Source organism: Phascolarctos cinereus, unplaced genomic scaffold, assembly GCF_003287225.1.
Source record: "Phascolarctos cinereus isolate Bilbo 61053 unplaced genomic scaffold, phaCin_HiC Scaffold_5;HRSCAF=322, whole genome shotgun sequence".
Classification (NCBI taxonomy): Eukaryota; Metazoa; Chordata; class Mammalia; order Diprotodontia; family Phascolarctidae; genus Phascolarctos; species Phascolarctos cinereus.
Window position 1 is genome coordinate 324,975,168 of NW_027555958.1, and position 71,830 is coordinate 325,046,997.

At 43.4% G+C, this 71,830-nt stretch overlaps 2 protein-coding genes and 1 pseudogene across 2 annotated transcripts in view; all 3 read right to left on the bottom strand.

Annotated features, from left to right (window-relative positions):
- Positions 1-272: 272 nt before the first annotated feature.
- NES (nestin) lies at positions 273-9,986 on the bottom strand. The gene is made up of 4 exons (XM_020991504.2): positions 9,034-9,986; positions 7,535-7,659; positions 5,682-5,755; positions 273-5,313 (listed from the first exon to the last, which is right to left on the bottom strand). Exons 1-4 carry the CDS (start codon positions 9,823-9,825, stop codon positions 923-925), a joined length of 5,382 nt encoding a protein of 1,793 aa, XP_020847163.1. The 5' UTR covers positions 9,826-9,986; the 3' UTR covers positions 273-922.
- An 8,814-nt stretch (positions 9,987-18,800) lies between these two features.
- LOC110211851 (antizyme inhibitor 1 pseudogene) lies at positions 18,801-51,199 on the bottom strand (annotated as a pseudogene).
- Positions 51,200-67,040: 15,841 nt separating this feature from the next.
- Positions 67,041-71,830, bottom strand: part of CRABP2 (cellular retinoic acid binding protein 2) — a 10,752-nt gene continuing 5,962 nt past the window's right edge. Inside the window, exons 2-4 of the mRNA XM_020992042.2 lie at positions 69,234-69,412; positions 68,297-68,413; positions 67,041-67,640 (exon numbers count right to left, since the gene is read on the bottom strand). Coding sequence (XP_020847701.1) covers positions 67,590-67,640; positions 68,297-68,413; positions 69,234-69,412 — 347 coding nt within the window. The 3' untranslated portion in view covers positions 67,041-67,589. The remainder of the gene's footprint in view (positions 67,641-68,296; positions 68,414-69,233; positions 69,413-71,830) is intronic.

Genomic DNA, 71,830 nt, shown 5'->3' on the forward strand with positions numbered 1-71,830 from the left:
TAAAATGACTTTTATGGGACCTTTAAACCTGGGGACCCTGGGAAGACTCCCCTTTGACAATAAAATTAATCTACCTCTACCTGGGGGACCCCTTAATCCCCAGTCTCATCCCCAGACACCTTTCTCATCCCCCAGGAAGGTTGATCCCCTCCTTTAAATTAGTCCCCAGTCTTTTCAGGCAAACTGTAAGTAGCACCAAGAACCCCACCCAGGGTAGGAATTGGGGGGGGGGGGTGGAGAAGAACAGAGAAGTCAGGACACAATGACAGGAGTGGTGGTGGCTGTGATCACTTTATTCACAAAACCAACCTAGATACCATGGGGGTAGAGGGGCTAAGGGTTCAGGCTGAGCATATTAGAATGCTTGGTGGTCCCTCCTCTCTTATACTGGGTTAGCAATGAAGAGACGTCCCCCACGGCCCACTGCAAGATTGGATAGAGGCAGAGCCTCAGATACTGTCACTACCAGCTCAAGAAGGTTAGAATTCTGTCCCCTAACTTTCCCCTATGATTCTTCCATTTCCACTGCACTCAAAGTAGGGAATACCCCTTATTTCCCCTCTTTGAGAAAGAGAGTTTTGGGGGCAATGAGGGGATGACCACAGTGAGGGACCCAAGGAGGCCTGTGGTGACCAGGATCTGGTCTAAATTTCAGAGAGGAGATGGAAGAAAATACTCCTATACCACTTTTCCAAGGGAGGGAAGAAGGGACTGAATTGCTTTTTCCAGAGCTTCCATTTTGGGGAAATCCTTTTTCTCCAACCCACCTCCTGACCCTAGGGGTCAAAACACTGAAGTTAGGTCATGAGTCACGTCAAGACGAAGACTCCCAAGCTCGAGGGGAATGTGGGGTGGGGGGATTACCATTTCTGCTGTCCCTTGTCCCCTCCCCAGAGCTAGAAGAGAGAAGAGAGACCCCTTTCTACTCATCCCCTGAGGACCAAGAATCTCTATCCTCTTCCTTGCTCTGAGTGAATTTCAGAAATGGTCTCTGCTCCAGGATGAGGGGACCTCCACTCCACTGGGTATGGGAGGAGAGCTCCTCCTCAGGGGCTTTCCCTTCACCTCCCTCCCTCTCCAGGGCCCATAGCTTCCCCTGGCTCGCCTCCTCAAGCTTCCCCAACCCGTTTAATATTTCTCCTCTGATGTCATCTGGTTGGTCCAGGCTGGGACCCCCACCATTGAGGCTAGCCCCTGACTTCCTGACACTGTCGTCCACTCTGCAGGGTATGTCTATCAGGTCACCGTCTGAGGCTTGATACTCCTTATCCGAGGGGCTCAGGTCACTCACTCCTAAAAGGCCTTGACTTTGTGGTAGGGGAGGCTCCAGCTCCTCCTCCTCCAGGTCGGAGTGTCCCCTATCTTCAGTGTCATGAGAATGCTCTTCTTCAGAGTCAGATTGTATATCGCTGTCCAGGGACTTTGGTCTATCTGAGGGCTCCATCTCTTTCTCAACCTCCAGAACTGCAGGACAGGGATTTTCTGCTCCCTCCCTCTCTCCAGCATCTGAGGGGGCATCAGCATTTCTGTCCCTTTCCTCCTTGGGTTCTTCTTCCTTATGGTAACTCACTGGACTTCCCAAAGAGTGACCCAGCTCCCAGTGTCTAATTCCCTCACCTCTCCCATCATTGTCGTCATCGTCGTCGTCATCATCATCACCATCCTCTTCCTCCTCTGCACTTTCTTCTTCATCTGCAAACCCATCAGACTCTCCATCCCGATCCCAGGTAGGAGGGTCTAGCAGCAATTCGGACCCATGCCTCACAGTGCCCACTGGTCCCCCAGGGCTCCCAGGTAAGAGGGAAGCATCAGCAGCAAGGTCCTCAAAGTCTTCAGACACTTCAGAGTCAGGAGCCCCCTCCTCATCCTCCTCTCCTTCACATGGCTGAGTCTTACTGGCCTCAGCATGCCTGGGTGGGGAGTCCCAGGTATCATCTTTATGCTCCTCTTGAGGAGAAGGATGTTCCTTTCCAATAATCCCCCAGCTAGATGAGTCTGGGTCCCTAGAGTAAAGGCCCAAGGGTGTGGAGTCTGGGAGAGTCTCACTCAGATCATCCTCCTCACTCTCCTCCACCTCCTCTTGAAAGACTGCTGAGCTGTCTTGAACACCAACTTTCCCTATTTCCCTGACCAGCTCCTCACTGGCCCTTGTTCTCTCCTCTGTTTCCCAGCTTTCCCATAACTCTTGGTTGCTGTCAGCCCTAAAAGAGGACCCCAGAGGGTCTTTGGGAAGTGAGCTGAAGGGCTGTGGCATTTGCTCCGAGTATCCCTCAACTTGGGGGCTCTGGAGATCTTCTGAGGCCCTTACCTCTTGTTTTGTTTCCTCTTGGGGTCCTCCCTGGCCCATGAGGTGAGATTGAATGGTGGCACCCTCTTCATCATCAGTGTTGTCGATTGTAGTTTTTGCAGAGAAGGTGTCTGAAGGGGGTCTAAGGTCTTCCCCCATTCCTAAAGACTTCCCCTGCTCTAATTCTTCCAATAGCTCTGTGGCCTCTAAATGGGGGTGACTTCCACTCTCCATAAGCAGCCTGTTGGACTGCTGGTTCAGTTCATCTGTTTCCTGCACATGCTTTCCAGTCTGTCTCTCCAACTGCTCCACTGAAGTTTCTAAAATCACTTCCACGTAGTGTGGCTCTGATGGCCCCTCTTCCCAGTTCTCTAATTCTGATTCCTCCCTTTCCAGCTGTTCTTGACTTCTTACCTCTTCCTTCTCTGATGGCTTTAGACCCACTATAGATCCATTATCCCCTGGGGTTACTCCATCACTCTTCCTGAAGGCTCCATCTTCCTTTAACATCTGCTCTGCCATTGCTCCAAGTTCTGGTGACTCTACCTCCTTGAACTCCACCTGGGGGCCTTTGGTCATCCCCTCCTCAATGGTTTCCTTTGTTGGAAATTTCTGCTCTTCAGACTCCTGGCTCCCCAGCTCCTCTTCTTCAGCCTGCCAGGACTCAGCAGAGCTACCATACTGCAATCCTGCCTCCTCTACAACCTCCCAGTTCCTTTCAAGGCCACTTTGCTCTCCTGGCTTCAGCTTTGCAGTTTCTTCATGATCCTTTCCAATCTCACATGGGCCTTTTTCATCTCTGCCGCTGGACTGCCCTTGGCCCATCCTAGCCACATCCTCTGGTTTTTGAAGAGCTAGGCTTTCCACTTCCAGAGACTGCAATGTTTCCTGGTTCTCCTTCCTCTCCAATTCTACTTTTCCCTCTTCTGGAATCTCCTGGTTTTCCTCCATCTCCAAGTTACCCTTATCCAGAGATCTTAATGTCTCCTGCATTTCCTTTTCTGACAAACCTAATATTTCTTGCATCTCCTCCCTCTCCTGGTTTTTGTCTTCTGAAAAACACAGTATTTCCTGGATTTCCTCTTTTAGGGGCTTCAGTATTTCCTGGTTTTCTTCTTCTGGAGGTCCTAGTGTCTCCTCGTTGTCCTCCCTCTCCAGGTCTTCTGGAGAGCTCACCATTTCCTGAATGTCATCTGGAGATCCCAGAGTCTCCTGATTCTCCTTCCTCTCCAGGACTCCTTCTAGAGAACTCACTGTCTCCTGTTTGTTCTCTTCTGGAGAACCCAGTGAGTCCTGCTTCTCCTCTCTCTCCAGGTTGCCTTCTTTTGGAGAGCTCAATATCTCTTCATTCTCTTCTCCTAGAGACCTCAGTGTCTCTTGCATCTCATTTTCTGGAGACTTCAGTATCTCTTGGTTCTCCTCTCCTGGAAAACTCAATATCTTTTGGTTCTCACCACATGGCAGATTCTCCTGGATCTCCTCATCTGGAAGAATCTGGGTCTCCTGGATCTCCTTACTTGCGAGACTCTGGGTCTCCTGGAGTTCCTCACTTGGCAGCTTCTGGGTCTCCTGGAGTTCCTCACTTGGCAGCTTCTGGGTCTCCTGGATCTCCTTACTTGGAAGACCCTGGATCTTCTGGAATTCCTCACCTGGCAGCTTCTGGGTCTCTTGGATCTCCTCACCTAGAAGAATCTGGGTCTCCTGGATCTCCTTACTTGGAAGGCCCTGGGTCTTCTGGAGTTCCTCACTTGGCAGCTTCTGGGTCTCCTGGATCTCCTTACTTGGAAGACCCTGGGTCTTCTGGAATTCCTCATCTGGCAGCTTCTGGGTCTCTTGGATCTCCTCACCTAGAAGAATCTGGGTCTCCTGGAGTTCCTCACTTGGCAGCTTCTGGGTCTCCTGGATCTCCTTACTTGGAAGGCCCTGGGTCTTCTGGAGTTCCTCACTTGGCAGCTTCTGGGTCTCCTGGATCTCCTTACTTGGAAGGCCCTGGGTCTTCTGGAGTTCCTCACTTGGCAGCTTCTGGGTCTCCTGGATCTCCTTACTTGGAAGACCCTGGATCTTCTGGAATTCCTCACCTGGCAGCTTCTGGGTCTCTTGGATCTCCTCACCTAGAAGAATCTGTGTCTCCTGGGTCTCCTTACCTAGAAGACTCTGGGTCTCCTGGAATCCCTCACTTGGCAGCTTCTGGGTCTCCTGCCTCTCCTCACCTGGTAGCTTCAGGGCCTCCTTGATCTCTCCATCCAGAATCCTGAGTGTGTCCTGAAACTTCTCCTCTGAAATTTCAGGTGTTTCCTGGATCTCACCTGGCAGCCTCAGGGTCTCCTGTATCTCCTCCCTGTCTAGGGCCCCTCCTTTTTGCCATGCCTCTTGTTCCAAATTCTCTGTGATTGTCTCTTTAGCTTCTTCTTCCTCCTCTGCCACCCCCTGGATTTCTGTTTCCTCCTTCTTTTGGTATTTACTAGGATCTGGAGCTGGGGGCTGGGAACTACTGAAACCACTGAGCTCCTCTTTCTCTTCCTCCCCATCTTTGGCCTTCATGGGGTCAATAGCAGAGTCAATTGCTAAGTCAATTTTTCCATCCTCAACTTGTTCCATTAGCTCATCTGGACAAGGAAAGCTGGGGACCTGTTGTTTCTCAATCCCTGGTTCTTCAGACCCCAGATTACTGCCCACTCCAATGCCTACCTTGGCTTTGGCCCATGGGAGCTTTAGAGCAGCCAGGTGGTCACTATCCTTTGGCTTGGGTCCATCAAAAGATGGCCCCTGGAGAAGGTAGGAGGGTGCCACCTGGGCTTGGACTTCCCTCCTAGAGCCTGAGTGGTGAGCTTGGGAAATGGGTGGGATGGGGGTGCTGGCCAAGGTGGGTGTCTGGGTTGGGAGGAATCCTTGACTCTTCACAAACGTAGGCATTGGGGTCCTAGGTGTATCCACCATGGGAAGGGGTGTGGGACTCAGGACAGGAGGCCAGGGTCCTGGGCGCCGGATCTCAGGTGTCCCAGGGATACACAACTCCACCTTGGGGTCTGAAAAGATAGAGGGGATAGAGGCAGAGTCAGTATGTGAACTTGGGGGAATACCCCCTTATCTACAACATTCCTGCTGAACTTCTCCCCCAGTATTCCCTACTACCACATTCCTGAACCCCTTTCCATCATCAATATCTAGCCTCAAATACCTTCCCTTGATCGAGGGGGATCCCTTTGAAGTGGAATTTATTCTAAAATTTGGGTGTCTATGGGGGCAAGAAGTCTAAGATGGGCAAAACAAGGCTTACCATGTACCAGTAAGAGGAATAAAGGTTGGGGAAGGGTGTCAGGATACTGAAGGAGCCTTCTCTTGATGGGTGGAGGGGCAAGGCAAGGGGGTAGAGTGAGTGACAGCATCTTCTTACCAGGAAAGATGGCAGTGGCCTTTGAATCTATATTGGATGTATGCAGCCGGGAACTCTCAGCCTCCAGGAGTGTCCTAGAAACAAAGGAAGAGGTCCTAGGTTACTCTGATTGCCTGATTAATTAAACCAATCCAGCATGGAAAAATGACTGTTTGTATCTTTCCCCTTGCCCCAACATGACAGGTACATTCACAAAATGAGAGATCCAGAACAAATATATTCATGGACAAAGGTTAATAGTCCCACAGACACACAAACGTGGCAATCACTCACTAGGGTACTTACACACAGTTATGCCATCATCCAAAGTCACACAGCCACATAGACACAAAATTACACAGCACAATCACACATGCATACACACGTTGCTTTGGAGACTGTGTGTCTCTCCCACTCTGGAATCTATTCCCTCATGCCCATGACCTCATCCTCTCCCTGTGGGGGCTGGGGGGCACTATTCTCATGCTAATCAGCTGCCATTGTCCAGACAGCCATCTGGAGGGTCTGGGAAGGGGGGCTTCCTTGGGGGAAGCAGGAATTCTCAAGCCGTTCCCATGGGATGAGCTCCCCCATCTTGCCATGCAGAATGAAGGGGAGCTGTGCTCAGACAATAGCAAATGAATTCAGAATTCTAAACCCCTCTGCCCCACACCCCTACAAAGAACCCAAGTTATAATTCCTCAGGGCCCCCTCTCCTCTTTTCTCTCAGTAGTTTGATTGGGGGTCAAGGCCCTTGTCTTGGGATCTCCAAGCACTCTGGATCTCAGGTCCTTTTAAAGACAGGAATCATCATGTCCATCCCCCACCTCTGGGTAGGACATACTTCCTACCTACCTCCCCCTATCACCAATGGAAAAAGGGAAGACAATGTCTTGCAAGTCAATTAAATAAACATTGTTACATGCCTTTTCTCCCTGTATCCAAGAAAGCAAAAGCCATTGACATTTCTCTTCCCCACCCCTTCCTTCTATCTAACCTCCATCCTTCTGACAACAATGTTCACTCCTCCCCAACCTTCTTTCCTCTGGATCCTGACCACCCCCACCCCCCAAACCTTTTACCGTCATCCCTTCCGATCCCTTTCACGTTCATTCTCACCCTGCCCCTCTCCCATCTCTCCCAATCTAACATTGTGTCCTTGTGCCTTGTGGACCTAGCCCAGGATTCAGGACTTTCCTGGGGACTTAGGACAGAGATCAGAAGGGAAATGGGCTTGTTAAGTTCAATTGCAGCTGCCTGAGTAGGAAAGAGTTCAAAGTTGCTGTGGACCATGGAGAGATGGGTCCCAGGGGGTATAAGTATGTGGAGGTAAAGTGTTGGTGCTCCTACGAAACTGTTTGGAAGTATAAGGACACACTCTCTCTCTCTTTTTTTCTCTCTCTCTCTCTGTTAAGCTTGTAAGCCTCTTCCCACTTTGTTGCATAGAATTAAGGTGGCAGGCTTAATGAAAACCAGGCCATGGATACTAGAAGACACAAATGTCCTAGACCAGCTCTTGGCCTCTCTGTATCACATTCATCTGGAACCCAGGCCTGATGATATAAGGGTGTGAGGGGATGTGTGGGAAGAGAGATGTAGAACTTATGGGGAGAACTGGTACAGTGGTTCTCTCCCCGGAGTTTAAAAGGGGCTGTAAAAGAAAGAAGGAACCTGAGAAATGTGCTTCAAAACCTTTGTTCAACATATGAACATACTGAGACTCAGAGGAAGGGAAAGGACTTGTCTAAGATCACACGGTAAGTTAATGGCAGGTCTGGGATTTGAACCCAGGTGTCTTGACTCCTAGTTTGAAGATTCCTGTTCACTGAACCATGATGTCCTAGGGAATAAGGGTTCTGGGGAAAAGGCCTCACCTATACGTGGCCACTTCTAGGTTAAGGGACATTTTCAGGTGCATCAGCTGTTGCCGATCTTCCAGGACCTGAGCAATCTGGTTGTGGAGATCCTGTTTCTCCTGCTCCAGGGCCTCCACCACCAGCTGCAAAACAAGGAACAGAAAAATCAGCACCTCCCTTTCATTCTTCTTAAAGGATAGGAAGGTCTTCCCATCCCTCCTGGTCAAAATAGCAGCTTATTCCCTCTTGTTCATTGCTCTGGGGAGATAACCTTTGCATGTGCCTTCCCCCAGGAAAATTTCCTTTTGGAGATCCACAGGCAAGAACTGCATCCTCTCTCCCTTTTTTTTTTTCCAGGGGGGAGGCAGAAAGGATTCTTCAACAATGTTCTCAAAGGGTTTGTATCACATGGCTCAGCCCTGTGAGGATGCTCAGTCCTCCAACATTTAACTCTAAAGCAAATACATAAGGGAGAAGAGAGGAGAAAGAACAGAAAAAGAGGAGAAAAGTGGAAACAAAAGAGGAAGGGAGGAAAACTACTACCTGAGAACTTAAGCAATTCCCTCCCCTCAATTTTTCACCCTCCCCACACCCAATTTTGTGTCCTTCCCTTTCATTCCAAGCTTTAACTCCCTCCTCTGCCCGTGTTTCCTGAAATCCTCCTTCTCCTCTAGGACCCTGGCCCCTCACTCCCCATTCAGGTCCTAACTGGGAGGTTGTTTTCACAGCTGTCAGTCACAGCTGTGTGTGAGAGTAGGGACAGCTGTCTCTGCTTCTCTGGAATGTGAAGCTCCCCCCAGGGAGCATTGGAACAAGGCAGAGAGGGGCTGGAAGTCTGGATGCCTGGGTCCCCAGACCCATTCGCCGGGCCCTGTTAAACCCATTGGGAATCTTTTGCTGTCTCAATAGAAGCTGCCAGAGTAGGGAAGAGTTCATAGTTTCTGTGGACCACAGAGAAGGGTCCCAGGGGGCATAGGTATGTGCAGGCTGGGGAATAAAGTGTTAATGCTCCTACAAAACCGTTTGGAAGTAAAAGGGCACACTTTCTCTCTGTCTCTGTCTGTGTCTCTCTGAAAATTGCCAACCAGCTCTCTTCATCCTACCAGGGAATTCTTGAGGAAAACTTTGGGATACCCCAAAGGACATCTTTGGGTGTGGGAGCTGGGGACTCTAGGTGTCCTATATATAGAATGTAATCCTTTTCTGGCATTGCGAATGTCTCCAATGACAAGGGAACATGGATTTTGCTAAGGTTCCCCTCCTCTGGCCAGGTCCCCTTTTCTTTCATACTCCCCACACTTTGGAGAGACTAGGAAGATCGATCTCTTCCAACCAAAGCAGATTCCAACAGAACTTCTTCAATCACACTAGCTAGGGGGAAAGAGGTCAAGGCTGGAAGACACTAAGCAAGACAGGCAGGGACAAGGGACGACTGGGAGCAATCAATGGGCAGGAGCTGGGAAAGAGGGACCAGGGCTCAGGAGAGAGAAGCAGAGGGGCAGGGGCATAGCACTCACCTGGTACTTCTCTCCTGACTCCTGTTGCTCCTGCCACTGGCCTTCCAGCCTCTGCTCCAGCATCTCTCGACGGCTCTGGAGCGCTGCCCTCTCTACGTCCAGCCGCTGCACCTCTCGTTGTCCCTCTCGGGTCCCTTGCATCGCCTGACCTAGCCTCTCCCGGGCCTGTCCCAGGGAGGCCTCCATGCAGGCAACGCGGGCCTGATAGCCTTCCACTGCGCCCCTCCACGCCTCCCCGAACGTGCGGGCTAGGTCCTGCACGTCGGGGGCAGGGGCATTATCGGGAGCCCTGCGAAAGGTCTCCAGGCCCAGAGCGGAGCGGGCCACCTGGGCGCTCATTCCCGCCCGCTCCTGCTCATGTGCCACCACTAAAGCCTCGAGCTCCTTCTCCAGCTCGGCTGCCTGGTTCCCTAGACACACCCCTGCCCACTTCTCGGCCTCCAGCAGCCGGCGGCTCTCGGCCACCTGCTCCTTAGCTCGCTCCCGGGCTAACCGCTGCTGCTGGCATCGGCTTGCCACCCCTTCTACCTCCTCCAGAAGATTGTCCCTGGCCACTTCGGCAGCATGCTTCTCGCTCCAGCGCTGGTCCAGCAGGGCCCGCAGGGCACTCAGCTCCTCCTCCGCCTGGCTTCTCCAGGATGGTTCTCCAGGGAGCTCCCGGAGGCTCCCAATCTCCAGCCGAAGCCTCTCGTTTTGCTCCTCCAGAGACTTGACCCGGGACAAATAAGCCTCCAGCCTCCGATTGAGCTCCCACATCTGGACAGACTCCTCTCCCAGGCAGCCCTCCATCATCCTTAAAGCCACCCCGGACGGAGAAGTGCGCTGAGGGAGAGGAGAAAGGGGCGGGTCCCCAAGCACCTCGGAGAGCCGGGAGAAGAACCAGGGTGAGAGGGCTAGGGAGGAACTGGGGGAGCTTCCGGAGAGACTTGGTGAGGAGAGGAGAGCGAGTGGCGCTATTCATACTCCCGCCGGCTGGGAAAAGGGGGCGGAGACAGGGAAGACTTAACCCCTTGACAACCAAAAGCTATAGCCAACATTTGCATTGGGCATCTCTTTTAGGCAGTTCTGTACAGGAAGGGATATTCCGCGAAAATATAGTCCCTGTCCTGGGGAGCCACCAGCCTGATTGGGGGAAAGGATTTAGGAAGTTCATGATAGTTGTGTTCAAGCAGTGGGAGTTCTGTCTTGTGGAAGAGGACATATTCTACTTGGTTCCAGAGGGCAGAAGCAAGACCTCGATGAGAGGAAATTGCAAACAAACAAATTAATTTTCCATGTCAGAAAAAACTTCCTGTCCCAAAGTGGAACCGGTTTCCACTTAAGTTAGTGAGTTCTCCATCCTCATAGGTCTCCTAGTACAGGCTAGATGACAAACATTCACACGATAGGAATGTTTTTCTTAGGGATTCCTGTCCAGGTAGGAGTTGACTGAACAAAATGAACTCTTTGCCCCCTTCCAGCTTCAGTGTTCTGTGATTCTGTGCTTCCTAGGGGACAAAGATACAGACACAGAGTTTAAGACAAGAACACAGGATCTAGTTTCCCAGAGTTCTAGGTAGCTGGATAGGGAGAACGGAAAAGCAGAACAGAAAGTGACAGTTTAGGGAGGCTTCTTGGAGTAGAAGAATATGAAAAAGGGTTGAGAAAGAGTAAGGAATGAACCCAGCAGAAAATGACCTAGCATTTATTACGTGTTTACTATGTTCCAGGCACTGTGCTAAGCTCTGGGAATATAAAGAATGTATGGAAAACAATTTATGAAAAGACTCTGAAAAGACAGAAGATGAGATTATGGGGCTGGATCAGGGTAAGGACTAGTAGCCATAACTACAGCCTAGGAAACAAGGCCAGGGACATTGTGGGAGACTCCCTTTCACAGTCAACCTGTCTCATCTTCCCCATCAATCTGGAGTCCTGAGCCAGGGCACTGGTGGTGGGTTAGGACTTGGGGTGCTAAGGGCCTGCAGAACTTCTTGGTGCTACTTGACACTCATTCCTCCTGCCATTTTCTCTAACCCTAACTTCTTTTAAGTATCAGGCGTTCTCTTCCAGAAGACATTCTAGTCTTCAGTCTCTACCAGGCAGGAAGGCTGAGATTATCAAGAAGAGAGTGCCCTCTGGTGGCTAAATAGGCTACTTAAGGAAATGATAAATCGAAGCAGGTGGTTTGTGATAGAGGTGAAGAAACAAAGTCTAACAGCCTCTCTGGATTTGGGGAGAGCAGGTTTCAAAGGATTCAAAGGAATAATAGGTACAAAGTACAGATTAAGATGCATTTTTTGTCACGACCAATGTTGGAATTTGTTTTGCTTGACTGTACATGTTTGTATGGGGGGGAAAGTGACCATCCCACTTAGCATTTAGGAAGACAAAGCTCTGAGCATAGCCAGTTTTGTTTCTAAGATCTTAGAAAAGCTGGTTTCAGAAAACTCAGAAATAGGATAGATAGGATCCCATTGCCTGAGGACTTGAAAGGGAAGATAGCTGAAAGATGGGATAGTGTAGAAGAAGGAAGAGAAAGGAAGAAAAAAGAAAAGAAAAAAAGAAAGCTATTCTGACAATAAAATCACAAATGATCCTTTGGAAGAAAAAAATATGTAAATAGGTAAAAATAGAGGCTGGTTTTTATTGTTGTTGTTTCTGATTACAGTTGCTCAAAGAGTTCTCCATAAGTTTTAGACTTTTAAAATGTAGAAAGAAGGAAGGGCTCATAGAAAGAGCCTGAAGGGACTTTAAAGATTATCTCATCCCACATCCAGTCTTAAGAGGAAACTGAGGCCAAGAGAAGGCAACTATGTGACCTTGGAGCCAGTGGCCAGTGGCATAGCTAGGCTTGAATGGTTACCCAGTATAATGCTCTTTCCAGTTTTATTCACTGCTTAAGCAACCAAGAATGAACACAAAAGTGTTGATCACAAACCTGTCAGAACAGTATCAGCAAGGCTAAAGCCCAGCATGAGCCTTGCCAAAAATTCTAGAGAAAATAAAAGGAACTTTTGAAGGTAAAGTTAAAATAAGAAGACAATTAGCCAAGGGACGGGCACAGGGCTTGATTCTCTACAGGTTCAGACACAAGTCCTTTCTGTATTCCTTCCTATCTTCCAGTCTTCATTCCACCTTAACCATGCTCACCATCCACTCTTCCTTCCAGTGACACTGGCTTTGATATAATTCTTCAAGTAAGACACTCTGTCTCCCGACTCTTGACAGTTATCCTGGCTGTCCCCTATTCATGGAATGCTCCACCTGCTCACCTGACCCTCTTGTCTTCAAGTCCCAGCTAAAACCCACCTTTTAGAGGAAGCCTTTCTCTATCCTCCTTAATTCTGGTGCCTCTCCTCTGTTGATGATGTTCAATTTAACCTGTATATATCTTGCTTGCACATCATTATCTGCATGCTGTCCCCTTCTCTACCCCCCACCTTAATTAGAGTAAGCTCCTTGAGAACAAGAATTGTCTTTTGTCATCTTCTCCTTTTTCTCCTCCTCCTCCTCTGTCATTGTCATTGTCGTTGTCATCATCATCTTCTTCTTCTTCTTCTTCTTCTTCTTCTTTCCCCAGCACTTAGCACTGACTGACTGTCCTTTAATAAAGAAGTGTCAAACACACTGGAGACTGCATTCAACCCTATTTGAGTTTGATACCACTACTTTACTGTGCAATTAAATTAGCCTATGTTTCAAAGCTTTGTGAACCTGAGTGTTTATAAGGGAAAGCTAGTGGAATCACCTGAGAGATGGTAAAGTTCTATCCTAATGTGTTATCTTTGTTAACTAAATGCTAATCTTGGTTGTTTCTCTGCTGTTAAAGGACTGCAAGTGATGTCAGCCCTCTCTGAATTTCAGCTCCCTGGGATAAAGCCAAGTTGCTCTGTCCGGTTACAGCCATTGCCAACATTTGTACTTTAAAGTTTGCAAAGCACTTTACATATGTTATGTCATTTGGGCCTCACAAATATGAGTTTTTAATTAAGTTCACAATTCCCAATAATGATCTTAAAGTCCTTACTATCTTTCTCCCCACATGATTCTTAGAGATGAATTCCCCACCCCAACACTGATCCTTCTAGGGCACACAAAACTTGCTCATGGTTGCAATCCTTCTTATTGTCTAATTTTGGTCTCTCTTGAGCACTCTCTGTCTCTGTCTCTCTGTCTCTATTTATCTCTCTGTCTCTCTCTCTCTCTGTGTCTCTCTGAAAATTGCCAACCAGCTCTGTTCATCCTACCAGGAAATCCATGAGGAGAACTTTGGGTGCAGGCTAGAGAAGGACTCAGATCATTTTTATATCAGTTTTGTGATGATGCCATCCATGTCTGGGTTGTCTTGCTCTAGTCTGACCTTTCCTCCTCCTAGTATTGAAAATTATGTTGACTCAGTGACCCACTGTTCCCTGCCCTGCTTGTCAATCAGTGTTGGGGGGGAGGTGACACCAAGTGTGCATTAACTGCTCTTTGTATCACACCTCTACTTGTGACATATGTACCCCTACCTGCAAATTGTCCTGTTCTTGCTACCTTGGGGAGGAACTGAGATGAAATGCCCCAACCTCTTTTGCTGAGGTGTACCTATCCAAATTGTCTTTCAAGTTCTCCATAAAAGTTGGCCCTGCCTTGAAGTCATCACCTCATTTATCAGGGTGAAAACCCTAAATGAAGAATTTTCCTTTCAACAAATGATGAGCTATAGCCTGGAGCTTTTTTGTTTGTTTGTTTGTGTTTTTAATTTGTTTTTCTTTGTTTGTTTTTTTATGGCTTTTTCACCTCTGGCTTACCCTGATTAATGAGGCAAAACTCAGGACAAAGAGAATAAAAAGAATTTTATTATGAGTATGTCAATGTAGCAATACATTGATCACTGGAGATCAGCAACGGCTTCAAGGTGAGGACAGCTTTTATAGATAATTTTCAGACAATCCACTTAGGTCCGCTTCAGCAAAAGAAGTCAGGCCCTTGAATCTCAGTTCCTCTTCAGTGTAGCAAGACATTGACAATTTGCTGATGGGGGTACCTGACAAAGACCAAGTGATACAAAAGCTGCAGAATTAATATTTCCTTCCCATCTGGAGCCTTCCCCCAACACTGATTGACAAGCAGGGCTAGGAACAATGGGATGCTGAATCCATATCACTTTCTTTCTTTCTCTTTCTTCCTTCCTTTTTCTTCCTTCCTTCTTTCCTTCTTTCTTTCTTTTTTCCTTTCTTTCTTTCCTGTCCCAGAAGAAGGTCTGAACTTAGCCTGTGGAGTCAAGGAGTAGGGTCTATCTACTGTACCCCACTGGCTCCTTCCCATCTTTCCTGGTCCTAACATGCCCAAACTGCTTCACAAAGAGCAGCAGGCAAAGTTCTTTTGTCTGGGGACTACTGGGGATGGGAGCAATAGGTGCTGTGGGACTATGGGGTACTAAATTACTGTTGGGGCTAGGAGACCCACAACTCTATCTAGTTCCTTTTTAACCCTTAATATACTGTTTCTCTCTATCTAGATTCCCTCTCCCCCAAACCCAAGTTTGAAAGGACTTCCCTTGGCTCCTCACAGAAACATAGAATTTGCAAGTTCACCAAGTCCAACCCCTATCTGAAGCCTGGACACTGTAAAATGGAAAAGTAATTTTAATTCTACTTTTTAAGACTTAATCAAGCTGCCATAAGTTAAGTATTCTCCCACCCTTATGAGTCTAAATTCCTTGCCCTTGTAATTTCACCCTTCACCAACATTCCAGGGAAACTTACAGAAAGGTCAAGCTGTTGTCTTGCACTTACCTCCACCCTTTACTCAGGCAGGGGCAGCTGGATGGTACAGTGGATAGACAGTTGAGCTAAGATGAAGACTCATCTTCCTGAGTTCAAATCTGGCTTCAGGTACTTATTAGCTGTGTGACCCTGGGCAAGTCACTTAACCCTATTTGCCTCAGTTTCCTTCTTGGAGAAGGAAAGGACAAAGCACTCCAGTATCTTTGTTGAGAAAACCCCAATTAGGGTCACAAAGAGTGGGACATGACTGGACAACAACAAATTGCTCAGGTGGTCTCCTGATCATTTGAGTCTCAATTCTATTATTTTAATTTGTATCTCCTCCCTGGTATTGTCCACCTTTGTCACCTCACCCACTACCCAGTCAACCCAAATCCTAGTTACTGCTGCAAAGCTGCTGCAGGTGACTCTCTTTGTTGGCAGTCTAATCCTATTATCTGAAGACTATTCCCATTTCCTGAACCCTGGGAGAACTGAAGTGACTCTTATCCCACCTCATTAAATGTTTACCAATTGGGATTGTCTTGCCTGAGCCTGAGGAGGTCCAAATGGTATAGTCAAATCAATCAGAAGAAAGATACACTCAGGTGTAAAGGACCCTGTCAGCCCTCACTATAAGTCATTTGGCTGAACTGAGGTAGCCATTTTAATCCTTTTGTTAACAGAGTTCAGGGCTCTATTAGTAAATTGATAAAGTTTGGAAATTTTGAATCTCAGTGTTTCACAGGTAAACACACAATTAACACCATTTGTTGGGTAGGAGAACACAGGAGGGCTCCTAACACTAAGAAGTGTTCTAGCACAGGTTCACTTTTGATCTGGTCAAACAGGGAGACAACTTCGGAGGAGTTAAATAAACTTACTTTAGTCTAGTCTTCTCAAAAGGATTGCTGATAATGGGAGTCCCAACTCCTACAGCATTCCCTAATCACAATTCTCGCAGGGTGGGGCATGAATGATAGGAGTTAGGAGTCCTACTGGACCCCTAAAGCCTCAATGGGTGCTGATTGAGGCAAACACAGATTCCCCCCAAGCCTTGATGGGGGCTGATCAAGGCAGGTACATACATTCCTCTATGCATTACCCAAATCCCAAAATGGGACCAGTGCCCACTTGCTTTGTAGGGCAACAGACAAAGAAGGCATATTGCTATTGTTAGCCCTACAGGTTAACTTTAGCAATATCGTCATGACCTAGCACAGCACAAGCATACATTATGTCCCTCCCTGCAACTGTGCGATAGAAATTGTTTTCAACCATAATTAGTGGGAAATATTATTTAGGATCCTGGAACTATTATCTCAAAAGGAATAATAAAATCCTCTTTACACACACTAAAATTCACCTTACTTATACTCAGTCTACTCTGCCTGTATTAATTTCTATTGCCACAACTTTGGGGGCTCAGGGATCAGGAGAAAGAGGCTGGTCCCTGAAAAGAGCCTCTTTGGGGAACCCAAATCTCCCCCTTGAGTGTTCTAGATGAAATCTTATCTCCCCCCCTGAGGGGGGGCAGAGGTTTCTCTGTGGAGGACTGCAGCACAGACCTGACTTTTCTCTCCGTTGTACAATTTTGGGGGTCCATTCTTCTTCCAAACTGAAGGTAACCATTCTATTGGGAAAAATAGCAGCTTTTGTCTGTCTTGGGGGTGCTATTTGTGTTCAGTGTGATAATTTGATAATAATTAGCAATATAATAACCCAGGAGATTCCCTCCCCTAAGGGATTTTAAAACCTTGAAGGATTTTCTTTTTTACCTTTACAATTCAATTTACTATATAGAAATCACAGAATTCATATTCAAATTCTGGATTGAGATTACAGTATTGTAACCAGAAAGGATAGTAACAATAATTCAGTACTTTTTAGCATATCAAATAGAAATATATGGGTTCAAAACTTCAATTTTTATGGCAAAGTCTTCAAATACAATACAGATATCTGAAGTTACTACCATATAATTTACAAACAGCTCTGAGCTGTTTTCATTTTCACATAAGACAAATCTTCTACAGACTTCATAGCAAAATTGATATGCTGTGAAACCTAGAAGTAATCCCAAGTGATCAATAAGCTCAAAGCTGCAGGCGTTCCTGGGCCACAAACAAGCATGATATCTAAAGGAGGTAGGGAAGCAATTCCTCCAACTTTCTGAGTTCTAAGGATGTTGCGTGGTAAGTTTAGGATTTTGAGTTTTGCATAAAACCCTACATTTAGCCTCAGCCACCCCCACAAATACAATTAAGATGACACACCAGCATGCTAGGAACCTAAATTTTAGTAGCCCCAATATTAAATTCAAATAGACATTCATTAAATCACAAAGCAATGAGTGCACCCTATTGGTTTCAAAGGCTGAAATTTTGAGAAAATCATGATCAATTTCTTTCTGCTTTGAAACACGTGTAAAAATCAGTTGGGAACAATGATCCTTGTTTCATTACTATTTCAATTCTGAAAGCTAAAATTATTAATAACATTAACACTGAACTTTACAAATTCTGACTAAACACTGTCAGGCTAAGAATAAACAAACAAAAACCCAAACCAAATTAGCACAAGAATTAAAAGAATAATGCTAACAACTCAAAGTAACAAAGAATTAAGGGAACAGCTTAAAATTTTTTCTAATTATTACTGCAGTTGAAAAACTCAGTAGTATGCTTTCCTGCGATTAAAAAATGTAAATATCCAGTGCAAAAGAGCATCCAGGTTTTTGAAGATGGGTATAGCCCTTCTTTTTACTGATATGCATAAGTATCTGAAATTTATTCCCCCCCACACCTACTCTGTTATTTAGCATAAATTACCATTTCAGCCAATAAACTTGTACTTGTATGTCTAAGGTACTACATGCATTGTATCTATATATAGATGTCTATTTATTACTGTTGGGCTTTCAGATTTAACATATTTGATGTTAGAATTGTTAAAGAAACATACTATGTTTAATAAACATTGCAAACTACATGTCAACTTTCCAGTGAAGAATCTGAATTTCACAATGATTTATCAAACTTATTTTACTTAAATGATTGAAAACTTAAATAATTGGGGGGAAAAAGTGCTGCCAAACTAAACTTGAAAAAATGGGCTAAAGAAAAATAATTTTCAAAACAACCATATACAGATCTATTTCAAAACTACCTTTGCTAAGTAGCTCCTTTCCCAAAGTTTTAACCTGAAAAAACAGTAAAATCTACACAAAACTTTATTGCAATCATACACTGGTTACATCAGGTCAAACACAACAAATACTATGATGCAATTTTACATTTATTAAACTACAATTCAAAGCACAAATTTACACATTCTTTTTTTTTCCAAGACAATTGGGATTAAGTGACTTGCCCAGGGTCACACAACTAGTAAGTATCAAGCATTTGGTCCGAGGCCAAATTTGAACTCAGGTCCTCCTCACTTCAGGGCTGGTGCTCTATCCACTGCTCCACCTAGCTGCCCCAAAATTTACACATTCTAAATACACTAAACATATCTAAATGAAGTTCCACTGGTTTCTCGCTGACATTTGATACATCTGGGCAAAAGACAATAATTTTACAAGACTTTCTAACTGGCATCCTTGGTATAAAAACTGTGTACTTTGTATGTAAATGGTTTATAATGAGGAACCCAAGCAATGGGCCTTTCATCTCCACCAAGTCATTCATTGCATATTTTATTTTAAATGCTTAGGGCTTGGACAACTGGTAAGTTTAAATCTGCATACATCATGTAATTCCCACCTCACCCTGAAGAATTGTAGTTGTAAGCTGGTTTTGCCTGGTCCCAATTAGCTATTATTATTAATTTCTTTCAAGTTTTGGAGAGTGAATAGTTAAGAGTGTTCCATTTTTCTTCCAGACTGGAATGTGGACCAGACAAGCTTAACTTGCAAGTTCAGGTCTAAAAGGAAATTTTAATGCCTGTTTTAAGTTTCAGTGGAAAAGCTGATGCTGTCTTGGGCTCAGCTGAATGCAAGAAGGCACAAAAAAGAAGTTTTTCATTATTGTGTCTGAAGTAATTCCAGCATTTTGCATCTCATACCAATCACTGAATGACATCATGTAATAAATACTTGGCCTCTGAAAATCATTAAAAGCAGATGGCTCATGGAGAGTGCTTCCATATTATCAAAGATCAGCCAGTCTCCCATGTTCAGCTCAGGAAGAAGACAGTTTTCCACAATTTGATCAAGCTTATCACAGGATGGACCCCAAAGATTGCTTGTAAACAAGGGTGTATCTTTTTTGTATTTCCTGTGAACCTCTGGAATGCTATTCAAGTTCTCAATTTACTTGCAAAAGAACCATAAACACCATCATTCATGTGATACGTAAAGTCTGGTTTTTTACTCCTGGTTTTTCCTACACCAGAGGAAACATCATTTTCCACAACTTTCTTTGCAATGGTATTAACTGCTAACATGAACACAGAAGATACATGGTAGTTTCCAGGTTCCAAAATGACCTTAATGCCAGATCCTTCAGGAAAGTAGACATCCAACAATGGGCTGATGACATGATTAACCTCTTGTAACTGAAATTCGCTACCTGGGAAGCCTCTGCCAATGTTCAATATGGTCATCTTAAAGCTAAATTCTCCAGCCATGTCAAACATACATCGGGCATCAGATTAAGCATGAATATACACGAGGTTCTTTGCAAGAGCTTGAAACATGAAACTTAATACCAACTATTTGGATGTCAGGTTTCTTAGCACATTCCAAGGGGTGCCTACAATTCTTCAGCATGGTGCTTAACTTTATGTTACTCTCTTCATCTTTGCTAATATCTTCTGTTGTGATGTGTAATAAGAGTTTAGTATTTGGATGACTACATATAATTTTCTTCAATTCAGTTTCATTGTCACATGACATGATGTTAACCCCAGTTTTTGCTGCATACTTTATCTGAGAAGATTGCTTACGTGGACTTATATCAATGATGTTTTCAGGAGAAACACCCAACTTGTGCACCAATGTCATTTCATTTTTGCTGCAAATGTAGTTCCAAGAGCTGCTAAAATCTATAGAACAGCTGGAGTCAGGTTGTATTTTACTGTGTAGAATGGCTTTATTTGAGCCACAACATTCTACCACTGACTGTTTCTTCACATTTTTTCCAAGATCTCCAACAAAAAAAAAAGCATTTTTTCCTGTTAGGATATGTTCATAGACATAGTTATCAATAACATTTCTAAGATGTGTTCCTTTATCCAACCAGCCAACAGAGTAGTTTGCGTCTTCAATCCTTTTATCTCAGCCATACTCCACAAAGTTGAAAGTCATAAACCAGGAAAAACAAGAAAATGGGCCACCAAGCCTTACATTTGAGTCCTTAGAATATGCAACTAACTGCTACAAAGGCTTCTTTAGTTGATTGCACTTCAAAAGAAACTGATACATCTCTCAAATAATCACAAGATAATTCTGGCAGCAACAGCCCACTTGACACCAAGCTGGATGAATATGGGTCTTGGATTTGTGAAGTGGAGACCTCCATTGACAAGTTAGGAAATGGAACCCTCCTATCATCAGCTGGGTTCCCAAGGTGGCACAGTGTCGAAGTCGAACTGCTCTCTATAAAGTACTTCTCCTAGGCTCTCTAGATAGTTGTATGCCTGGTCAGAAATTTTGCTATGACATAATGGCCCAAAGAGTCAGGTAAAGTGTCTTCTCTTTTTAGGTGAAATTTTTAAAGAGGGGATGTGGTTACCTACCACAGAAATACAGGAGGCTGCTGGGGTCAAAGGCTGCAGAGGAGAAAAAAATAAACACTAATTTAAAAACTCCCCAAATGAGGTGGGGGCAGGTGGGGATTTAGGATGATAGGCAGGTTCCATAAAGAGAAGAACAACAGAGTGAAAAAGGTAGAGACTGAAGGAAGAAAGAAGAAAAAGGCAACAACACAGAAAGATGGGGGAAGCTAGCTGGGATGAAGAGTAAGTGTCAGGAATTCTCTTTCTAAAGAATTTCTTTCTTCAAGGGAGACTCTGGGCATAAGCTAGGAGAAATACATAAGTATTTAAGCATTTAACCTTTTAAGGCTGAGGGAGCAGAAACACTCCCCAGCCAAAAAAGTGGTGATTAAAAGATATAGAGCAGAATCAGCCTAAAGATAGAAAAGTCCCAAAATTGTCCTATACAGGCACAACCTATTTCTTTTTTGAAGCTTCATCATTGGTATTTAATATTTGGGTGTCTGACTTGTCATTTCCATTTCTTTAACCATTGTTTCAGTTGGGACTCATGGGAGACCCCATCTGTCAGTCCTGTGTCTATTTATCTGTGTTTGTGTGTGTGTGTGTGTGTGTGTGTATGTGTGTTTTACAAATTTTTCTTCAGCCAAATCTAAGGAGACTTTTCTAGAATAATGAGAGCTAAAAATAATGAAAATACAGTGCCAAAAGGAACTCCTTTAGAAAAACTCTGAAGCCTGGGATAAAGAGGAGCTCCCAGTTGAACCTGGAATGACAAAAAAAGAAGCAATTAGGTTATGTGATATTTGGCATAAAACAACTAGAAATTCTGCTGATGAAAGGTTTTGGCCTAGATATGTTACTTTCATTTATTATAAATTAAAAGATTTATGACTAATCATAAATGAGCACCCAAAGCATTTAGAGTACTGGTTCTGTTGGAGCAAAATGACTAAGCTTCTATCTGAGGACAAGTCATCCAATTACATTTGCCTGATATCTTCAAGGAAACCTCTCTCCTGGGAAGGACCTTCTCTCTCTCTGGCTCCCCTACCTCCCTACCTGCCTCACTTTCATACTCTCCCATTCCTTTGCCCTCACTCCCACCTCTCTACCCTGCCTTATCTTCTTTCTCTCCCACTCCTTTGACCCCTCCTGTCTTAACTCCTGTCTCCACAGCTTCTTCCAGAAATGAGGGAAAGTCTAAAGGCATCTTCCCTCTTGACCCTAGGGGCAATCTGGTCCTTAGATCTCATAAGCTTTTCAACCCTCTAACCTTGCACTTGGAGGAGTAACACTCCCAGATTTGACAAAGACCCTGGAGCTGTCATGGAACTATTCTAAGCCATATTTAAACACTATAACCTGTCAACCAGATGGAACCAGCCTCTAACCTGTGGGTGGCTGGAGCTGAGCAGAGCATTCTAGAGACAGGAGAGTCCAAAATCAAACTGAAGTTTAATTTCAAAAGCAAGGGAAATGGCTTGCAAGCAAGGACACGTGCCAGAGCCCCACCCCTAGTAGGAGGTACCCTGGAGTTTTCCTCACAAAGAATGATGAGGTCAACCAAAGCAGGAGATCAGAGGCAAGGGCAAAGGACTCACCAGATTGGGGGGGGGCGGTAGGGAGGGAGGGTCAAACTCCAGAGAAATAAATCTCTGGTGGTACCTAGTAGGTTCCCACTGGTACTAGAGAGATCAATGGCCCAGTTCCGTGTCCAATCCCACTTCTGACACCAATTAATGTCAACCAGATGGAACTGGTCTCTAACCTGTGGGTGGCCAGATCTGAACAAAGCCAGCTAGAGACAGGATAGTCAGGGATCAAACAGAAGTTTAACTTCAAAGTGAGGGAAGTGGCTTACAAACAAGGACACATGTGCCAGAGCCCCACACCTAGTGGGTGGGAATCCATTTTAGTGTGGGGAGATCTATACCTATACCAATAACTGTGCAGTGAGCTGTAGCCCTGACAGTGAAGAGTAACAATAACAATGTGACAAGTTTGATTCATAGAAAGGCTTCATCACCAGAAACAATCCTGGGATTTTGCTGTGGCTGAGATCATCCAGAGAGTGAATGCAAAGGATTGTTATGCCAAGCTGCTTGCTGGGCCTTAGCTCTGGAAAATAGGGTGTCTCCTAATATCTTGACAAACCCTACCTGGGCAAATGTAACTGATTTAATGGAAATTCCACTCTGCCAGGAAAAGCTACAAGCTATTATAGAAAAAGCAAATAGACTTGCTCTATTGAAAGGGGGCCCTAATTGGCCTTTACAAGACCCACATTGGGACCCCAGTAATCAGGATGGTTACATCAGATTACAACAGGCAATCTCTGCTTATGAGTAGGAATGTTTGTGCTGAGAACTGGATTGAGTTCCAAGAGACATTACAAGAAAAGAATGAGACCCCTAATTGTTTTTATGATAGACTGCACAAAAGTGCTAAACTGTATGGAAGGTTAGATCCCACTAACCCTCGAGATATATGCAACATTAGTGTGCACTTTGTTCATCAATCATTGCCTGAAATACAAGAACATTTCTATGGGAGATGCCCTGGATGGCTCACGCTGTCTGTATGTGAGCTTATGGCCATTGCCTAACATGCTTTTGAAATGGAGAAAAAGAAGAAAAAAAGAAAAGGAAAAAGAGGAGAGGGAGAAATAGGAAAAAGAGAAAACTGGACAAGCTGTTTCAGAGGCTGTATCTAAAGTTCGAGAATTAGTCAAATGTTTTTACTACAAAATAAAGGGCCACATTGCTCAAAGCTGTTGTAAGAGAAGAAGGGCCCACAGAAATAAGGGGAGGAATGACCCTAGAGGTTCCCAGAGGAACTTTGCTTCATGAAGGTGCATGGTAGGGCTTGCAGCTGGGGGATTTGAAGAGGACCCTTTTGTATTCCCTGAACCTGGTGTCTCAGCCCCAATTATTCCCGTCCATTCTTCTTCCTGAAATAATGAATCCCATGTCAACCTTAAGTTGGGGATATACTCTATGATTGCTTATTGGACACTGGAACCTCATATTCACTTCTAGTGAGTAAACTTGATTTCAGCTGTATTGGGTCTTTAAATGTTGTTGGGGTCTCAGGGATGCCTCAGAATGTTCCAAAATTGTCCTAACACATGGAGTTCATGGGTCCCCTTTCTGTTGAATATTCCTTCCTTCTCATACCCAAATACCCTGTATACTTGTTGGAGGGAGATCTCCTATGTAAACTTAGGGCTACTATTACCTGTTCCTCTGATGGTGAATTATCCCTGCCGCTACCTAAGGATTCCCTCTCTCTGTTCCCCATTCTCATTCCTAGTGATCAGGAGGCATTTGAGGACACTTAGCATCCCATCTGACATACCTGACTCCCTTTGGGCCTCTTCCTCCTCAGATGTATGACTTCTAAAATCTGTTCCCTGTCACTGTTAAAACTAAAGGAGGCCCTCTACCCTCTATCTCCCAGTATAAGAAAGCCATTGAGGGTATTTCACCCATCATCGATTCCTCAAGAGACCGAGGTATTATAATTCCTTGCAAATCACCTTGTAAAATACCAATCCTTCTGCTTAAAAAGCCTAAACAGGTCCAAATGGCAAACCTGTTTATCATTTTGTTCAAGATTGGTGCACTATTAACACTTATGTTATACCTAGTGAAATAATTAGATTGATTCTGTGTCTTTTTTTCTTTAATTGATCCTATTTACAGTTAATTGATTTTTGTCCTGTAACTGCCCAAGTCTTTGTCTTTGAAATTAATAAAGAAATTTAGCTGGCCTGTAATGAGTTAAGTTTGGAAATCCAGTTCTCCTGTTAATCACTGTTCTGTTCTAGTGTCAAGGAAATCTGTTACCCTTGAAGAAAGCAGGTAGACCACAGAGTCTGGTCTAGTATCTTTATACCACCAAGCTATCCTTCAAGGAAGTCTGGTTTGTTATCCAAAGACGTCTGGTTTGCTATCTCTTTCCTTGTAGAGGCAGCTGGACTCAAACAATGAACATCTCTTAGTAACAGGAGGGAAGGAAGGGGTGGTTGCTAGCCCTCATTCCCAATTTCCATACAATCATACTTTCTTTCATTTATGATACTAGCCTTCGCATTTTCTGTACTCCCTAAAACTGTAAGAGAGCTGACTCCGTCATTTGAGGTCTTAGCTTTGCTGGAGAAGTTGAAATCCTATTTATTTGGTAAATTCACACTTTACTAACAAATTGATGAGGCTAGGAACTTTTGCCTCAGTTTACCTTAATTTAACTGTTACACTAGACATCCTGTGGTACCCAGCCCTGCTACCATCATTTCCTCAATTCCTTGTGAGGCAACCTGATTCACAGTGGTGGATCTTTTTCAGAATTTTTTTTTCAATTCCCGTACTGTTTGCTTTTACATGGAAAAACTCACAGTGGACATAGACTTGTTTCCCTCAAGGGTGTATAAAGAGTCTCACTTTATTCTCTCAAATCTTACAGCGAGATTTGGCCCATCACTTTAAAGGTGCCACCTTGGTCTTGGATGTGGATAATCTGCTTCTAGAAGCTCCAGAAGCTAAGATTTGCCAGGACAGTCATCATCTATCATTGGAACGTTAACAAAGAAGCAATAAGGTCTCTAAGTCTAGCAGTGCCTGCCACGGGTGGAATATCTGTGATTTATCCTAGCTGCTGGGACTCTTCTGTTTTGCCTACACCCATTCAGACTATCCAGCAACTCTCTACATCCACCACTAAGTGGCAGCTGCATACCATCTTAGGAGAGACTGTATACCACAGACACTGGATACCTTCATTCAGTGGGATTACCGAGCCCCTTGTTTCACTGACATTCTGTTTCAGGACCTTCACAATTAACACCTTTCTGCTCTTGTGGAGCTCAAAAGGGCCCTGTTATCAGCACCTGCACTGAGACTCCCAGATCGCAGTAAGTCCTTCTCTCTTTTTGTACATGAACAAAGGGAGGTAGCCTCCAGTGTCCTAACTCAGATGTTGGGACCTGCTCCTCACTCAGTGGCTTATTATTCTGCACAGTTTGATTTTGTGGCTGTGGCTGCCACTGCTCTTGGTGGAATAAGTGTGTGATTTTAGTTTTGGCTTCCCTTTTAACAGTGTGGTATCCCTGTGAGGTTGAGACGCTCTTATTTTGCCACCAAACTCAGGCTTTTTCTGATCAGAAACTTGCCACATATGAAGTGACTTTGCTCTTAGTAAAGAGAACATTGCACTAAATCCTGCTGTGTTGCTCCTTGACTTGCTGACCTCGGGAGAGCCTCTCCATGACTGTGCCTCAGTAGTGGACATTGCTGAAAAGCCCCTTTGCAGAACCTCAATGACTTTTTGTATCCTGACAGGTCATCTTTTATGAGAGACAGTGTTCACTGTATTGGTGATGCTGTGTGACACCGTCTGGGTGACTTCATTGACCACTAATCTCAGCTCTTAGGCTGCTGAGCTTGTGGCCCTTACCCAAGGGTGCCACTAGCCAAAAGGCAAAGCAACATGAATAGTATTAACTTGCAGGTCAGCATTTGGTGCTGTGGGGTTGCTCTGGCTACAAAGAGGCTTTCTGATATCTGCCAGTAAGGGCTTTGCAAATGCAGAATTCACCAAAGGTTTCTTATTTGCCCTGGCCGTTGTTCACTGCTTTGCCTACATAGCGGGGGACTAATGTTTCAAGAAGGAAAAATCGTGTTGATGCTGCTGCCAAACTTGCCACCCTGGAAGGCCCTGCACGTATGTTTAATCTCTCCTTCTGGAGATGATAACATCCCTTTTTCCTATAATGACTCTGAAGTTGAGAAGTGGAAACAACGGTACAAGGCAAAACAGGGTGTTGGGGTCTGGACAACTGCAGAGCACAAACCATTCCTTCCCTGGAGTTTCTATCCCCAAGTATGTCTACCTATCCACTTTGGCACTCAAAGAATCATGGATTCCATTAGGACGGTTGAGATTGTGCCAGGTGTCACCAACACAGCTGCCTTGTATGTGCCTCTTGCTCTACTTACTAGGCTCACAACCAACGTGCCTTCTGTGACAAAGCCTATGGTGGGCATGATCCTCTAGCTTGTAAGCTTTCAGAACATTTGCAGATTGACTTCACCCATATGCCTAAAGCTGGCCATTACAAGGTCTGTCTTATTTTCATTGACCACTCACTCGATGGGTAGAGGCCTTTCCTGGCTCCCCATGCTGGAATTAGCTGGATTTGTTGCTAAAATACTCCTGAGGGTGAGTGTCCCTCACCTTGGCCCACTGGCTTGCATTAGCTCTGACAAGGGCATTCACTTTACTGATTCTATCCTATCCCAAATCTACTCTACACCTTACCACCCTGGAAGCTCAGGCCAAGTTGAGTGCATGAATAAGGAGCTTTAAATCATGATTGGCAAATTGTGTACTGATGTTTTCCCCTTAGCATTGTTCTATCTGTGCAGCAGACCAAGGTGGAAATTACATATGTCTCTTTTTGAAATGCATTTTGGACACACCCCTATCCAAGCAAAATCTTTTTCCTCAGTATTACTAGGGGGAGATAGCTCTCTTGCTCCCTAAATACAGGAACTGCAAATCAGGCTGTGGGAACTGCTGCTCAAAATATAACCCACGCCACCTGTCAGGCATCCAGTGAGATTAATAGAGATAAATTCTTTAGCAAAGGTAGTCCTGCAGAACCACTTGGCCTTAAACATTCTTACTGCCACTTTAGGGGGAGGCTGTGTTCTTATTAATCATTCCTGTTGTTCTTACATTAGTAGCTCAGGGGAAATTGTTACAAATATCCATGGGCTACAGTGTTTTATGAATGACACTCAGCAAATTGTGACAGAAACTCATGGAACATCTGGGAATAGCTAATGGCAGAATCTTTCTCCTTGGTTCACATGGTTACAGGGAACTGGCCCGTTAGCCACACTTGTTAAATGGGCCCTCATTACCTTTAATCTAGTTATCCTTTTCAGGCTGTGCCTTAATTGCTATATTAGGGAATGTTCCAAGCTTTCTCTAAAAGGTAAACTTATGGTAATGCACACTAATGATAATGACCATGTTAAAAATCTTATAGAATTAGCTTATTGATAAATGATCCCATTTTATCCATTGATAAAAGATGGGGGGCTTCTGTTGTTTTGATCCAGCCCTTTAATCTGCTTACTACTCTGCCTGCCTTGGCTCTGATGCCATAGGGGCTTCCCCCATGCCTTGGGAAACTCTTGAATATGGTTGTCCTCAATTTCCAAATGATCTATTTCTACTTCAGGATGAATTTAAACTAGTAAGATCAACATGTGCTTATTTTTAATAGTTATTGCAACTTGTGAAAGACAACAGTAATTTAGCCCCAAGCCATGATTAATGAAACTTTGCTGTTTGAGACAAAATCTTGTGGGACTGTAGTTGATAATATTCTGAGTTTGATTTCAGGTATAATTGAGTCATTAAGGCAGTATTTCACCATTCCAAGGAAAAGGCCAATAGCTCAGTGGAAGTGGGATCTGCACACTGCTTCTACTGATGGATATTTGTGCCTAGGGAATAGTTGAGGTGGTGACCTTGTAAAGACTAGGGTAGGACCCTCTTGACTCAATTTCCCATATAAGAAATTTTCCCACCTGGTGAATTCTGAGCTGACTGTGATAATGCTGTTAGACAATTGGCTGCCTGTATGTCTCTTGACTGGAATCATAATGGAACTGGGGAAGCATCTTCCCCCTGGAATAACTATGTCCATCTTTTTCCTTTTATATAAAATTTCCATAATCAGGGCAGGAGAACACTGCTCATTTCACAAATTTATCTAATTTTAATTTATAGGTATAAGATATACATCCTCCTAAGGAAGGAAATAGAATTAGACAAAAATTATTTTTAATTAGACAAAATTTAATTGGAATAATAAATTTTGGGAAAGCAATACAATTACAGTTTGGAAATGAATAAATTCTCAAAATTGGATTAAGAATTCTACCTATAAATTCCCAAATTGAATAGAAATCATTCGTCCTTTCTGTCTGGTAATTTTAAGAAACAAAAGAGTTTATGTTCACAAGTCAGACCCTCATGGATTCCTTTTTGGGATTTTCTTCTTTGGTGTGTTGATGGCAATGTTAACATTAGGCATGAAGATAGAAACAGCAAGTAGTAATTTGATAAATCAAATACTGTAAGGTTTGAGATAGTTTAAGTATTAGAAAAGCAAGAAATTCTAAATTGTTGAATTGGGTTTTATGTAAAGAGCTATATTAATTTGTATCAAGCTCTGTGTTGCAAATATAGCGGTAAGCACCTAAGAAACTCTGCCAGTAACCTAGAACCAGAGAAACATCTTCTAGGAGAAGCCCTCTTCAGAGCTGCCCTAAGAACAAAACCTACCCCAGAATAAGATCTATTCCATAATCACAAAACTATCTGAGACATCTGAGACTCAAGATTATATGAACATTGGGAGTGGGTATCATATGTAAATCTGTCCTCCAAAGGAGACTACCCCCAGTGGATTTTTGTCAGTGTCAATGAGATGGGTTATTATAAGATTAGGCCTGATGATTTTGTGACCATCATGACAGTCTCCCTGAGGGTAAGCTGTAGCATACTCACGGGCCCCAGAATATTGTATGCTGTCATGGCCATAGGCCTCATTATGAGCTTTTCGTTTTGTATCAACTATTGGATTATTTGTACCACTAGGGTTTTCTCACTTGTAATACATCCAATGGTAAGGAACTTGACAAGGGAAGGAAGAAGGGAGGGAATAAGCATTTATATAGTTCCTCCTATTTGCTAGGCATTGTGCTAAGTACTTCTGTGCTAATAAATGTCTAACTAACACAAAAATATTGTACACACAACACTTTTAAGTGTAATCTGTATTGTTAATATTTTTCTATCACTTTCTTAAACCTAGGTAATCAACAAAACAATAAATCAAGCCCTGCTTTGTAGCATTTGCCTATTTTCAAAGAGTAAATGCTCACACTGAAGAATCTAACAATGTGAGCACGCATGCACACACAGGAAAAAAAGAGAGAGAAAGAGAGAAAGTGCCAATTCAATCTGGCTCTAGCGCAACTCTGAACTCACCCAAGGGAGTCTATCACACTTTTGGGTTGCACTAATACTTAGGATGTTTCTCTTTATGTCAAACATAAATCTCTATAAATTCCACTCACTGGTCCTAGCACTGCTCTGTTGAGCCAAGCAGAAAGAGTATAATCTCTCTTTCACATGAAAGGTCTTCAAATATTTGAAAATAACCATCATGTTCCACTCCTATCCCCAAATCTTCACTTCTCTTGGCTTAACATTCCTAGTCTTTCCAAGGGCATAGTTTTTAGCAAGTATTTGACTGAATGTTTGCTGTGTAATAGGCTCTCTGTAGGTGAGATTGCCAATCCCTTAAGCATAATTAGCTACCGAGCTTCCAGACCTCATACATGCCCTATTTGGGTCTGGGTGGGCATGGAGAGGACTCAGAAGATATGAACCAGAGATTTGGCCTTTGCTGATACTGTAATATGAGTTTATCAAACATCATTTTCCCTCTTAGAAGTCTGGGCAGTGTGTATAGTAGGGCCAAGGACCCAGGAGTAAGGGAACACTAAAGGCATATGCACTATGGCTTCTTCCTTCTCTCCCCCCGGCACTATATGCCTCTGAAAGTGCCATGTTATGTTTTCAGACACAGAAGGGGAAGCCTGCAGGCCTGCTGGCTCATTGTTGAGATTTGGGTAAGAAGCTCCTGAGTGGAGATGCACTCCCTTTCCTATTGACCTAACAGATGTGGTGATAAGATTCAACTACTGCTCTGGAGGTTCTAATTGTTTAACAGTCTTGCTGAATATATAATAAATGTTCAACTATACTAACAAAACACTTGGTTCTTCTATAGTGGGAGTGGGACCACACTTGTGTAGTAAAAGCTGTCCTTGTGTGACTCAAAGGGAGACAGAATAGACATTTCTAGCCTCTTCTCCATGCTCCCCTCCCCCCAACCCAACCCTTCTCGAAGGAAGACTTTCCTTCCAGGAGTGGAAAAAAGAGGTTGGGGCCAGAGACCGATCTACTTTCCTCAGAGAAAGGGGTACCAGATTAGAAGTATATCTATCTTTCCCTTAAATAGTTTTAGTCTAGAGCTGGACTTCTTAAACTTTTTCCACTTGGATCCCTTTTCAAGTTCCAGTGTTCTTTGGCACTGGGTAGCCTGAGGGCATGGGCAGTGTGTAGTGTGCATGCTTAGTGATCAGAACCAAGAACTTCACACAATGAAGATGTATGATGCAACATGGGTAAGTGCTGCCAGAAATACCTCAAATTCATTTTGCATTTGATTTTTAATTAATACAGATATGACTTTTAATTAATGTCTGGTCCTTGCACGTTCAGAAACCTTTTAATGTTGCCAAATTTTCCACGACCACCCACAGTTTAAAAAGCACTGGTCTAGAGGATATGATTGGGTCCCATCTAATTTCTAATCATTTTGTCAGTTTTGGCTGGGGGAAAGGAAACTCCAATCTCTATATCCAAGGCTTAACCTCTTTCCCAGAAATATTGAGAATTGAGGAATATTGATTCCTCAATTAACACAACACACGGGGAATAGCAAAGAAACCCATTTATCCAAACCAGTAGATTTGGATAGAAATCAGAAAAGAGAATACATATCAGACAATACAGAGTGAAGGAGTTCTCTCATTAGGAGCAAGGTAATTCAGCTCAACTAAGATAGTTCTTAATCTCACCGAAGGGGAAACTTCCCTAAATCTCTAGTGTAGCAAGCTGGGAATAGGGACATGATGGAATCTGCCAGCCCCTCTCATGTCTTCCCAGTCTTTTCCTTCAGCAACCTCAAGTGGAGTTGACCTTCCATCTTTTCTCCCTTGAAGCTGGAATCCAGAAGTGCCCAAAGCAACTGGACCCAAAGGGGATTGGCCCTTGAAGAGTTCTAGAAAGGACTGCAAAAGCTGGAGCTTTTGCACCTCTTCCCAACTCCACTCTGCCTCCCATGCAGGGCAAGGCATTCATCTCCACCAATAACAAGAGAATCCCATACCAATTGGCTTTGGGACAGGGGTTACACTCCTATGGGAAATACAGCTCATTTGTACAGAGCTTTTTGTCTGCTGTCTCCCCTGTTAGATTCTGAGTTCTTGAAGACAGGTGCTGTCTCTTGCCTTTCTTGGTATACCCGGTGCTCAGCACAGTACCTGGCACATTTGCTGTTGTTGTTGTTATTCGGTAGTTTTTGACTCTTCATGACCCCATGGATATTGTCCATTGTCCACGGACACTTTGCAGTCGAGGAACTTAGGCAAATAGGGCTTATGTGACTTTCCCAGGGTCATACAGGTAGGAAGTGTCTGAGGCTGGATTTGAATTCAGATCTTCCTGATTCCAAGCCCACTACTCTATCCATTATACCACATAGCTGCTCCTGGCATGTAGTAAATGCTTAAATACATGTTTATTAAAGTGACTGACTGACTCAGCTGGACTAATAGTGTTGCCACAACAGTTTCTATAACCTAAATCTTGAAGAGATTCACAGGTTACATAGAGTGTGGAGTAGTTATGCTTGCACACCCTGGCATACCCAACTCATATTCAGCACATACTTATGGGTCATATATGGTCTGTTGGAACTTGAATTAAGTTCAACAAACATTTATTAAAGTCTTACTGTGTGGAAGGCACAGGGGATACCAGGATAAAAGCTGACACAGTCCCTCCGCTCAAGGAACTTATTTTCTACCAGGAGAAGGGGAAAAGGACAGAATATATCATACGCAAAGATAAATATAAAGCAAGGTAAAATGTGATGAGATCAAAAGTGAGATTCCAATAATATGTAGTAGGATATGGGTCTCTGTTGCCTCTTTGTGTTTGTTCTTTCCTTTTGGGGATGAAGGAGATTGGATTTAGCTACAACCTTGTGAGTTTTGAAATGTAAGGAGAGCAAACCATTAACCAGCTGCTAGGTAGTACAGTGAATAGAGCACTGGGCCTGGAGTCAGGAAGACCCAAGTTCCAATGCGACATCAGATACTTCCTAGCTTTGTGAACCTGGGCAAATCACTTAATCTCTGTCTGTCCCAATTTCTTCAACTGCAAAATGAGATAATCTTTGTAAAGCACTTAACACAGTGCCTGGCACATAGTAGGTACTTAATAAATGTTTCCTTCCACAAGAAGTCTGGAATCTGGAGTCAGTGCCAAGATTTGCCAGAAGCCAGATGGTGGTAAGCTGGGAATTTGCCCAGAAGAGTGACCTGCCCTGCCTAGTCTAACAGTAGCAGAGGTGCAGACTGATCCATGCATTGGTCATGCACATTTGGAAGTGAACCTGATGGGAAGAATACTATATAGAAATTTTCATTAAGTGTGAGCCCTCACTCCCCAGAGACCAAGGTGGTAAAGGGGAGATTGTGGGCCCAGGTGTTGGGGGGAAATTTTTTTGTACTTCTATTCTTGCTATATACCTTTACACTAATTATCCTTTTATAGAAGCCTACAAAATGTGAAGAGAGAGAGAACTGTTTTAGTATCTAAGGGTATAAAGAGTGGGGAGGAAGGAGCCTGTAAGCTGTCCAGAAGACTTAGTAAAGACATATGTGAATTGTCACTATCTTATACATGGCTTCTAGATTGCCTGGTGCCTAGTCCCCATTTGTATCTTTCAATGTTTATATAACTCAAGTGCTGCAATGCCTGGCTTTGCTTAATATTCACCTATGATCCCTCACAGTGCAGTATTCCATCTGATCAGCCCATTTTCCAGTGCTCTACATCGAGTGCTCTGTCCAGACTCCTGTTGCTAATGGTATGAAAAGCCTATGTTTACATTCACTCCTTAGGTCTCCTCAGCCAGAGTTTTCAGTCCTGAACTGTGCCTTGGGCATATCCCACTTGGTTAAACATTCTGCTAACATCTATTCTGCTATCTGTCCTAGAGTCATTAGTAGTGAATGTAATAATGTCTTGTCTCAACCAAAATACCTGAGAGGTATACGGAACCCTATAGACAAAGAGTCTTAGATTTTAAGACTATAGGATTTGAGAGCTGAATAGTCCTTAGAGATCTCCACCATCTCTCCCATTTTACAAAAAAGGAAAGTGAAACCCAAGAAGGTGAAGTGATTTGTCCGGGGCAGGGTAGTAAGTGGAAGCATATGCATTTGAACCTAAGTTCTCTGATTCCAAATCTAGTATTTTCTCTCTAGAGCTCAGAGCAATAAGGCACCCTAAAGACTATCCGGTCTAACCTCATACCCCAGGAAGAGAGCCCTTCTATGGCATTCAATACAGACATTCCACCTCTGCTAGAACCTCTCTAATGATAAGGAGTTAACTATTTACTTATACAGTTCATTCCATGATTAGATTGTTCTATTAGGAAGGTCTTGCTGAACCATAATCTACTTCTTGTTGCTCCTATTCCTGCTCTCTGGGGCCAATCTTTCTTTCACATGATAGTACTTCAATTATTTGACAGTATAGTCAAAGGTGGCCACTTTCCTGTGGAGAAGCTGGCTGAAAGTCTAAACCTAGAGAACCAGATTCTGTCCACCATTGCTGTCTGAGAGCAGCACTCTGGTAGAATGGCAAGAGCTCTGGACTTGGAATCAAAAGACCTGATTTTGAGCCCCAGATCTGTAATTTACTGGTGTGTGACCTTTGGCAAATAATTTTCTCCTCTCTGGGATCTCATTTTCCTCACTTGTAAAATGGTGTTGTATGATTTATAAGGTATGGGAGGAGTGACACGTGTTTTATATAGGTTAAGATGTTTTCCCTTTAAAGGAACAGGAAGGCCATTCTAAGGATCATTAGTTTGGCTTCCTCGCCATCTCAACCTATAGGAAGTTGTCAGCAGCTATAGCAGAATTCCTACTGCCTTGCAAGAAATTACCACTGACCTAGTCCAGCCGTTTATTGTGGTAAAAATGGAGGCAAAGGGGAGTAGCTAGTTTATTTGAATTATTTTTTTTAACATTAGGAATTATATCCTTTTTATCCTTTGTTATTAGTAAAATCTTTTTTTTATTGCATATTATGGTCCACAAGTAACTCATTGCATTCTAACCCCAAATCTCAATCACCGTGCTGGCCTGACTTAGACTTGCATCATAACATAAGATTCCTTCAAGCTCTAACTTAAGTAGTGCTACAATCAGAGCAACTGAGAGCTTGGACTAAGTGGCTTTGGGCCTGTGTAGGCAGTGAGGGGCAGAACATTCCAAGGAGGGATATATGTTTGATATATATGTATAAAACATATGTTTTATATGTATACATATACATATATGATATATGTATAAAATACACATATAAAATATATATGTATAAGAAGTTTAGAAATATATATGTTTAAAACATATGATGCATATGTATACACACATAGGGATATAGATAGATATCTACATATATCCCTCCTCAGAATATGTATAATATGGATCTGTTATTGTGTGTGTGTGTGTGTGTGTGTGTGTGTGTGTGTGTGTATATATTATATACACATATATTCACACACATCCTGAGGGATATTTGGATATAGATAGATTCCCAAGTATAGATTCCTCAGGAATATATGTAGACTATGACAGAAGAGGGGTGTGTTCTGGGTGGAAGGAGGGAAGGAGTAGGAGCATGAAGGACCAAGGTTAAAGAATAGGAAAGATTTCACCTGTGATCAAGTTTGGGACATCCTGTTTTTTGTGGGCCTTAGGAGCATCTGTATTGGAGTGGATCTGGATCTCCCAATTCAGAGAAGATGATAAGAACTTGGAGATCAGCCTGGGGAAGTAGAGATTTATATTAAAAACCCTGTGACCCTCACTTGTGACGATCAAATGAAATAATGCCTGTAAAGTGCTTTACAAACTCTGAAGCACAAAGGTTAGTCATAGTTCTAACTAGGATTGGGAAATTGAAGGTTTGCTCTAGGGCACTGAAATTTGGAGGGTAGTGACTGTACTTTCAGTTCTTTTTGCAGCATTAAAACAATTGAGTTGAATTCTGGATGGGGTGAGAGGAAACAGGGAGTTTGGGGGGGGGGTGGGGAGAGAAGAGGCTATGCTATGAAAATGACCAATTTTCCTCTTCCAGGTATTCCTACTCCTGTGAGTTTCTCTCAGTCTGTCTGCATTCAGAGGACTGGTCTTGCTAACAGCTTTTAAGGAACAGTTTTATGCCACTTGGCCGCAGGTATGTCTTGTGCTACTTAACCCAGAGAAGGAAATTGCCACTTAGGGCTCTGATGTCAATTATTTTTGTTGTTGCTGATGGAGTTCATTCTTTTCATCATTTTGTTTGATGTAATTCAGAAAAAAATGGTCTTCAGATAAGTTTCTATCCTATTGCTCTTTTATGTTTGGTGTTCAGTGAACTATTGTGGAGATGTGCAAAATGATTTATTTTTGTAATTGAGTAAAAGTGTGAAGATATAGGCTTATTTCAAGTAAAAGCATTTTTAGGACAACTTCCATAGCAGCTAGGATGGTGGTGATGATACATGCTTCTTCTTGTTAGAGCATGGTTTTGAAGAGTTTCTGAGTGTTTGGTATGATAACATGTATTTAAAATGTTGTTCTTAATTTTTTTGTGGATGAATGTTATGTCCAGGTAATTGTGGGTAATAATTTTGCCTGTGATAATGGCTCTAATTCCAACATGGCTTATTTGTTGAATTCTCAAGAATATTTTGGAATTTGTACTAGTTGTTTGTCAGTTTATGAGGAGTAATAAGGTCCTGGTATATAATTCTGGCTCATGCCTTCCTAAGTATTTAATAGGTACCAAATTTCTGTAAACCTTCAGCTATAGGTTTTACAGCTTCCACCATCTTCTTGCAAATTTGCACCAATCTGTAAGCCTGGGTTCTTTATGAAGGAACCTTCTGTAGTTTCTTGTGGCAATGACCTGGTATTATTTTACTGTTATCAAGAACCCCCTCTATCAGGGGCAGTGAGGTGTCACAGTAGATAGAGCTCCAGTCTTGGAGTCAGGAGGACCTGAGTTCAAATCCAACCTCAGACACTTGACACTTATTAGCTGCCTGGGCAAGTCACTTAACCAAAAAGTGAAAGAACAAACAAACAAAAACCCCTCTATTTTTGTAGAATGATCTACTTGACTCAGTCATTTGTTCAAGGCTTGTTTGTCAACATACCATTGATGAATATGTGTGAATGTCAGCCATGGAGGGCCTTCAGATTTGCATTTCTTCCATCTTAGCCATTTCATAGTCTCTATCTGATGGTAAGCCACTGTCAGTCACATTCCCTATAGTCGGTGATGTATATCCCTTTTCAGCCTTGTTATTACTTTATGAACTGGACTCTGTTGTTCAGTAAGTATTGTGACAGTAAGTTTGCTATCTCTACTGAATTTAATCAGCATTTAATCAGTTCATTGTGATTTGATGAGTATCAGTGATCATATCAGTGATTTAAGCTAATAGGATTGAATCTGATAGTTAATGCTATTAGGATAGGAGTTATGATTGATTAGTCTAGTATATATTAGTGGCAATGTTCATGCATTGATTATACTGTTTAAATTATTTATATGTTGACCTATGTTAAGTATAGGGAAAGAAACCTACTGTATCCTTCCACCCCATCCCCCACTGATGTCCCTGTTGGTTGCTATGTTCCAGAAAACCACAGTTTCTTATTTGCCATGGCCACATGATTGTAGCAAATGTTGAAAAGTCTCAAGAACTCTGTTGCCTAGCCACTGACTAAACAGTAGAAAGTCCTGGACCCCTGTTGCCTGGTCACTGATTAAATAAGCAGATGGCTAGGGGATATTACCCTTGACCAAATACAGGAGTTCCTTCCTTTGGCTACTTCCTATGGCCAAACATGGAGTTCTACTTCCTCCCCTTGACCAATCATGTAATTTTCCTTTTTGGAATTCACCAGTCAAAGAATTGTACCACCCCTTTCTATTTTTGGTATTCTCTTTCTCCATAAATATGCCTGACCCTTGGACAGAAAAGGGTCCTTGACTGCAGAGGACAGTCTTGGATCCAATTTCTTGGGGACCACTGGTTTCCCTAAGAAATTCAAACTGCTCATGCCTCGGTGACTCAGGGGTCTTTTGTTGCAGATTGGGATTCTGGGGTCACATTCTTTCTATACATGTTTAACCTGGTTGTTATCATCATCAGCAATCATCAAGTGTTTCGATGTATGGTCTGGAAAGCGAGAGTTTTGTCACCTCTGCCTGAGTCTCACCCCATTCTTCTTACCCTCTACCACAAGCCCAGCTCAGTGAGAAAGAAAATCAAAAAGATGAAGCTGATCCAGAATGGCGGCCCCGAGGTCTCTCAGAGCTGCCATTACACAAGAGCCATACACAGAGCAACCTTTTCTTTAATTTAATTGCTGAAAGTCAGATCCATGTGGAAGGAGGTACCATCTTCCTAGGGCCCCATTCTGGAAGCTTTTGCCCAACATTCAAACTATTTTCACTCTTTTTCGAGTTAATGTCTCATCTCTAAAGCGCACAGATGGGCACTGGCCACGAGGAGGTGCTGTTTCCAGAAACGTCTGCATTTTTCTGGGTGGCAGACTAAGAGAGGCTGTGTCCTCCAAGGCCACAACAAAGGAAGAGATTGTCAAGGAAGATAAATTTGTCTTTGGTGCCTCTTCTTCTTCCTTTAGGGACAATTAAGAAAAAAGAAAAAAAGCTTATTGGCTTCCCTACTGCATGCCGGACAGTTTCATCTAGTTTTATTTGCTCCCATTGTCACTTCAAACTCAACATGAATGACACTGAGCTCATCATCTTTCTATCTAAACTTGTCATTTTTCAGTCATTTTTCAGTTATATCCAGCTCTTTGTGACCCTATTTGGGGTTTTCTTGGCAAAGATACTAAAGTGGTCTGCCATTTCCTTCTCCAGATAATTTTAAGGATGAGGAAACTGAGGCAAACTGGGGATTAAGTGACTTTCCCAGGGTCACACAGATAGTGAATGTCCGAGTAACCTCTGTTGTTGTTCACCCTTCATTCTTGAAGAGGGCTGAGGTCAGATTCGAACTCTGGAAGAAGAGTCTTCCTGACTCCATCATGCCCTTCACTCTGTGCATTATGGCACCACCTAGCTGACCCCTTCTATCTAAACTTCTCCTTGCAACAAATCCCCCAATTACTTTTGATGTCAGCACCATCCTCCCAGGCATACATACTTTAAAATCAACAAGTCACCTTTGACTCTTCTCTCTATCCCAGAGTTGCCAAGTTGCCCTCTGTTCTACTTTCCCAATACCTTTTATAGTCATCCCCTCCGTTTCACTCACACAACCATCAAGACTCTCCCTGAAACTACAAGAGCTTCCTCACTGGTCTCCCTGAGTTCTTTCTTTCTCCCTCCAACCTGTTCTTCAGGCAGCTGCCAAAATCATCTTAAAGCAAAGCTCTAGGCTCATCAACTCCCTTTTGGAAAACTTTTATCTCTTCCTCATTGCCTATTGGATGAAATACAAACTCCTTTGCCCAGCATTCCTGGCCCTCTATTGACTGGCTCCAACCTGCCTTTCCAACCTCATTTTATTCTATTCTATGTTCCAGTCCGCAACTGGACCACTGACTGTTCCCTGATCTCCTCCTGCCCTTTTCTGACTACAAGTTAGCTCAGGCTGCCTCAATTCCTTCCTTCCTTCCTCCCTCTCCATCTGCTACAATCCTTCTCTTTCTTTAAGACCTAGCTTAGGTGCCTCCTCCCCCATTTTGGGGAGGGGGGAGGAGAAGGAGGAAGAGAAAATTTAAAACTCAAAATCTTATGGAAGTGAATGTTGAAAACTAAAAATAAATTAATTAATTATATATAAAAAAAGAAAGTACCCAGAGTTGGTAGGAGGGTCTTGTTTCAGGAACAGCAAACAGGCCAGCGTTACTGGATCACAGGGTATATGGAGGGGAATAAGAGATAGAGGGGACCATGTTATAAAGAGCTTTAAAAACCAAACAGAGGGTTTTATATCTGATCTTGGAAATAATAGAGAGTCCACTTGGGTTCACTGAATAACAAGGGAGTCTTGCCATTTCTAGGGTAGCCAGGTGGCAAAGTGGATAGAGTACCTGTCTTGGAGTCAGGAAAACTCATCTTCCTGAATTCATATCTGGCTCAGATACTTACTAGCTATGTGATCCTGGGCAAATCACTCAACCCTGTTTGCCTCAGCTTTCTCAAAATCTGTAAAATGAGCAGGAGAAAGAAATGGCAAACCACTCCAGTATCTTTGCCATTGATTAGTGATAAAGACGTAATCTTGGAGAGATGGGCTGAACACTTCCATAGTGTTCTCAACAGACTGTCATCAACCAATGCTGAACCCATTGACTGTTTACCTCAGGTTGAAGTCAATCCCCTTCTAGTCAAATTTCCAACTGGAGAAAAGGTTTTGAATGCTATTAGGCTCCTCTCCTGTGGCAAAGTGCCTGGTGCTAATTCTATTTCAGCTGAGATTTAGAAGGTGGAAGGTCCACTGCTCATACAAAAGCTGACTGAAATCTTCCTGATTATATGGCAAGAGGAAGTTATCCCCCAGGAGTTCAAGGATGACTCCATTGTCTATCTCTATAAAGGAAAAGGAAATGGGTTGTTCTGTGACGTTCACAGGGAGGACTCTCTCTTAGTCATTGCTGGAAAGATTCTTGCCAGAATCATCCTTAATAGGCTGATCCTTTACCTGGAAGATGGTCATCTACCCGAGAGCCAGTGTGGCTTCAGAAAGGGCTGAGGAACAGTTGATATGATGTTTGCTTGAAAACTCCAGGAGAAGTGCCAAGAGCAGAACAGAGGTCTGTACATAATTGTCATAGATCTGACCAAGGCCTTTGATACTGTCAGTTGTAAAGACTTGTAGAAGATCAGAGCAAAATTTGGTTCATCAGTATTATACGCCAGTTACATGACAGCATGCTTGTACAAGTTACACAAGAGATAATGCTCTTGGGGCACCTAGGTGGCACAGTGCACCTGCTCTGGAGTCAGAAGGACCTGAGTTCAAATCCAGCCTCAGACACATAACACCTACTAGCTGTATGACTCTGGGCTAGTCACTTAACCCCAATTGCTTCACCAAAAAGAGAGAGAGAGAGAGAGAGAGAGAGAGAGAGAGAGAGAGAGAGAGAGAGAGAGAGAGAGATTGCTCTTGTGGTTTCCCAATCATCAATGAAGTGAAACAAGACTATGAGCTTGCTCCCATGCTTTTTAGCATGATGTTTTCATTGATGTTGTCTGAAGCCTTCAACAAGGACAAAAATGGCATCAAGGTCAGCTGCCAAATTATTTAACTAGAAAAGGCTTTAAGCCAAGACTAAAGTGGAGGGAGAGTTGGTGCTTGATTTTTTGTTCTCAGATGATTGTATAATCAGTGCAGACTCTGAGGCTGAAATGCAAGAGTATGGATTAATTCTCTGCCACTTGTGCTAATTTTGGCCTGACAATTAACCACCAAGAAAACAGAGGTTCTCCACCAGCCAGCATTGTACCATCCATCCATGGAACCAAATGAAACATCTATACATGGAACCATAAATGGAATAGCAAAGGGAGAAATTTTTGAGGGCTGTGGATAAGTTCACTTACCTTGGCAGTATACTTTCCAAGGATGTGTGCATAGATGATGAAATTGATGAATGCATTGCCAGAGCTAGCTCAATGTTTGGGAGGCTCCAAAAGAAAGTATGGGAAAGTGTGGCTGCCTCCCAAACTGAAAGTCTACGGAGCCATTGTTGTATGCCTGTGAAAACTGGATAGCATACCAGCACCATGCCAGGAAACTGAATCACTTCCATTTGAATTGTCATAGGAAGATTCTAAAGATCACTTGGCAAGATAAGGTACCAGATACTGAAGTCCTTTCTTGAGCTGAAGTGTCAAGAATTCAAACTCTACTGCAGAGAGCGCAACTCTGATGGGCTGACCATGTCGTTTGAATGCCAAAAGAATATTTGCCTAAAAGATCATTTTACAGAGAACTCACATAAGGCAAGCACTCACATGGAGGTCAGAAGAAGCAATACAAGGACACTTTCAAGGTTTCTCTGAAGAACTTTGGAATCCATCATGCGGGACATGGGAGACACTGGCATAGAATCACCCAGAATGATATGCCTGCATCAAAGAAGGTGCTGTACTCTGTGAGCAAGCAGAATTACAGTAGCTCAAAAGAAACATGAGATGCACAAATTTAGAGACATCACTCAAAACGTTCATATGGACTATCTGTGCTTGATCTGTGATATAAAGCCTTCCGATCTCATATTGGTTGGTCTGATCAGCCACAGTTAGACACACTGTACCTTGACCCTGACATAATGATGTAATTTTGCTCCTCTTCAAGCACGAAGGGAAACAACCAATTAACAGCCTTGTGCAAATCACTTAATCTTTCTGGTCTTCAGTTTCCTCATCTGTAAAATGAAGGGGTCAGACTACATGATTTCTATGGCCCTTTCTACCATTAAATCTGGGCTTCTATGATTCTTTATGAAGATTTTCTCCTTCCTTCCCTTCCTGAATAGCTCATCTTTCTTTCATTGGCTTTTCTCCTTCATTTCTGTTTTCTCTCTCGTACAAATTTATTACATTCTGGTATATTTTAGTTATTTGTGTACATGTGTAGACTGTAAGCTCAGGGAAGAATTTAGGAATTATGGTCTGTTTTTTCCCCACAGCCTAATGTTTTGTATATAGGAGGTACTTGAATGTCTGCTGAATTCAAATGTGTTAAAGGAAGCAAATGTGATAGGGTCAAGAAGGTTTCAGAGATTGCTTGCCCAGAACTGACTCCCTAAATGGACTTTTGTGAAGTGTGACCACCAGGTGGCACCAGTACTCAGGGTCTCACTTCACCTCTGCCTGGAAGAACTTTGTGGGGGTCCCAAAGGAAAGGGAATAGGGGTGAGGTGGAACAGAAAGGAAAGAAGAGGTTATGCAAAGTTAAGCAAAGAGACTTGGAAAAAGGGAGCTGGGGTAATGGGGGGAGGAGGTAGAGAGGAAATCAGAAAGGGGAGGGAGTTGGGAGGATAGGGAAGGAGATGGTACTCAGGCTTCGGCAGCTAGGAAGGGTGGGGATAGAGGAGGTATATTTATCTGCTGAGCTGTTGGCATTAAAAATAACCAGGGGCCCACAGTAATCCAAGCCTCCCCTCACCCCCATCAGCAGGGAACGAAGGACTATGGGGAGGGTAGGAGTGGAGAGGGAGGTGATCCCCCTCCCCCACAATACCCCCAACCTCAGGGCTGGGCCCAGAGCCAGGGAAGGGGCCTGGCTGGCACCCCATGGGCTGGCTGGAGCCAGCGAAGTGGGGAGGAGGAAAGAGAAGGGAAGGAGGGAGAGGGGGAAGGGGAGGGAGAGCCAGCCAGGAACAATGCTGGCCCCCAGCCAGAAGTTGGGGAGGGGGGAAGAAAGAGAAAGGCAAGGGGGGGGAGGGAGCAGTCAGTGAGAGGGGAGAGAGGAGGGAAGGGGAGAGAATAAGGGGCCAAGAAGAGAAAGAGACAAAGAAGGAAAGGAAAAGGCAAAGAGAAACGCCCACCCACAGAGAGGGAAAAATAGGTAGGGAGCTAGATAAGTACCCAGAGGAACACAGAAGAGGAAAACAAAGAAAAAAAGGGAGAGGGCCAGAGAGACAGAGAGATACTGAGGAAGGAGATGGAGGAAGAGATACTGAGAGGAGGAGGAGGAGAGACAGAGAGAGACAGAGACAGAGACAGAGAGAGAGAGAGAGAGAGAGAGAGAGAGAGAGAGAGAGAGAGAGACCAAGAAGCAAGAGGGGAGAGACAGGGAAGAACAAAAGAGACTTGGAGGCAAAAAGCAAAGCCCTTACTGATAGGAAGGGGAGACTTTGGAATAAAACTGATAGGTTATCTCCATTTCTCGGGGGAGCTCCTAATACTGCCCTCCCAGGCAAACAGGTGCTTTGTTTTCTAGTGCTGCCCCCATACACATAAGACACAATGGGTGGCAGTAGAAGGGATTGAGATTAGATTTTGGAAGAATTTCCTAGAGAGTAGGTAGGAATCCCAACTAAAAGAGTTGGACATAGAAGATTGTGGAGTCTCATTCTCTTGAGGGCATATAAAATAGGATAGAATCTCATTGGGTTGGGGGGAAAGGAGAGGGTCCTTCCCAAGTCAGGGAGCAGGGGACAAGATGACCTCTGGCAGTTAGTATTTGCCCTTTGGTTTCAGAGTCTGGGGATGTGATGATGGAGGGACAATAACAGGAAAGTTTTGCTGAAAGATTTAACTTCTAATTCCCAGTCACAGAGGGCAGAGGAAGGGAGACTTAGAATAGGGGGTGCTGCGGGCTAGGCCACCTGGTTCTGGTAGATGGGGGAGGGCAGCAGGAATAAGGCCAGATACCCTCACCTTCCTGCTGTGGAGCTAGCTCCCTGGCCCCAGGCACTGTGGCTGGCACACTGGGCAGGGATGGTGGTTTGACTCAGCCTCATGGGAAGGGAGTGGCCTGCCTGCTTGGTGGAGTTCACAGTCCCTATAATGTTCAGAATGAGAAAGGACCTTCAAGACCATCAAGTCCAGCTCCCTCCTTTGACAAATTAGGAAACTGAGGCCCAGAGAGCAGCATTGGCTTCCAGTAGGGAGTAGTGGAGACGGTATTTGAACCTAGATCTCCTGCCTCCTGATCTGGTACATCTGGCACTTGAGCACCTCACCTCTGCTGAAGACGTCCTCTACTAGGTAGCTAAATAATGTAGTGGATACAGCACTGAAGGTGCTGTCAGGAAGACCTGAGTTCAAATCTATCCTCAGTCACTTAACCACTCATATGACACAGAGCAAGTCACTTAATCTCACTATGCCTCAGTTTCCTAAGAATAACCCCTTTCCCCCCCTCCTTATGAAGTTCAAATGCTACGTAATTATGAGCTATTATTATCCTAAAAATGTGAATAATGAGTTCTTATTGTTATGTTAACTATACCAGTAGAGTGCACTGCTGAAGCCTTCCTTGAGTAAAGCAATGAGTCCATTGTTAAATCTGCTAACAATACCTATGATGCGTCAGAGGGCTGGGGGTGTGACTGACGGGCAGAGCCTTTGGCCCTTTGTGTCTTTGTGCCCAGTATTTGGACCACATAGGAGGTGCTCTGGACATTTCTCATCTCATTGAAGACAATATTCTCAGTATGTTCCTATCCCACGGTATATTTCTGTGTGTGTGCTGCATAGACCACTTATGGTGTGCCATGGTGGGAAGTCTTTGTTGAAAGAATCAGAATTGGAGAGTTGGAACTGGACCTTGGCAAATCCTTAAGTAATAATAATTAGCAATTTTATTACACTTTACGGTTTGCAAAGTACTTTCCAAATATTATCTCATTTGATCGTAAAAATAGCCCTGGGAGAAAGATGCTATTATTATCTCCCTTTTTTACAGATGAAGAAAGTGAAGCAGACAGAGGTTAAGTGACTTATCTAGGGTCACACAGCTAGTAAATGTCTGAAGCCGGATTTGAACTGAGGGCTTCGGGATCCCAAACTGCATGATCTAGGCTAGCAGACTATCTTAATTCTAGGACAATACATACAAGAAAAAAGAACTCTCTCTACTTTTGCTATGAGGCTTCTGATGAGGGGGCTCTGTCCATCCCTGGAGGCAATCCATTCCATCTCTGGAAAGCTCTAATTCTTAGCAAACCTTTCCTGACGAGAAGCCTAAATTTTCCTCTTCGCGATTTACACTCTCTGCAGCTAGTTCTGGCCCCCAGGGCCAAACAGAACAAAACTAATCCTTCTCTCACTGGCAATCTTTCAAGTACTTGAAGACAGATCTCCGGGATAGCAGCAAGCCCCACCCCTCACCCCCAACTCCAGTCTTAACCAGGGTGTTTGTCTTTGTCAACGGATCCCAAAGTCAGTGGCTGTTCTTGCTAGTGGGTTCCTGCATCTCAGGTGTGACAAACTGGACTGGTTTGGGGCTCTTTCTGAGGAGTAAAGCCAGAAGAATATGAATTTGAGCCTTATCTCTGCAATTTATTTAAACTATGTGATACTTTGCTGTTGCTGTTTAGACATTTTTCCTGTCATATCTGACTCTTTGGGACCCCATTTGGGGTTTTCTGGGCAAAAATACTGGAATGGTTTGCCGTTTCCTTCTCTAGCTCATTTGACAGATGAGCAAACTGAGGCAAATAGGGTTCAGTGACTTACCCAGAGTCACACAACCAATAAGTGTCTGAGGCCTCATTTGAACTCAGGTCTTCCTAACTCCAGGACGGGCTCCCTATCCACTGTGCAACTTAGCCGGGTACCCGTTCCATTTTTTAACCACTCGCTAATGTTCCATTACATTCAGGTAGCTGCAGGTTGTCTCTGTTTGATGGACACATTGTTACCAATTCTTTGCTACCTCAAAAAACAAAACAAAACAAAAAAATGTGCTGCTGTGAATATTCTGACATGTATCAGATCTCAGTTCCTGTTTCTTGGCCTAGGGTGAGAGAAGGGTGAATGAGTTCCATTCAGACAGACCAGGTGGAAGAACCCCAAATCAGGGAAGAATGTTGGGGAGGATAGTCACCGTACTCTTGGGAAGAGGGGGAGGTGACCAAAAGAATGGGAATACTTCAAGCCAGGAGAGAATCATGGGCCACCTAGGACTGAGGACCTACATTTAGCAGGAATAGCATAGACCCAGGCTGGGCTGACTCACTTTCTTTTGTATACACTTCCAACTCTTATACCCTGATACAATCTTTCTATGTGCACAGACTCATTTTCCTTGTGAATAAACTCTACAAAAATATACTCTTGCTTTAAAACGTGCGGTATGATGAGAGGAAAAAAGGGAGCTTCTCCCAGAACTGGGGATCCAATTAAGCTACATTGGACAGAAGCAGGGAAAGGTGATTACTAAGAGAGTTTGCTGACTCTTGAAAACAAAATGTATGCAGGACATGCTTTTAAGTTTAATCTGCTTTAACACTTTCTCTGTCACTTCTTTAAGTCTAGAAATCAACACAATCATAAACCTAGCCCTGATTTGTCACCTTTGCTGATTTTGGAGGGGTTAGGTCAATGTGTTAAACGAAAATTTAACGCTAAGGCGAGCTCCACCACTCTAGGTGTGACTGATCTTGAACTCCTGGGAGAAGACCAAGATCCATCACTGGATTTAGAGCAGGAAGGCTTCTTAGAGATCATCTCTTCCGATCCCCCTATTTTACATAAGAGGAAACTGAATTTAGACAAGAGAACTGGCTTTTCTAAGCTCACCCAGTTGGTGGATTGCAGAAATTAGGATGTGAACCCTGGTCATTTGACTTCAAATTCAGGAGAATTTGTCTAGTTGGAGTTCAGCAGTCAGTGAGGTTCAGAAATGAGTAGCATTAAGAAAGCCTTGAGCTCAAATTCAGTTTCACTAGAATCTCTGAGGAAGCTGATGCTGTTCATAGAGGCCTAAGGCTCAGGGTAGATCCATCCTGTGTGTCCCTAAATAGGCTGATGTGGGGGATGTGGCTAAGGTCAGGAGATGTAGGCTTCTAATAAAATCTTTCTCTATTTTCTCCCCATCCACAACTCCTTCCCTATTTTTTCCTTCTCCTCTCAGGGCCTGAGGGTACTTGAATTCTCCTTGTGCTTCCAGAGACAGTCATGGGGCAAGGGCCCTGGGAACAGACCAAGGGTCAGGACCCCACCCCCCACCCTCCCCAGCTGGATCACTGGCTCAGCTATGGTAACCTTAGGACTTAATCCTCTACCTGAATAGGGAGTTTTTACACACACACACACACACACACACACACACACACACACACCACACACACGCACACACACAGAGCTTGGAGACCCACTTAGGAGTCCTGGGAGCATAATCTTTTAGCCTGGGAGGAAGGGAAACAGTTTGACTCGGAAATCTCCTCCATGGGGGCACATTTGAGGCCTTACACCACAAAGGATAAAAGTTAGACATCAGGAAAGATTTCCTTTTCTTTGGAAAGAAAAGGAAAGATTTCCTTTTCTTTCCAAAGAATCCCATACATATTAGATGAGAGCTCTGTTTGTTGCATGAGAAATCCAAAGACTTCTCTTACCAACAGCACCAACCAACGCCCAAAACAACACGCTTAATAGTCAGCCCTGCTGAAGTCTTTTCTGTATCCACTTTCAATGCTTCAAATCCAATGTAATCTCAGCTTCTCCCTGGTGCTTTGCCAGCACTCTCTTGGCTTTTCCATCTGTAAAAAAGAAGCTGTTGGATTTGAAGATCCAAAACTTACTGCTAGTGCCTAACAGTCTACGTTCTTGGGCACTTTCTTGCTCTTCATGCTTTATCTTCTAACATTCTATTTCCTAAGGTTCCTTCCAGCTCTGAAAGTATAAATAACATTTGCTGTCCCAAAGTCCCTTTCAGCTCTGACATTCTGTGGATCTATGGGACTTTGCCTCAGTGACTTGGAGATTCTAACCACACCTCTCCCACTCCCTCCAGTCAGGAGGGAAAGGCCAGTCTGAGCTGAGAAGTCTGTCCCTCTGCAGTTGCTGTCTCAGGCTGACTCAGATTTGCTGAGTCTCCGTTCTCAGAAAACCCTGCCTGGCAGAGAGAGAGTGATGAGGTCAGATCTTAGGTTCTCCCAGCCTAGGACAGAATCAAGTAAAGGAAGCCAATTACCCATGTGCCCAGCATCCTGAGCTCTTCATATGAGAGTTTGACCTTAGCCTGGGTATTCCAAACGGAGTCAGAGGAAAAAGTTCCAGCCTCAGAACAAACAAGTGTTCATTCATTGACTATTTATTAATCTCCTATTTGCACAAGCCACAGTACTAGCTAAGCACTTGAGGAAGATAAAAGGATAAAAAAGAGTTTCCCTTCCCATTTGGCTCTTACAGTCTTGTTCAGTCGTGCCTGACTCTTCATGACCCCATTAGGGATTTTCTTGGCAGAAATGCTAGAAGGGTTTGCCTTTTCCTTCTCCAGCTCATTTTACAGATGAGGAACTGAAGCAAACAGGGTTAAGTGATTTACTCAAGGTCACACAGCTAGTAAGTGTCTGAGGCCAGATTTGAACTCAGGAAGATAACTCCAGGCCTGGCCTTTTTTCCACTGTACCTCCTAACAGGACAAAAAAGACATGGGCACAAATATCCATAGAACACATATGGAAATCTCACTGAATCCCAGAGACAAATTTTTTTTAGAGATTGCTGGGCCTAATTCCTTCATTTTACAAATGAGGAAACTGAGACCCAGAGAGGTTACAACTTGCCAAAAGTCACATGGCTATAAGAGGCTGGAGTAATTAAGTCTCTTTACGGAGAACAACCTCTTCCTTCCCCTGCCTTAAATTTCCCAAACTAGTCTTATTCCTATCTGTCTTCTAGGCTCCCTTTAAGGCTCTAGTCTCAAAGAAGCTATAAAGAAAACCTAACCAGCTGGGCCTAGGGTAGAGCCCAGCCTGGGTATCAGGGAGTGTTGGGAGAGAGATAGGGATGGATGAGATGACCTCTTAATGTCCTTTCCTGCTGGAGGAGTATGACCTAAGCTCCTGGGGGTGGGAAAGGTGGTAGAACTTTGTTGGAAGCTGGGTCAAGTGGGGTCATCTGTATCTCAAATCCCCAGTGATGGTGACAGTGACAGAGGATTGCTGGACCCACCTCACTGCAGGGGAGCCATCGATCAGGGCGGCTGTTGGGATGGAGACAGGCAGGTTGGAAAATAGGAACCAAAAGGAAGGAGAGGAAACTGCGGGGCAGAGAGGGGGAAAGTGCTTTATACATTAACTTAATAAAACCAATCAAGCAATAAAAATGTAAGTTCTCAAGAGGCAGCTGAGGAGGTCTTGGGGGAGGTTATGTCTTAGAATGTGAAGGATGGAAGGAACCTTAAAGATACAGTTGCCTCTTTCTAAAGATGAAAAAATAGGGGCAGCTAGGTGGTGCAGTGGATAAAGCACTGGCCTTGGAGTCAGGAGGACCTGAGTTCAAATCCAGCCTCAGATACTTGACACTAGCTGTGTGACCCTAGGCAAATCACTTAACCCCAATTGCCTCACCCCCCCCAAAATTAATAAAGATGAAAAAATAGAAGTCCAGAGATGGAGAGTGACTGGCTGAGGGTCACAGAGCATTGAGTTAGTAGCCTAGAAATCTGAGACTACAAGAGAAATTGAGGTGGGGTAGGATGGAGGACAGAACAGGAAAACTCAGAGATATAGGGAGAACAGCCAGTCCTTCAGTGGAAAAGGTGGATTTGATAGGAGATGAAGCTAGAGTGGGAAGAGGCCTCTCTAGGTACCATTTACCTAGTCAACAAAAGAGGCTAAAGTCATCCTAGGGAATAATGGATGGGTAGACAGAAGTACTTCTTGATGGTCCCTGGGTCAGAGACATTAGACCAGAGGAATACCAGGCCTGACTTAAAGAGTGAAAACCTACTCCCCACTCCTACCCCGGCAAAGAAGAGGGATGGCAAGGAATATCTTGATTTAGGAGGATGGAGGGTTGGGGGGAGCAGTGTGGGGACTAAGGTCTTCTCTCAGGGCGAGGGCTGCTGTCCTACCGCCAAGTTTCTGCTCCTGCAGGGAGGAGCCCAGCCCATAGATTCTTATCCCAGCTCCTCGGAAGTAGAACTGGTTTGTCCACCGGCAGTGCCAAAGGAAGGGGGAGGCTGAGGCTGAGAGGTCAGGAGGTCAGTGCCTACCTGCCCCTAGCATTACCCTTTAGGATGAGGGGAGAAGGATTCCCAACCATCTGACTTCCCAAAGTGCCTAGCTAAAGAAGGCTGTTTTCAGATGTAATCTGTATATGATTGCCTCATTTTCATCATAGACAAAACTCTCCAAGTGCAGTATCTTCTTCTCCCTCAGACACTCCCCAGCCCCTACTTTTCCCCTCCAGTGTCCCCTTAATCCCCTCTCCTCTCCCTCAGTGGCTTTTCACTTTTTCCCCTCTCCCCCTTCCCCAGAGGCTTCTCAGTCCCAGCAATGTACATTCACTTGAAAAATAATGGGATTTTTAGTCAGAAAATCCAGGGTTGAATGTTGCTTCTGCTACTGTGTGACCTTGGGCAAGTGATTTCATCTCTATGAGCCTCAGTTTCCTCAGGACTAAATGACTGCTAAGAATCCTTTCAGCTTTCTCTGATGAGGCTGACTCAATCAAGAGAAATTCCTGGTAGAATTCTCTCTCTGTCTCCCTCTTTCTGTGTATCTCTCTGTGTCTCTGTTTCTGTCTCTGTCTCTGTCTCTCTCTGTCTGTCTTCCTGTCTCTTTCTCTGTCCTCTTCCTGTCTTTCTCTTTCTCTCTCTCTTTGTCTCTCTGTCTCTCTGTCTGTCTCTTTTTCTGTCTGTCTCTGTCTCTGTCTCTCTCTCTCTCTGTCTCTCTCTCTCTGTCTTTGCTGAGTCTCCATTCCCAGAAAACCCTGCCTGGCAGAGAGAGAGCAATGGCCCTCCTTTCTCCTCTCTCCCTCTGAAGAAGTAGGAAGATTAATCTGACTTGGGCCCCAGTTGAGGGGCATGCTAAGGCTGAGTCCTTGAGATTCAAGGCTGGGGTAAGGAAGGGGGTTACATCCTGGAGGGGCTCACAGCAGAGCTTTCCTTTCCCTAGTTCTCTTTCTTCTTCCATAACAAAGGCCCCCAGAGGCCCCATCACCTCATCCATCTTGCATCCTTTGGTTGATGGCAGCCTCTTTATCATTAGCAGCCCCAGGTCAAAGGGCACAGCCCCCAGAACCCTCTCCCTCATCGCTATTCCCACCCCCCAATCCCCAGCTGACAGCTTCTGTTTTCTGGTCCCCCCCTTCCTTCTCTAGAAACTTTCCTACTCTTCTCTTCCTTCACCTGGCCCTTCACCCCCTCTCCTCAATGATTTAATCTCACTCTTCTGCTTTTTCTTTCCCCTGCTCCATCGCCTTAATCACTGAATGGGCATTGTTCCAGTCAAATTGAGACCTGGGAAAGACCTTAGCTTAGAAAGGCCAAGGTCTCCCACCACATCCAGGGCCATCATCAGTCGTCCTGATATACATCTGGCCACTGGACCCAGATGGCTCCAGAGGAGAAAGTGAGGCTAGTAACTCTGCACAGCCCTTCCTCACTTAAATCCAATTCACTTGCATGTCCTGGCATCACCTCCTGATGCCATGGTCTTCTTTGTGAATGAAGGACAAATAATAACAACACTCGTATATGTCTTTGTCTACATCTATTGCTTTTTCTTTCTTTAGTTCTATATCTATTTTTCTATCTTTCTGTGCCTCTTTCTTTTTCCATTTATCTTTTCTCTTAATCTCTCTCTGTCTCTGTCCTCAGTCTCTGAATCAACCAATGTTTCTTGAGAGTCTGCAAGGCACACATAGAGTCCATTCTGTCTCTATCTGCCTGTATGTGGGTGAATGTGCTCACATGGAAGTTGGAATGATAATTTGAAGGGATTGAAAACTGGATCCTAATATTTTGGCCTCTGTCCTCCCCTCCTTCCCACAATTTCTGGTTTTTGTGTCTTTGTGTAATGAGGGGCTTTAAATGCCTTTTCCCAATGGATCTCCTGTCCTAGTTCCATTGATGGTGTGTCTCAGACCTTGGAGGAGGCATTGTCCATACATACTCCCTACCTGTCCACTGACTTCAGGGACACTGAGGCTACAAGGTGGTAAGGGGTGAGGAGACATTAGGGAAGAAGGAAAGGGAAGACCCTCCCTTAGGCAGTTCAGAGTTAAGGAAAAGAGGATCTAAAAATGCTTCTGTGGGTTTCATCATTAAGTGAATCACATGCAAATGAGATGTAAATCACCATGGAAATGAGCGTCTGTTCCCCTAGAGTCCCTCAGGGCTGGGGATGGTACCTGCATCCTGTTCTCCCAGCTACCAGGGTTATTGGAAGGTAGGCTAGGGTGGGCAAAGGTGGGTGAAGGGGAAGCCTGGAAGGGATTTCTCACCAGCTGGGTGAGGCAGTCAGGGTGAGGCTGCCACCTCCCTGATCCAATCTCCTAAGCTGTAGACAAACTAAACCTTTATCTCCCTTGCCATCTCTGGCAGGAGTCTCCCTCATCCTGAGCGGCACCAGTATGATAATCTTCCTTGTCCTGGCTAATAGGGGAAGATCCAAAGAGAATAAGAATGGAATTGTAGAATTTGGAACAGCCATCGACCTTAAATATCTTCACGTCTGAACCCTTCATTTCACAGATGAGGAAACTGAGGCACAGAAAAGTCCTTTCTTAGAGGGAAAAGAACTCTAGATCAGAATCAAAGGAGCTGGTTTCAAATCCTAGTTCAAATATATTTTTATCTGTGTGATAGTGGGCAAGTTACTTGAGAAAATCTAGAGATGTTAAGTGATTTGCCAAAAATGGCATAGGACCTTTGACCCCAAATCTATCATTCTTTCCATGGCTACTACGAAGTATTTTTCTGATTGTCAGCTTTCTCTATAAAAATAGAGCGAGGGGCAACTAGGTGGCACAGTGGATAGAGCACCTGAAGTCAAGAGGACCTGAGTTCAAATCCCGCCTCAGACCAAACACTTGACACTTACTAGCTGTGTGACCCTGGGCAAGTCACTTAACCCCAATTGCCTAAAAAAAAAATAGAGTTCTCTTAGATTCCCTCTGAGACCTTTTCTTATTCTAAATCTAATAGAAAGTCCTCAAGTCCAAGGGCTATCTTATTTTCATCTTTGTAATCCTATCACCTACCATAGTACCACAGCAGGTACTTTATAAATACTTGTTGAAGGGAAGGATGAAAGGAAGGGAATAACCATTTATTTCATCTCATTTGGTCCTCACAACAACCCTTCAAGGTAGGTGCTGTTATTATCCTCATTTTATAGTTGAGAAAACTGAGGCAGAGAATGATTAAGTGACTTGTCCAGGGTCACATAGCTATTAAGTGTCTGAGGTCAAGTTTGAATTCAGGTCTTCCTGACTCCAGATCCAGCAGTCTGTCCACTGTGCCACCTAGCTGCCCATAAATAATACAGTATTTGTTTAAAAGAAATCTACATCGAGAAAAAGAACTACAGAGTCTGAATGCAGATAGAAGCATACTGTTTGCTCTCTCTTTTTTTTGTTTGTTTCTTCTTTCTTGTGGTTCCTCTTATTGGTTCTAATTCTTCTTTACAACATGACTAATGTGAAAATATGCTTAATATGAATGTATATGTAGAGCTTGTATCAGATTGCACACCATCTTGGGGAAGGTAGAGGGGAGGGAGGAAAAGAAAATTCAGAACTCGAAATCTTATGGAAGTGAATTTTGAAAACTAAAAATAAATAAATATTTTTAATAGATTCATGGTTTCATATATTTAAAAACATTTAATATAGACTTGAAAAAAGCAAACTATATGTACAACATGTCCACATGCTTCATAAATATGTTTTGTATACACTCATCTTTTCTGTTCTTTGCATAGCAAAATGGTCATGTGTATTGGTGTTTTTTCAATTCACAACAAAAGAAGAAATTTTTAGAAAAATAAACACTTGCTTCATTGACTCTTAAGTGACTCACTCAAGGTTACATAAGTAGTAAGTAGCAGGACTAACATCGCAGAAACACAGGGCTTGAGCGTTGACTGAGACTTCAGTGACCACCTGGTCTAATCCTCTAACCCACAGGAATCCCCACCATGATATAGTGACAAATGGCCATCCAGTCTCTGCTTGAAGACCTCTAGTGAATGACAATCAGTTCCTTCCTGTAGCAACCCGTTTCCCTCTTGGGTCTCTCTAATTGTTTAGGAAAATACTCATCATATCAAATTCAAGTCGGTCTCTTTGTAACTTTCCCTCATTGCTCCTTGTTCTGCCCTCTGGGGCCAGACATAATAAGGCTAATCCTTCTTCCACATGACAGGCCTTGAACTCAGTTATCAAGCCTCTCCTGATTTTTCTCTTCTCCAGCCTAAATATCCTCGGTTCCTTGAACCAATTCTTATATAATGTGAACCTCAATTCACCATTCTCGTTGCTCTGCTTTGGACAATCCCCAGCTTATTATCATCCCCAGAACTAAACACATCCTTCGGATGAGGTCTGCCTAGGACAGAGTACAGAGAGATGATCACCTCCTTACTCCCCTGGATACTATGCCTCTCTTAATATAGTCCAAGATCACATTGGCTGGTTTTTTGGCTACCACATCACACTGCTGACTCATATCCAGCCTGCAGTCCACTAAAATCCAGACAAACTGCTATCCAACCATGCTTCCCTCATACCATACTTAAAGAATTAATTTTTTGAACCTAAGCATCAGACCTTACATTACATTTCATCTTATTATATTCCGTCCAGTGTTGTACCCTGTCAAGATTTCAGCTCCTGACTTTTGTCCAGTGTCTTAGCTATGCCTCTCAGTCTTGTGTTACTTGCAAATTTGGTAAGAACATTAACTAGCACAAGGCCCAGGACATATCCCTGAGGCACTCTACTAAAGAAAAGGGCCTTGGCCCAGTTGACAGCAAAGAACTAATGAACGATGGTATTGAATAATTCTAAGGACTTTTATAAATTAATGAAGAATGAAATGAGCAGAACCAGGAGAACAATTTATATAAAGAACAATACTGTGAAAACAAACAACTTTGAAAGCTGTAAGAACCATGATCAGGATAAGGACCATTTATAACTCAAAGGACCAATGGTGAAACATGCCATCCGTTATAGAGAGGTGATAGATTCAGAATGTGGAATGAGACATAGATATTTTTTGTGCACAGACATTGAGGGAATCTGTTTTGCTTGATTATGCATATTTGTTACAAGAAATGTGTTTTTCCTTTCCTTTTTTTTTTCCCCAATGGGTTTAGGAAAGAAAATGAATTTCTGTTCATTTTTTTTTAAATACAGAGGTGGCAGGGGGAAGTATGTGCTACAGATGTAAAATTTTGCATGCACTTTCAAATGAGATCCCTGTATTATTAGTTTTACTTAACTGTTTTACTTCTTTACAAGATATTTCTCACAAAATGGGAGTAATCAGTAAATGTAATATAAAAACAAATCCCATCAATAAAATTTAAAGTGAGCCCCCCCCAATATTTTTAATTTAAAAAAATAGAGGATTGATGAGGAAGAATGCTACCCATTTCTTGACAGGTGATGGATTTAATATGCAGAACAAGACCTACATTTTTGGACCTGGGCAACATAGGAATTTGTTTTACTTCATTATGTACTTTTGTCACAAGGATTTTGTTTTGATTTTTCTTTTCTTTCTCAATTGGAAAAAGTGGGGGAGGTGGGAGAGGGAAAAAAATACTTATTAATTGAAATATTTAAAAATAATTAGTTTATTCAGTTACTTTAATTATTTTTTTAGTTCAGTCTTCAACCCGTTCTGAATTCTTCTAATTGTGTTATCATCTTAGATAGTCCAAATCTCTCATTTTGCCCACAAGAATAGTATGAGATACTTTATCAGATGCATGTCTAAGATCTAGGCATGTTACATATCCAGCATTCCCCTGAGTCCCTCTGCGGTTCAGTTGTGTCCTGCTCTTTGTGACCCCATACTGTCCGTGGGGTTTTCTTGACAAAGATACTAGAGTGGTTTGCCATTTCCTTCTCCAGTGAATTAAGACAGACAGAGGTTAAGTGACTTGCCCAGGATCACAGAGCTAGTAAGTGTCTGAGGCTGGATTTGAACTCAGGTCTTCCTGACTCCAGGCTCAGGGCTCTATCCACTTAGTCACTTAGCTGCCAAGGAGTACCACACCAATGGGTTTGGGACTAGGGTTGCATATGTTTGGTCTAGACTTGTTTCATTGTTGTAGGGAACTCCCAGTGAGGAGACTCCCTCTAAGAGATAAATGATTAGAAACAGTTCTTCAACCTCTAGTCTTACAGAGTTGCCTGAGGCAAGGAGAAATTAAGTGACTTGCTCAGAATCACCTAGATGTTAAGTATCAGGTGCTGGATTTGAATCTAATCTGCTTGCCTGGAAGACAGGCTTTCGATCCTCTATGCCTAGCTGATTCCTAGGAGCCCTGCAGGGGAAGGGGGGGTGTGGGGGTGGAATTAAGGCTAAACAGGAATGAGCTGCTCTTGAGGAAGCCATGATGGCGCCTGGGATGACCAACCACCTCTTCCTTTTCTCAATCTTCACTAATCGTGAATGATGTTTTTCCCAAGAAATTAAATTCACATTTATTGGCCTAGAGTTTGCGCAGGCTCTGTTTTCTTCCCTTTAAAAAAAATCAGGGGCAGCTAGGTGGCACAGTGGATAGAGCACCAGCCCCAGATTCAGGAGGACCTGAGTTCAAATCCAGCCTCAGGCACATAACACTTACTAGCTGTGTGACCCCGGGCAAGTCACTTAACCCCATTGCCTAGCCCCCCCAAAAAAAAGAATAAAAAAAATCAGAACGGTGATATTTTTCCAGTCTTGCAGTATCTCTCCCATTTTCCATTATTTTTCATATGTCACTGACAGTGGCTTAGCAGCAACATCTGTCACTTCTTATACTTGAGAATGGAATTCTTCTGAGTTGAGTGACTTGGGTGCCTCAGAGTAACGAGGTACTCTCTTACAGCCTCCTTACTTATCTTGGGCAACAACTCCCTGTTAGTCATTTTTGTTCAGTCATTTCTAAAGCAAAGGTCATTCTCCTTGGTAAAAAAGAAAAGAAAACTCCACAAAAAACAAACAAACAACAAAACAAAACAAAAAACAAAACAATACAGAACCACAAGAATTGAGCAACTCGGTCTCTTCTCTCTTGTCAGTTATCATTATTCCAAACACTACAAGGGATGTCCTTTTGACATCCAGAGGATAGCGATGGAACAGTTGGGCCATCCATTGGTCATCTCTCACTCTTACTGTGTCACTAGCCCATCTTTAATGGCATCCTTTATGTTCCACCTCTTTAGTAATTCTTTGTCTGTAAATATTATACCCTGCTCCTGCCTTCTATGACCTTTCCATTGGCTTTTTGGAGATCCTCAACTCCAAAGGTCCCTTTGTTCTGTCCTGACACAACTTAAGGGGCAAAAAAGCCTTTTACTGTTGTTAGCTTTCCACAACAGCTTCAGTTCATTCCAAGCTTCAGCATTCCTGACCCTATTTTTACAGGACTGGATCACATTAGTTTATTGTTACCTCTCCTTGCTTCTGTCTTCTGTACATATCTTTACTGAATCTAAGTTGCTTGATGAGTTCTCTGGGCCTTCATAACAGTCTCTTCAGACAGCTCCCATTTTTCTTCCTTGTGGGAAATGTTTCCTTTTGTGTCTCCAGAATTTCACTCTAGAGGGTTTCTCATTTCTCCTGGGACGACATTCCTTATAGGATATTATCCATGGGAGCCTATCTACTGTTCCTGTAGTCTTGGACTCTGCTTTCCCCTGTGGATCAAGGGACGCATGTGCCCTCCATTCTCCTCAGCCTTCTGATACCAAATGACTTTCTGGTCTACTAGAGTGTCTTCAAGTCAAACTTCTTCCTGGCCATCTCCATGCCATGCTTCCTACACTCCATCCTCCACTTCCTGCTGGAAGTTCTCCGCCCTGTCACTCTGGGTTCTAACTGGTGAGTACTCATCTTATCTGGCTGAGTCTCAGGCCCCTCTCCCTACTTTTAGGTCTTCTCTGTGGCAGTGGACCATGCCACTCCTTTCCAATTCCAGTTTGCAGTCCAAACACCTGCTGGCCATGACTCCCCTGTATGTTGTCTTCCCCTATCAAAACACAGGTTTGTAGAGGACAGATACTGTCTTGCTTATTTGTAGTTGTAGTTGTATCCCAATGTTTAATATCTAGCACATAGTAAATGCCTAATCAATTTTTTTCATTAATTTATTCTTTGATTTTTCTGGAATTCCCTCTCAAATATCCCTGGCAGATATCCAGAGACACAGTCCCTTCACTTGGGGAAGTCCTGATGAAGGAAGAAATCAAGGTACATGCCCAGAACCCAGACAGAAACACAGGCAAAAGGCACAGAATTCTAGACAGTACAGGAAATATTGCAGGATGGGGAATGAATCAAGTCTGTGAAGGATTTCTAGAAGAAGAAAGTGAAGAGCAGGGTTGAGAAGAGGGAAGGCTAGGAGCAAAAGAGAAGGAAGAATGGAGGAAATATAGACTTTGTTGGAAAGCTAAATTGGAGGTGGATAAAGCGTGAGTTGGGTATGGGTGTGAGATGGAGTAGTGAGTCAAAGTCAAGGGTGTTAAGAAGATAAGAGAGTTAAAATAAAGGGAAAATGGGGAAAGCAGCCTGGGAATCCAGGACAAAATATTGGGATTTGACTGGATAAACATAAATTCAGAGTTGGAGGGCTGGAATGGATCTAGAAAGGTCCTTTCAGCTATTCATCAGAAAAAGATATGACAGGAAGATCTCCAAAGAAGGAAAAACCATCAGAGTCTGTTCATGGTGTTTGTGCATCCACATGTATTTTCTGTGTGTATTAAGTTTTCTTGATATATTCTAACGGGTCTGCAAGTTCAATAGATTAGGTATTTTCTTCATTGTTGCAGATCTCAACCCGTCCATACTTACCCAACCTATGAGACTCCCATCTACATCTTCCCTTAAGTTTATTACAGGGTGTATACCCAATGGATTTGGTCAACTCTTCAAATTCATTTGACAACAAGAGGATACCAGTGGAGTATTCAGGCTATCCACTGGTCATCAGTTACTCTTACCATGTAACCAGCTCATCTTTCAACATAATGTTCCTTCGATTGTATCCTCTATGCCCCACCTCCTTTGTGATTCTTTGTCTGTAATGCGATGAATCCTATTCCTGCCTTCCATGACCCTTTCCATTGCCTTTTTAGAGATCCTCAACTTCAGTCATTCAGAGACCAAGGATTCCTGGTCGTACAATATCATAGAAGGAATATGCCATGCATTAGATACCCTTTTCTCCACATAGAACCATCCCTTATCCCAAAGATAAATGATTAATAAGCAAAACTGACCCACAAAAGGACTGTCTGACAACACATATTCAACACTTATAAGCCATCAATTTCCTAATGTGAAGAGGAAAGTATGTTTCATCACATGGAACCTGTGGAACCAACATTAGTCATTGTCTTTAATTCAAGTTCAATTGCCTTTTTGTGTTGCTTTCCTTTGCATAATTGCAATCATCATGTATATTATTCTGCTGACTTTACCCTGCATCAGTTTGTTGTAAGTTTTCCCATTTTTCTTTAAATTCTCCATATCCATCATTTCTTATGGTGAAATAATATTGCATTATAGTTATGATTTCCCAATCAGTGGGAAATCATTCTTTCTAGATTTTTTGGTGTGACAAAAAGCACTGCTGACTATTTGGGTATATATGAGACCTTTATTTCTGTCATTGATAGGAATTTGGTTTTCAGGAATGGGATCACAGAATCAAAGGGTATCTGTTTAGTAATGTTTTTAGTAATTTTTTTTCTCACTAAGTTCCAAATTGTTTCACAGGATGGTTGGACCAATTCATGGTTCCACCAACAGTGCATTAATTTGCCTCTTTTCCCCCAGAGTCTCTTAACACTAATTCTATTCTGTATAATCTTTGCCAATTTGATGGGTATGAGATAAAACCTCACAGTTTTTTAAAATTCATATTTCTTTTCTTATTAATGACTTGGAGCATTTTTGCATTTTTTATGTGGTTGTTGATGGTTTCGTTTCTTCTTTTGAAAACTGTTTGTTCATATCCTTTGGCAATTTATCTATTAGGCATCATCCTAGGCTTTTTAAAGCTGCATTTGGTGCAAGAAAAACAAGGAAGGGGTAGGCTCTGCTCTTGGTGTAGTTGGGATGCTATCAGCCAATACCAAAGAAAAGCAGAACTGTTCAACTCTTTTGCATCCATTTTCTCTTTCAAAAAGGGTAGTCTTCAAACTGGAAACACAGTAAAACGGACATTGAAACCCTGTGTTAAGTGAGGATGTGTGAAGAGAAAACCTGAGTTCAGATCTCTAAGCTGGAACAAACTTTCACTTCTTGGGGACGGAAAGCATTTGCAAATGGGATTTCAGAATCATCATCCATGACCATTAAGGAATCCTGGAGAAGTAATGTTCTCAAAGACTGGAGATGGATAAACACTATCCCAATTTGAAAAGGAGGCGGGGAGATAGATTTCATAAACAATAGACTAGTGAGCATGACATTGATCCCCTAAAACATTAGAGAACAGATGACTAACAAATGGTTTGTGGGCACTTAGAGAGGGAAGTGGTGATCACTAGAAAGCAACTTGGTTTTTTTACAAAAGAGTCATGCTTTTTGTCCATTTTCATATATTGAAATATTTGTGTTGGTTGATTGTTAAGTTCACAATGAAAAATAAAGTTTTTTAAAAAATAACAATGAGAGAAGGTCAAAGACATAGAAGAAGTGGATTTCATAAGAATATGTGATTTTTAGAGGCAATCGGGGTTAAGTGATTTGCCCAGGGATACACAGCTAGTAAGTGTCTGAAGCCAAGATTTGAACTCAGGTCCTCTTGACTTCAGGGCTGGTGCTCTATCCACTACACCATCTAGCTACCCTTACAAGATCATCTGAAAGAATTTCTCGGGGCAACTAGGTGGCACAGTGGATAGAGCACTGGCCCTGGAGTCAGGAAGACCTGAATTCAAATCTAGTCTCAGACTAGTTACTTGACACTTACTAGCTGCGTGACCCTGGGCAAGTCACTCAACCCCAATTGCCTTGAAAAAAAAAAAGATTTCTTTGTGTGGTTGCTATAGAGAGGATGTAGATATATGAGTTTGATGACAGTGCAGTTAAGCAGATTTATAACTGATTGAAAAGACAATAAGTATAGTTGATAATGAGCTGATTTCTAAATGAAGAAGACTTGCTCTCAAGTCCTGTCTGTGACATATTCTTGCTGTGTGACCTTGGACAAGTCATTTGATGTCTCAGCGCTCTAGGCCGATGGTATCAAACTCAAATAGAAAACAGGACCATTCAATCATACCTAAGGATCCCTTCAGGGCCCATATTGACTTAGAAAACCACATGTTAACATTATCTATGTCCTACCATATTTTATTTATTTTGTTAAATATTTAAATATTAAATATTACATTTTAATCTGGTTCAGGCCCCAGCTGGGAATGTTGCCTGCAGTGTCTGACACCTCTGTTCTGGGCAACTCTTGAAGTCATGAGGAAGGTACTGACCTCCATCAGTGGAAGGAGATCCTCACCTGTACCGATGAAATCATAGATCCAGTCCCTATCCCAGTATCTGGTTGAACATCCATAACCAAAGAGTATTGGTTGACATTGTCGAGCTGGTCAGAGGTCTCTAATGGAGTGCTACAGAATTGTGCTTTTAGATATGCCTCATTCCATGTTTTTATCGATGGCTTGGACAAAGACATGAAAGGATCATGAGATACTAGATTTAGAGTTGGAAGGAGACTTAGTCACTTAAAAGACGAAAAACTGACATCCAGAGATCAGTCACCTGCACAAGACCACATAGGGAGTCATTGGCAAAATGAGGCTCTGAACTTGGGTTCAAATTCCACTCCGTTTCTACTCTACCACATTGCCTCCCTAGGGAGGCAATAATATTATCAATAATTAGTAATAATAATACCTAACATTTATATCATGCTTAATATGTGCCAGGCATTGTGCTGAGCACGTTACAATTATTATCTCATTTGATTCTCATGGCCCTGAGAGGTAGGTGCTGTTATTATGCTTATTTTACAGATGAGGAAACTGAGGCAGGCAGCGTCTAAGCAGCTTGACCAGGGTCACATAGCTAGTAAGGCCAGATTTGAACTTAGGTCTTTTTGATTCCAGGCCCAGAGTTCAATCCTCTGTGCCACCAGCTTCTTCAACAATAATAATAATAATAATAATTATTATTATTATTAAGGGTTTTGTGATATAATAGGAATAATATTACATTTGGAGTCAAGGGACCTGGGTCTGAGGCCCACCTCTGACACTTTGCAGTCATCTCAACCTGAATGTCTGAGCCTCAGTATCCTTATCTGTAAAAAGGAGATAATAATGCTTGCACTACTTACCAACTACAGGGTTATTTTTAGGAAAGCATTTTGCAAATTAAGACCTTATTATAGAAATACGAATCAAAATGCTGTCCTGGAAAGAATATGGGATTTGGAGTCAGGAGACCTGACTCTTAACTCTAATATTTAATAGCGTGTGATAGTAGACATGCCATTTGACCACTCTGAGCCTAAGATTACCACCTGTAAGATGAAGATAATAATACTTGTCCTGAGAAGCAGCAGCCGTAGTGGACAGAGGACTGATCTTGGAATCAGGAACTCAACCCAGGTGGAGTCCCACTCCTGACACATCCTCACTGCGTGAGCACGGCCAGGCGGCCCAAGCCCAAAGACAATTGGCCAAGACTGTATGGCCAGACCAGTTATCAATGCTCATTGGCAGAGGGAGCTTCACCCTGGACCTTCAATAAATGTTATCATAAATGAATTTTATAATTTATTTAGACTTTAAATTTAATTTAAATTTTATAATAAATACGTACAATATCTATTTCAAAGGGATGTTGTAAAGAAAGTGCTTTGGAGACTCCCAAGTAACACAGAAATAAAAGTGAAATCTGATGAGGCCCTAAGTGGGAGAGCTGGGTATTGATCCCAGGGCCTCTCCCTCCCAATCTAACATGCTTTGCACAGCACTGCACTGCACTCCCTAGGGGCAATGGCTTGCCTCATCTTGGCACCTCCCTACTTTTCCAGACTTATCCCGTTTTACTCCTTTCCACACAGTCTATGCTCCTGCCAAACTGGATCACCCTTTGTTTTGAGCCCTTCCCTACCATCCTCCTCAGACACAAATGACCCACCATCTGCTTTGCACAGCAGCTCAGGCTGCTCCTTAGGCCTGCAATACCTTCCCTCCCCATATTTGCCTACTGAATACTTACTCATTCTTTAAAGCTCAAATCAAATGCCCCCTCCTCCAAGAAGCCTTCCTGGATTCCCTCCACGGGTAATGACCTCCATTTGGTCGCATCCCTTGGCTGTGTAAGTAGTATTGTACAAAACTGTGGGAAGCAGTTTGGCATAAAGGAGAGTATGCTAGGTTGGAGTGAGGAAGGCCTGAGCTTGAATCCTGCCTCTTACACCTACCAGCTATGACCACGGGCAAGTTAAAACTTCTCTGAGAACCTCTCCTCATCCATAAAATGGAGATAATAATACTTGTGGTACTGACCTCACAAGGTCACTGTGAGGATCAAATAAAATAACGTTCATAAACACAAATGTTAGCTGTTTATAAAATGCTTTAAGGATTACGAAGTATTTTATGTATATTATTTCACTTGAGCCCACCACAACCTGGGGGGGAGGGGTAGGTACACTATCATTATCATCCCCATTTAACAGATGGGAAAACTGAGGCTAAGAGAGTAAATAATAATAATAATAATGGCTAACGTTTATATAGCACTTCCTATGTTCCACGCACTGTGCTAAGTGCTTTATAATTATTATCTCATTTGATTCTCACAACAATCCTAGGAGATAAGTGCTATTATTATCATTCCCATTTTACAAATGATGAAACTGAGGCAAACAGAGGTTAAGTGACTTGCCTGTGATTATAGAATTAGTAAGTGTCTTGAGTGAGGATTTGAATACAGGTCTTTCTAAATAGAAACCCAGCACCTTATCCATTATACCACCTACCTGCCTGTGCTATGTATAATACCTACTTATGTTTATACCTTATTCCTCTACTAGCTTATACGCTCCTTGAAGGCAAGAACTATGTCTCTTCTAAAGAACTATATCTTGCTCCCAGCACCTGTGACACTATAAGAATAAATGCATGATGTGTGTGCATGTGTGTGTGTGTGAGTGAGTGTATGTGTTTTGAAATGGCCAATGTAGGAATTTGCTTTGTTTGACTCAGCATATTTATTACCTGGGTATTTTTTTTATTCTTTTTCAAAGGCAGCATGGAGCAGGGATGGAGAGAGAAAATAGAATTTTGATCATTTTTAAAATAAAATTTAATTTTAAAAAATGCACATTGCACTTATATAATTCCTAGTCTAGTTGAAGACAATAAAGCCAACACATAAACCAAGGGTGAGCATGTTGTATATGTTAGAGCAGAAAGACCTTGCATAAGGTCACCAGAACCAAAGTTCTGGACACCCTGACTACAATGAGTTTTGTTTTTTATTTTTAAATACAAAACCAAGGGTCTGGAACTTCAGCTAGACTTAGAAAGCCCCACTAGGCCAATCAATTCATTTTCTTCTTTGTTTCATTCATTCATTCATTCAAAAGCATTCATGAAACACTTACTAGGGACCAGGCACTGAGAATAGGAGACAAACATCAAACCATATCTGCCTTCAAGGAGTTTACATTCTATTGGGGGCAGGGATGTTGAGGGGAGGGACAGAAGGCAACTCACATACACAGATAAATCAAGTAACTCTTAAGTCATTTGAGGGGAGGCTAAATGAGGGCATCAGGAAAGACTTTGTGTAGGAGGTAGCATATGAACTTAGCTTTAAAGGAAACTAGAGGTTCCAAAAAGGCAGAAAGGTGTGGAGAACAGCCCAGTAAAAGCAAGGTGGGGAATGAAATGTCCCATACAAGGAACGGCTAGCCGGCCAATTTGGTGGGAATGGAGAATTCGTGAAGGAGTCATGTGAGGAAACCTGGAAAGGTAAGTCCGAGCCAGATTGTGAAGGGTTTTAAATGCCAAACAGGAATTTGTATTTTAGCCTGGAGGCTACAAGGGAAAAACTGAAGCCTCTTCTAGAGCAGGGGACCCACTTGTTTGTCTGTTAATTTGTTTGGTTCCATTTTGCTAACTGGTAAGGGTTTCATGTAACATTTGGTTTCTCATTTTGTGCTCATCTTTCATTATTGGTCTTTGTTGATGGTCGATAATGCTTATAATAAAAAATGTAAAAATGAAGGAAATAGATCTCCAATCTCATGGCAGAGAGATGGGAGACTACTGGATAGAATATTGTATACATTGTTAGTTGTATGCAGCGAGGTGGCATGGTGGATAGAACACTCAGATAAAAGTCAGGAAGAACTGCATTCAAATCCTGATCAGACACTCACTGGCTGCGTAACCCTGGACAACCTAACCTCTCTGTGCCTATTTTCTCATCTATACAATGGAGATAATAATAACACCTACCTCACAGGGATGAACAAATGAGTTAATATATGCAAAGTGCTTTACAAACCTTAAAGCACTATATGAATGCTAGCTATTACTATTATTAGATGGTTACTGATGGCTATTATTAGGTGGTTACTATGTCTAATGATTTTGGTTGTTTTTTTTTCTTTGTCAAAAGGAAGAATTTAGTTTGGAAGGGTAGTTGAAATGACTTTAACATAAAGACAAAATGGCATCCATAAAGGTATTTTTAAATATAAAAATGATGCAAATGGGTAATCCCATGAACAATCTCCATGTTCCATTAATACTTGGGGCTCAGAGAGAACCTGGATCACTGGGGGCAGTAGAATTGACAGAATGGGGAAGGGGGCAATATGTGGGCTGGGAGATGGAAAGGTTAAGAGGCTATTGTAAGAATTCAGGTTTGGGAAGATGAGTTGGAAGCAGGTATGAAAAGAAAGGAGGGGATGGAATTGAAAAGATGTTGAAAAAATGACAGAACTTGGGAACAGCTTGGAACACAGAGAAAGAAAAATAAAATAATGTCTGAAGCTTTGAGGCTAGAATGGTGCCTGGTAGTATCACTGACAAAAATGGTCTCATTGGAAGAGGTTGATACTGGGCATTGGGGTGGGGAAGAATTCATTTTTAGATGTTTGCAATGTGAGGGGCCAATGGAATATCAAGGTGGAAATGCCTAGTAGGCAGTTTGGAATCTGGGACAAGAACCTGAGAGAAGATAGAGTTGGAGGTGAAGCTTTGGTAGTCACCCACACAGGGGTGATAGTTGAAGGTGTGGGAGGAGGTGAGATCACCAAAGGTATGAAAGAATAGAGAATGGCAGAGGGCTAAGGCCAGGGCCTTGAGGGATACCCACAGAGCCGACAAGGAGGCGCTAGCAGATAGGAATTGAAATAAGGGCAATGCATTGTCACCTAAGCCAAGTCTTAAGAAGGAGGGAGTGGTTAAAACTAATAAAAATCATTCCCAACAAACCTGTGAGGTAGGTGGCAAAGGTATGGTTCTCCTTTCTCACAGAATGGATAACTCATGCCTGGCGTCAGAGCCAGGAAACTCAAACCTAGGCTTTCTGGATGCAGAGACCAGGGCTCCTTCCCCCTACACATACTGGGGGACAGTTGGAAATACTGTGAGAAGGTCAAGAAGAATGATCACTGGATTTGACAGCTGAGGGGTCATTGGCACCCTTTTAAAAGAGCATTCAGTTGAGTTGTAGAGGCAGAAACCAGATTTCAGGGGACCAGAGGAGAAGTGAGGAAATGTAGGCCATGTGTTCAAAGGGCTTGGCAGTAAAAAGTAATATGTCTTTTTACCTGCTGCCCACACACTTATCTCCCATTTTCATATGCCCACACCCACTCTCCCAGGTTTCCCTCCTCCCTCCAAAATCAAACACTAGTGGTCAGAAAGAGGTTTAGCTTTCAGATGATTTAATAACATTAACAAATAAATATTCCAAACTGAATCAGCTACAGGGATATGGGGAAGGAAGGGAATGCAGTGGGATAGAGGGAGAGGCCTTAGGGATAAAGCAGAGACCATGGGTTTCTGTCTGGTGTTGATGGGGAGCGCTCTCTTGCTCTCTCTCTCTCTCTCCCTCTTAGGATCTCTCAGAAATGGAGAGGATCTCTCCTGGGCAAAGTCTCTTGATCAGAGACAGAGGGAGGGAAGTAAAATCCCTGGCCAGGGTGGTCAGGGATTCATTTAGGATGGGTTAGGTGAAATAGGAAGGGGTAGAGGAAGCAGAGGTGGACTCTAGAAAGTGCCCAGGATGCTGGCTTCCAGATATAACAAGGGACAGGGCAGGGCAGGGGAGTGGGTCAGAGAACTAACTGGGTAGAGTTGGGAGGAAAGCATGAGAAGGTAAACAAAAAACTCTGAAGTTGAGTGGTTATTGGGAGGCCATGGAGCAGGAGAGATGCGGAAGATGTAGGGGACCCTCGCAGGACATCCCTTCAGCACTCATTCCCTGACGTAGACCCTGGTGCACACCACGTCATCTGCTGTCATGGTCTGAAAGGACAGAAACTATTGGTCTAGGAGGGGGGACTGAGGCAGTCCTCCAGAAGGATAGGGGTAGGGTGAAGCCTGGCTCTTCCTGCCTCTGTTCCCCCTTTAGGGACTGGCAGAGGAAGCCTGCTAGAGTCAGTGGTGGAAAGGGGCATGATTTTTCTTAGCCTCCCCAGTGTCAGTCCTTGTGGGAAGAGAAGGCAAAGACAACACTCCTCCCCAGTACAGATCACAAAGAGGTCTTCCCTTCTTCCCTCCTATCCTTCTAGTCCTGGCTCCTTATTCACCAAGGTCTCCTTGACTTCAGAAACCCTCCCACATAAAATGGAGCCAGGCCATCTCCTATCCCCCAGTTTTGCCCAGGTGTTAGCTTTCAGAGAATTGGGATATTTGAACATAGACTAAGGTAGAGAAAGAAATCTAATGTTAGCCCTGGGGTCTCCTGTTCTGTGTCTCCCTTCATCCCCATATCTAGTCATCATTCTCAATATTGTAGGGGTGGTAGAGCTTAGGGTTAGGGTTAGGCTGGGGGGGGTAGGCAGACACAAATGAATCCTTATTCCATCCACCTACACAGGACACTCATTAGAATCAAGCCTGAGCAAGGGGCTGGGAGACCTTTGCTCTTGCACAAGAGGAGATGGGGGGAAAGGGCTTACCAGGATCAGTTCTCCGTCATTGGTCAGCTCCCGGGACCAAGAGGTCTTGGGTCCCTCCCCTTTCAGGAGTCTCTGTTCACAGACCATCTTGTTCTGATTTTCCCACTTCACCAGGCTCTGAGGTGAGAAGGAAGAATAAGTCTATGCAATGGGGTGGGGTCAGCCAGAGGCAGAGTCCCCATTAGCCCTCAGGGCAAGAACCATGGGCCATGCCCAGGGCAAGCAGCTCTAAAGAGGCTCTCATGTGACATAGCAGGGCAGCTAATGGTTGTCACCAGAGAGAGATGGCTGGGTGGGGAGAAGTTCAGAAGGCACTCCCCTGTGTTGGGCCTGTCAAGCCTTCCCAGAATGAAGCTTCTTATTTTTAACTAAATATTCTTGCTAGCTAATTGCTAAGTTTAGTTGTCTCTAACCCATTTTAATGAGCTTAGGCATTCCTGATGGCCTCTAAGTTTTGGGGTGAAGGCCTAATTGCCCCACCCTCATCATGGCTTCAGTAAAAGGGATGGATGCAATATCACAAGAAGACATAGAGGAAGAATGAGACTCTGAATCAGCACAATTTAGCTGAAGGTTTGGAAGCCAGATCACAGAATGGACTTTTTCAGTGGAATGAAGAAGCCTTCTAGACCAGAAAAAGGGTAAAATGAGGCAGAAAGGTATGCTCCAAAGGGTTAGTCAGGATGTTATCCAGGGCCTCTAGGCCACATGTGGCCTTCTAGGTCCTCTGGTGTGGCCTTTTGACTGAGTCCAGGTTTTGCAGAATAAATCCTTTTATGAAAGGGATTTGTTTTGTGAAGTTTGGATTCAGTCACAGTGCCACACTTGAGGACCTAGAGGGCCACATGTGGCCTTGAGGCCACAGGTTCCCCACCCCTATTATAGCCTATTCCAGCCATTTCCCTCTCCCTTCCCTTACCCCATAAAGAACACTAACCTTACAGGGCCTCCCGTCCACTGTCTGCTCCTCAAATTCTTCCCCGATTTTGAAGTTAATCTCAGTGGTCCTCACAGTGGTAAAAGTTTTGATGTAGAAACTCTCACCATCCTGTTTAATCTCCACTGCTGGCTTTGAGGCAGCTGCCACAGCAATCTTCCTTAGCATCACATTCACTCCTGCCGTGGGATGGAGAAGTTGTAATTTCCTGCCCATGGATGCAAGAATCCCTCCCTGTGGTAGGGTACCACTGGGGAAGACACCCCCCACTCCTCAGGGACTCCAGCCTAAGCACCACCTGCAGCAGGGCCTCTGGACAGCTGGTACCTGCCTATGGTTCCTCTCCTTTGCCACTCCTCCCCTAGTCCCACCCCTGAAGATGTGGAAGAGCCCTAAACTTGGAGTCAGAAGACTTGGAGCACAGAAGAGATGCTTGGTGTTTGTTAAATTGAAATGACAGCTATCTTCAAATATTCACAGGCTTGAAATGTGGTTAAGAGATTAAACTTGGTTCAATTTGGCTCCAGAGAACAGACACAGTTGGCGTTTGTCCTTCATTCTAGAAGAGGACTATGACATCAGCAAGGGTGATGCCATGACTTGCAAGTGGATTGGATTTGAGCAAGGCAGGGCTGTGCAAAGTCACCAGCCTCACTTTCTCCTCCGGACCCATCTGGGTCCAGTGGCCAGATATAGATCAGGATGACTGGAGATGGCCCCTGGACAGACATAATATGATATGGTAGAAAGAGCACTGAATCTGAAGATAGATTTGAAAGTAGTTCAAATCCCAGCTGTACCACTTGCTCCCTTTGTGACTTAGAACAAGTCCCTTCTCTCTGAATCTTTTTTTCCTCATCTGTAAAATGAAGAGGCTTGACCAGACAATCTCTAAGGTCCCCTAGGGGATCAAATTTCATGATCCTCCAAAGTAGTACCAAAGGGCAAAGGTTATAGGATAACAGGTTGTAACACAATTTAAGTAAAAATGTATTAATAAATAGAACTATCCAAAAGTGGGATTGGGCCACAGGATCCTCTTCATTTTAAGTAGAGGCCAGGTGGCTGCTCACGGGGGATATTGCAGAGAGGATCCATGACTTGGGTACAGGTTGGAGGAGATGATCTCTAACATTGAGTGTCTCTGTTCCCTTTCTCAATAAAGCATTTGTTGAACGCCTATAATATGCCAGGTCCTATGAGGAATAACAATAATAGCATTGATGATATATATAGTAATAGCTAGCACTTCAAAGTTTATAAAGCACTGTACATAGAATATCTCCTTTGAACCTGGAAACAACTCCCAGAAGTAGGTGCTACTATTATCTCCATTTTATAAATAGAGAAACTGAGGCAAACTGGTTTGGTGAGTTGCTGAGGGTCACATAGCTAGTACTTGTGTGAGACAGGATTTGAACTCAGACTTTCTAGACTCTAACTCCAGCACTCTACTAGAAGTTCTGTCCTCAAGGAATTTACCATTTGGGAAATAATTCCTATCTATTTTGATGTAACATTCCTAAGTGCCTGATAAATACTTCACTGTATTGGGAAAAGAACCCTAGGGGTAGGTAGGTTGTGCAGTAAATAGAGCACCAGCCCTGGAGTCAGGAGCACCTGAGTTCAAATCCGGCTTCAGATACTTAATAGCTGTGTGACCCTGAGTAAGTCACTGGACCCTCATTGCCCCTTTAAAAAAAAAAAGAAAAGAAAAAAAGAATCCTGGTTCTGTCAATTAACTATTGTGTCAAGTTGGGCTAGAATCAGCTATGAGAGCTAATTGTTAAAATTTCAGTGGGGCCTTTATAGTTCAGAATCAGCAAATGCTACAAATGAGGGTTTGATTTAATGGGGTTTTTTTAATTGTCTAGACTTAAGCAAGTGATGGAGAAAATGTTACTAATGCAGACTAAACTTAACAGTATGTTGCATGTACATTTTCCCCCCTCAGGAGAGCCTGTTGTTAAATATTTACCAGCATGACCCTGCCTCTGGGCTTCAGTTTACTCTTCTGAAAATGAAGAAGTTAGTAGGATTAGTATTCAAGGTATCTGGCTTAGCTGACCTGATAATCCCATGTATTTCTTGTGTAATGGGGGTGGTCAAGGGAGCCCCTCATTGCTAGATGACCTCGGTAGGCCCATTCCCATTCAAGCTCCATGGAGTGGCCTCAGCAGATTAGGAGGGGAAAGAGGAGGGCTGTCCCATGACTACATATAAATCTGCCTTCTACAAAAGGATGAAATGAGCATTTCATTAGCTTTCTAAAACTGGCATTGAATTGGTATTTACTAAACAGGGTGTTCCTAGTGATCTGATTTCATTGGTAGCAATAAAAGAGATGCTGTGCCTTAAAAAAACAAATATGAGAGAATTGGACTAGGTGATCTCTTAGTAGCTATGCTTCCCACAATGGTACCATGGTGGGGAGGGGAGGTTAAGGAAGGCTTTTTGAGAAGACAGGATTTGAGAAGATAGGCCTTGAAGGATGGGAGGCTGAGAGGAGGGACACTGTCTCTGATATTTTTCTCCTCTAGGTTTTGAGGTGTTTTAAGGCACCTGGGTCACCTGTACCTCTGGGTCCAAGGCTCTAT

Excerpts from the sequence above, each read along its gene's own strand:
- NES (XM_020991504.2), bottom strand. The coding sequence starts at position 9,825 with ATGATGGAGGGCTGCCTGGGAGAGGAGTCTGTCCAGATGTGGGAGCTC. Across the intron at positions 7,660-9,033 it reads AGTCAGGAGAGAAGTACCAG|CTGGTGGTGGAGGCCCTGGA; the intron begins GTGAGTGCTATG and ends CTTGTTTTGCAG. Across the intron at positions 5,314-5,681 it reads GGCCACTGCCATCTTTCCTG|ACCCCAAGGTGGAGTTGTGT; the intron begins GTAAGAAGATGC and ends CTATCTTTTCAG.